Raw genomic sequence first — 72,089 nt, 5'->3', positions numbered from 1 at the left:
GACTTAGTTACAACACTAGTTGGGAAATATCTTGAAATTATAGAATTCTGTTTTATAGAATGTAGTGTATGTTTTGAATCATACTGTTATATAGTACTGTCCCCCCATCATAGCTAAAATTCAAGGGGTCAGGAGTTAAAGGGTGGAAGTGGGAATGATTTCTTTTATTCCTGTTACCACGTCTAATAATTCACTTATAGAGTTTTTTTACCTGTCTCGGCATCCTTGAATTCTGCTGGTTTTAGCACCCCCGGGGAAAACACTTCTACCAGAAAACATAACAATAGTCCATTTAATTGGAAGATGAAACTGCCATCTGGCCATTAGTGGCTCCATATGTCACTGAACCTACAGGCAATCTCCTGTTACAATGAATTCATTATATTAAATTTTCATTGTTCAACTTACTATGTGATTTCCGTCTCAAGAATGGACCATGGCTGATATACTGGTTTTCTTAACTATAAGCATTCAAACTACAATTTCTAAGTACTGGTTTAGCTGAATTTCACAAGATTTAGTATTTTTTGTCTTCATTTCTATTCAACTTGTAATATTGTCTAATGTCCCTTATGATTTCTTCTTTAGTCCATCAGTTATTTAGCTGTGTGTTGTTTAATTTCTAAATGTGTAAGAACTTTTTATATTTTTTGTCTTATTATTAACTGAATTTCATTATGATCAGAGAAGTCTATTATTTTAATTTTTATAAGTTTATTGAGTCATTGTATGATTCATTGCATGTTCTCTCTTGATTCCATAAGCACTTGAAAAGACAGTATGTTCTGTTTTTGGTTAGCATGTCCTTAGATATCAATAGGTCAAATTGATAGAAACTGTGAAACAGATGTTGTATATTCTTATTTTATGTCTACTTGTTAAATCAATTGATAAAAGAAGAGGGCTAAATTCCCAATTAGAATTGTGAGTTTGTCTGTTTCTCTATTGATTTCTCCTAGTTTTTGCTTTATTTATTTTGAAGTTCTGTTATTAGGAGCAGGAGCATTTAAGACTGGTATGTCTTACTGATGAATTACACCTTTACCATAATGATCATTTTCTCGTCTATGGTTATATTTATTGTCTTTATGTCTACTTTGTCTGCTAATGATTTAGAAATAAAGGTGAAAAACATTTTTGGGTAGGTGGAAATTCAAATAATTTCTACACTACCAAAAATGCTATAGAAAGTTCTGGAATGTATAACCACTCTAGTATAATTAGAGTTTGCATACTATATCTTTCTCCATACTTTTTCAATATATCTACATATTTTTATGTTTGTCTTCTAAAATAAAGTATACTTGGGGTTTGCTTGTTTATATCTATTCTGGTAAAATACAATGACTGCCTTTTCACAGACATGTTCAGTATACTTAGGTTAAACATAATTACATATATTGTTGGATTTAAGTCTACCATTTTTCTAATTTTTTAGAAGATGAGATCTCACTCTGCTGCCCAGGTTGGAGATCAATGGCAAGATAACAGCTCACTGCAGCCCCAAATTCCTAATCTCAAGCAATCCTCCCACTTCAGCCTCCCAATAAGCTAGAGCTACAGGCACACACCACCATGCCCTGACATTTTTTTAAAAAATTTTCTTAGAGATAAGGGTCTCACTATATTTCCCAGGCTGATCATAAACTCCTGGCCTCGAGTGATCCTCCTGTCTCAGCCTCCTGAGTAGTTGGGATTACATGCATGAGTCCCCACACCCAGCTTTTGCTATTTTTTTCTATTTGTCCTATCCTTTACTTGTTCCTATTTCTCACTGCTTTCCTCTTTTGGATCAAACAAATGTTTTAGTATTGTATTTTATTTCTCTATTGTCTTCTTAGCTATACCTCTTTGCATTATTCTACTTGCTGCTCTGTGGATTAATGTGCATTCATAACTCACAACAATTTTTCTTAGAGTTAAATTGTACCACTTTTATTAAACAAAAGCATCTCATAAAAGTATATTTACATTTGTCTATTCCTTTGTGCTATAGCTGTCATAAGTATGATGTCAACACATTATAAACATTATAAATCTTACAATAATATTTCATAATATTTTTCTTTAAATGATAATACATTATTTAAAACAATTGAGAATAAAAGATATTCCTTTATATTTATCCACATATTTGCCATTTTCAATTGTCCTTATTCTGCAAATATAGAGTTTGCATCTGATGTCATTTAACTTCAGTCCGAAGAACTCCCTTTAGCATTTCTGGTAGTGCATAAATTATCAAAATTTTTACTTACCTGAAAGTATCTTTACTTTAGCTTTATCTTGAATAAAGTTTTTGCTGGATATGAAATTCTAGCACAACACTAAAAATGTCATTGAATGTATTCTGGCCTCCATTCTTTCTGATTAGAAGTCAAGTAAAATTATTCTTGTTCCCTGCTATGTAGTATGTCATTTTTTTTTTTTTGTATAAATTTAAAGGATACAGGGGCATATTTATTACATGAATGTATTATGTAGTGGCAAAGTCCAGGCTTAAGGTAAGCATCACCTGAATAGTGTGCATTGTACCCATTAAGTAGTTTTTCATCCCTTACCTTCCTCCCACCCTCCTACCATTCGAAGACTCCAGTGATGATTATTTCATGAAGCTTGTGTACATGTGTACACATTATTTAGCTACCACTTATAAATGAAAACATGCAGTATTTGACTTTCTGCCTCTCAGCTGTTTCACTTAAAATAATGGCCTCCAGTTTTATCTATGTTGCTGAAAAAGACATGATTTCATTCGTTTTTGTGGCTTAGTATTTTATAGTGTGTGTGTGTGTCATTTTCTTTATTCAATTACCCAATCATAGACATTTATGTTGATTCTATCTTTGCTATTGTGAATAGGACAATGATAAACATGGGAGTGCAGGCTATGTTTTTGATAATGATTTATTTTTTTGATATATATCCAGTAGTTGGATTGCTGTATCAAATGGTACCTCTATTTTTAATTAATTGAGAAATCTCTGTATTGTTTTCCATAAACATTATAGCAATTTACATTCCCACCAACAGGGTGTAAGCACGCTCTTTACTCTTTACTCTGTATTCTCGCCAACATCTGTTATTTTTCCACTCTTTAATAATAGCGATTTTGACTGTTTTAAGGTTATATCTCACGGTGGTTTTGATTTTTATTTCTCTGATTATTAGTCATGTTGAGTGTTTTTTTATCATCTTGTTGGCCATTTGTATGTCTTCTTTTGAAAAAGAAATCTATTCACATCTTTTGCCCACTTTTTAATGTGGTAATTTGTTTTTTGTTGTTTTTACTGTTTAATTCTGGATATCAGTCCCCTGTTGGATGTATAGTTTAAAAATATTTTCTCCTGATTTTCTACTCACTCTGTCTGTTCTGTTGCTGTGCAGAAACTTTTTGCTTAATTTTTATTTATTTTTATTTTCCTTCCTTGTGCTTTTGTCATAGTCGTAAGTAAATTCTTTGCCTAGACCTCTATCTACAAGAATTTTCCACAGGTTTTCTTCTAGTAGCTCTATAATTTCAGGTCTTAAATTTAACTTTTTCATCCATCTTGAGTTGATTTTTATATATGGAGAAAGAGAGATCCAGTTTCATCATTCTGCATACAGTAATACAATTTTTCCAGCACCATTTATTGAAAAGAGTGTCCTTTCCCCAGTGTATGTTTTTCTCAACTTTGCAAAGGTCAGTTACCTAAAGATATGTGGCTTTATTTATGGGTTCTTTTTCCATTCTATTTCATTGATCTATATGTCTATTTTTATACCAGTACCATGCTGTTTTGCTTACTGACCAGCTTTATAGCTTAATTTGAAGTCAGGTATTGTGATTCCTGTAGCATTGTTCTTTTTGCTTAGGATTGCTTTGGCTACTCAGGCTCTCTTTCAGTTTTAGATGAATTTTAAGATTTTTTTCCTAATTCTGTGAAAAAAAAAATGATGTTGGTAGTTTCATAGGGATTGCATTGAATCTGTACATTCCTTTGGGCAGTGTGGTCATTCTAACAATGTTAATTCCCTGATTAATGAGCATGGGACTTTTTCCATGTATTTCTGTCATCTACAATTTCTTTCATCAGTGTTTTGTAGTTTTCTTTGTAGAGATCTTTCACTTCCTTGGCTAAATATATTTCTAGATATGTTATTTTTGTAACTATTGCTAATGAAATTGACTTCTTGATTTGGTTATCAGCTTGATTGTTACTGGCATATAGAAATCCTACTGATTTTTGTACATTGATTTTGTATCTAAAATTTTACTGAATTTGTTCATCAAATCTAAGAGTGTTTTTAGAGGAGTCATTAGGGTTTTCTAAGGTTATATCATCAGTGAACAGAGATAGTTTGACTTCCTCTTTTCCAACGTGTATGCCTTAAATTTCTTTTTCTTGCCTAATTGCTCTGGCTAAGAATTCCAGTACTACATTGAATAACAGTGGTAAATGTGTGCATTGTTGTCTTATTCCAGTTCTTAGAGAGACTGCCTTCAACTTTTCCCAATTCAGTATTATGTCGGCTGTGGTTTTGTCATATATGGCTTTTATTATTTTGAGGTATGTTCCTTCTATGCATAGTTTGTTGGGGGTGTTATTATGCTGATTTTTATCAAATGCTTTTTTTGATTCTATTGAGATGATCATATGGTTTTCATTTTTAATTCTGATTGTGTCATGGGTCACATTGATTAATTTGTGTATGTTGAACCATCCTTGCATCCACAGAATAAAATCCACTTGTTTATGGTGGTATTTTTTTATGTGATATTGGATTCCATTAGCTAGTATTTTGTTGAGAATTTTTGCCTCCATGTTCGTCAGAGATACTAGTCTGTATTTTGTTTTATTGTTGTCCTCTTGTAGGGCTTTTAGGATGATACTGACTTTATAGAATGAGTTAGGGAGTATTTACTTCCTCTCTATTTTCTTGGAATAGTTTCAGTAAGATTAGTACAAATTCTTTGTATGTTTCACAGAATTGGGTGTGAACTCACCTGGTCCTGAGATTTTTTGTTGTTGGCAGAATTTTATTACTGACTCAATCTCACTTGTCTTTATTGGTCTGTTCAGGATTTCTACCTGGTTTAATCTTGGGAGACTGTATGTTTCCATGAATTAATACATTTCCTCTAGGTTTTCTAATTTGATACGTAGAGTTGTTCATAGTAGTCTCTGATGTTCTTTTGCATTTTTGTATATCAGTTGTTAATGTCTACATTTTTATTTATAATTGTGTGCATTTAAATCCTCTCTCTTCTTTCCTTGGTTAGTGTACCTAGAATTTATCAATTTTGTTAATCTTTTCAAAAACCAACTTTTCTTTCATTGCTCCTTTCTATTGTTCCCTTGGTCTCAATTTTATTTAGTTTTTCCCTGATCTTTGTTATTTCTTTTCTTCTGCTAGCTTTGTGTTTGGTTTGTTCTTGTTCTCTATTTCCTTGAGGTGCAATTTCAGATTGTTAATTTTTGATCTTTTCATTTTTGGTGGGAGGTTTTTGGTGTAGGTCTTTGACACTATAAACTTTTTTCACAGCATTGCTTTTGCTACATTCTAAAAGTTTTGCTTGTGTCTTCATTTTCATTAAATTCAAAGGTTTTTCAAACTTCCAATTTAATTTTGTCATTGATGCAAGATTGTTCAAGAGTATGCTGTTTAATTTCCATATATCTGTATAGTTTTGAGAATTCCTCTTGGTATCGTTTTCTAGTTTTATTTTGCTATGTTCTGAGAAAATACTTGCTACTATTTAATTTCTTTTAATTTACTGAAACTAGTTTCATGGCCTAACATATGAACTGTATTGGAAAACATCCTATGTGCTATGAGAAGAATGCATATTCTGTATTTGTTAGATAGAATGTTAAGTCAATGTCTGTCAGTTCCCTTTGATCTAAAACCTAATTTATGTACAATGTTTCTTTGTTGATTTTCTGTCTTGATGATCTTTCTAGTGCTGTTAGTGGGGTGTTGAAGCCCCCCCAACTATTATTGTATTGCTCTCTCTTCGTGTCTAGTAATATTTGCTTCATGAATCTGAGTGCTCCAGTGTTTAGCACATATATATTTATGATTGTTTTACATTCTTGTTGAATTTACATATTTATCATTATATAATAACATTCTTTGTCTCTTTTTAATGTTGTTGATTTACAGTATATTTTATCAGATATAAATATAGATATTCCTGCTTGCTTTTAGTTTTCATTTGTGGGCAATACCTTTTTCCATCCCTTTGCATTCAGACTATGTTTTCACCAGTAAGATAAGTTTCTTGGAAGCAGCATACAGTTGGTTCATGTTTTAATTAATTCAGCCATTCTATATCTTTAAAGTAGAGCATTTATCTATTTACATGCAAACTTAAGATTCATATGTAAAGTTTAGTTCCTGTCATAATGTTAATTTTCTAGTTATTTTGAAGATTAATTGTTTCTTTTTAATCTCTGCTTGTCTTTGTGGTTTGGTGGAGTTATGTCCTGTTGCCATTTGATTTCTTTCTCTTCTTCCTTGTAAAATTGTTTCTACAATGTCTGTGAGATGTATATTTCTGTATGTTTTATGATGGCAAATATCAACCTTCCATTTCCATGTTTAGGACTCCTTTGAGCATTTCTAGTAGAACTGGTCTGGTAGTAACGAATTCTCTCAGCATTTTTTTCTCTGGGAAATATATATTTCTCTTTCATCTAAAAAGCTTATTCTTGCAGCATACAGAACTCATGGTTGACAGTTTTTTCTTTAACAACTCTAAAAATAGGATCCTAATCCCTTCTGGCGTGCTAAGATTTCTGGTTAGAAATTCACTGCTAATATGATGAGGTTTCCTTTATGGGTGTCTAGACAATTTTATCTTTTTAAATTTTTTTATTATATTTTATGTTCTAGGGTACATATGCACAACGTGCAGGTTTGTTACATATGTATACATGTGCCATGTTGGTGTGCTGCACCCATTAACTCGTCATTTAAATTAAGTATATCTCCTAATGCTATCCCTCCCTCCTACGCCCACCCCACAACAGGACCCAGTGTGTGATGTTCCCCTTCCTGTGTCCAAGTGATCTCATTGTTCAATTCCCACCTATGAGTGAGAACATGTGGTATTTGGTTTTCTGTTCTTGCGATAGTTTCCTGAGAATGATGATTTCCAGCTGTATCCATGTCCCAACAAAGGACATGAACTCATCCTTTTTTATGGCTGCATAGTATTCCATGGTGTATATGTGCCACGTTTTCTTAATCCAGTCTGTCACTGATGGACATTTGGGTTGGTTCCAAGTCTTTGCTATTGTGAATAGTGCCGCAATAAGCATACGTGTGCATGTGTCTTTATAGCAGAATGACTTATAATCCTCTGGGTATATCCCCAGTAATGAGATGGCTGGGTCAAATGTATTTCTAGTTCTAGATCCTTGAGGAATTGCCACACTGTTTTCCACAATGGTTGAACTAGTTTACAGTCCCACCAACAGTGTAAAAGGGTTCCTATTTCTCCACATCCTTTCCAGCACCTGCTGCTTCTTAACTTTTTAATGATTGCCATTCTAACTGGTGTGAGATGGTATCTCATTGTGGTTTTGACTTGCATTTCTCTGATGGCTAGTGATGATGAGCAATTTTTCATGTGTCTGTTGGCTGGATAAATGTCTTCTTTTGAGAAGTGTCTGTTCATATCCTTTGCCCACTTTTTGATGGGGTCATTTGTTTTTTTCTTGTAAATTTGTTTGAGTTCTTTGTAGGTTCTGGATATTAGCCCTTTGTGAGATGAGTAGATTGCAAAAATTTTCTCCCATTCTGTAGGTTGCCTGTTCATTCTGATGGTAGTTTCTTTTGCTGTGCAGAAGCTCTTTAGTTTAATTGGATTCTGTTTGTCAATTTTGGCTTTTGTTGCCATTGTTTTAGTGTTTTAGACATGAAGTCCATGCCCATGCCTATGTCCTGAATGTATTGCCTAGGTTTTCTTCTAGGGTTTTTATGGTTTATGTCTAACGTTAAGTCTCTAATCCATCTTGAATTAATTTTTGTATAAGGAGTAAAGAAGGGATCCAGTTTTGGCTTTCTACTTATGGCTAGCCAGTTTTTCCAGCACCATTTATTAAATAGGGAATCCTTTCCCCATTTCTTGTTTTTGTCAGGTTTGTCAAAGATCAGATGGTTGTCGATGTGTGCTATTATTGCTGAGGGCTCTGTTCTGTTCCATTGGTCACTATCTCTGTTTTGGTACCAGTACCATGCTGTTGTAGTTACTGTAGCCATGTAGTATAGTTTGAAGTCAGGTAGCTGGATGCCTCCAGCTTTGTTCTTTTGGCTTAGGATTGTCTTGACAATGTGGGCTCTTTTTGGTTCCATATGAACTTGAAAGCAGTTTTTTCCAATTCTGTGAAGAAAGTCATTGGTAGCTTAACGGGGATGGCATTGAATCTATAAATTACCTTGGGCAGTATGGGCATTTTCACGATATTGATTCTTCCTATCCATGAACATGGAATGTTCTTCCATTTGTTTGTGTCCTCTTTTATTTCATTGAGCAGTGGTTTGTAGTTCTCTTTGAAGAGGTCCTTCACATCCCTTGTGAGTTGGATTCCTAGATATTTTATTCTCTTTGAAGCTATTGTGAATGGGAATTCATTCATGATTTGACTCTCTGTTTATCTGTTACTGGTGTGTAAGAATGCTTATGATTTTCACACATTGATTTTGTATCCTGAGACTTTGCTGAAGTTGCTTATCAGCTTAAGGAGATTTTGGACTGAGATGATGGGGTTTTCTAAACATACAATCATGTCATCTGCAAACAGGGACAATTTGACTTCTTCTTTTCTTAATTGAATACCCTTTATTTCTTTCTCTTGCCTGATTGCCCTGGCCAGAACTTCCAACACTATATTGAATAGAAGTGGTGAGGGAAGGCATCCCTGTCTTGTGCCAGTTTTTCAGGGGAGTGCTTCCAGTTTTTGCACATTCAGTATGATATTGGCTGTGGGTTTGTCATAAATACCTCTTATTATTTTGAGAGACGTTCCATCAATACTGAATTTATTGAGAGTTTTTAGCACGAAGGGCGATTGAATTTTGTCAAAGGCCTTTTCTGCATCTATTGAGATAATCAAGTGGTTTTTGTCTTTGGTTCCGTTTATATGCTGGATTACGTTTATTGATTTGCGTATGTTGAACCAGCTTGCATCCCAGGGATGAAGCCCACTTGATCATGGTGGATAAGCTTTTTGATGTGCTGCTGGATTTGGTTTGCCAGTATTTTACTGAGGATTTTTGCATCGATGTTCATCAGGGATATTGGTCTAAAATTCTCTTTTTTTACTGTGTCTCGGCCAGGCTTTGGTATTGGGATGATATTGGCCTCATAAAATGAGTTAGGGAGGATTCCCTCTTTTTTAATTGATTGGAGAAGTTTCAGAAGGGATGGTACCAGCTCCTCCTTCTACCTCTGATAGAATTCAGCTGTGAATCCATCTGGTCCTGGACTTTTTTTGGTTGGTAGGCTGTTAATTATTGCCTCAATTTCAGAGTCTGCTATTAGTCTATTCAGGGACTCAACTTCTTCCTGGTTTAGTCTTGGGAGAGTGTATTTGTCCAGTAAATTATCCATTTCTTCTAGGTTTTCTAGTTTATTTGTATAGAGGTGTTTATAGCATTCTTTAATGGTAGCTTGTATTTCTGTGGGATCGGTGGTGATATCCGCTTTATCATTTTTTATTGTGTCTATTTGATTCTTCTCTCTTTTCTTCTTTATTAGTCTTGCTAGTGGTCTATCAATTTCGTTGATCGTTTCAAATACCTAGCTCCTGGATTCATCGATTTTTTGAAGGGGTTTTTGTGTCTCTATCTCCTTCAGTTCTGCTCTGATATTAGTTATTTCTTGCCTTCTGCTAGCTTTTGAATGCGTTTGCTCTTGCTTCTTTAGTACATTTAATTGTGGTGTTAGGGTGTCAATTTTAGATCTTTCCTGCTTTCTCTTGTGGGCATTTATGCTGTAAATTTCCCTCTACATACTGCTTTAAATGTGTCCCAGAGATTCCAGTATGTTGTATCTTTGTTCTCATTGGTCTCAAAGAACATCTTTATTTCTGCCTTCATTGTTATGTACCCAGTAGTCATTCAGGAGCAGGTTGATCAGTTTCCATGTAGTTGAGCAGTTTTGATTGAGTTTCTTAATCCTGAGTTCTAGTTTGATTGCACTGTGGTCTGAGAGACAGTTTGTTATAATCTCTGTTCTTTTACATTTGCTGAGCAGGGCTTTACTTCCAACTATGTGGTCAATTTTTGAATAAGTGCATGTGGTTCTGAGAAGAATGTATATTCTGTTGTTTTGGGGTGGAGAGTTCTGTAGATGTCTGTTAGTTCCCCTTGGTGCAGAGCTGAGTTCAATTCCTGGATATCCTTGTTAACTTTCTGTCTCATTGATCTGTCTAATGTTGACAGTGAGGTGTTAAAGTCTCCCATTATTATTGTGTGTGAGTCTCAGTCTCTTTGTAAGTCTCTACAGACTGCTTTATGAATCTGGGTGCTCCTGTATTTGGTGCATATATATTTAGGATAGTTAGCTCTTCCTGTTGAATTGATCCCTTTACCATTATGTAATGGCCTTCTTTGTCTCTTTTGATCTTTGTTGGTTTAAAGTCTGTTTTGTCAGAGACTAGGATTGCAACCTGTGCTTTTTTTTGTTTTCCATTTGCTTGGTAGATCTTCCTCCATCCCTTTATTCTGAGTCTATGTGTGTCACTGCACATGAGATGGGTCTCCTGGATACAGCAAGTTGAGGGATCTAGACTCTATCCAACTTGCCAGCCTGTGTCTTTTAATTGGAGCATTTAACCCATTTACATTTAAGGTTAATATTGTTATGTGTGAACTTAATGCTGTCATTATGATGTTAGCTGGTTATTTTGCTCATTAGTTGATGCAGTTTCTTCCTAGCATTGATGGTCTTTACATTTTGGCTTGTTTTTGCAGTGGCTGGTACCAGTTGTTCCTTTCCATGTTTAGTGCTTCCTTCAGGATCTCTTGTAGGGCAGGCTTGGTGGTGACAAAATCTCTAAGCATTTTCTTGTGTAGAAAGGATTTTATTTCTCCTTCACTCATGAAACTTGGTTTGGCTGGATATGAAATTCTGGGTTGAAAATTCTTTTCTTTAAGAATGTTGAATATTGGCCCCCACTCTCTTCTGGCTTGGAGAGTTTTGCTGAGAGATCTGCTGTTAGTCTGATCGGCTTCCCTTTGTAGGTAACCTGACCTTTCTCTCTGGCTGCCCTGAACATTTTTCCCTTCATTTCAGCTTTGGTAAATCTGGCAGTTATGTGTCTTGGAGTTGCTCTTCTCGAGGAGTATCTTTGTGGTGTTCTCTGTATTTCCTGAATTTGAATGTTGGCCTGCCTTGCTAGGTTGGGGAAGTTCTCCTGGATAATATCCTGCAGAGTGGTTTCCAACTTGGTTCCATTCTCTCCGTCACTATCAGGTATACCAATCAGACGTAGATTTGGTCTTTTCACATAATCTCATATTTCTCAGAGACTTTATTCATTTGTTTTTACTGTTTTTTCTCTTAACTTCTCTTCTCACTTCATTTCATTCATTTGATCTTCAGTCACTGATACTCTTTCTTTCAGTTGATTGAGTCTGTTACTGAAGCTTGTGCATTTGTCACGTAGTTCTTGTGTCGTGGTTTTCATTTCTATCAGGTCATTTATGGACTTCTCTGTATTGATTATTCTAGTTATCCATTCATCAAATCTTTTTTCAAGGTTTTTAGTTTCTTTGCACTTCGTTCATAGTTCCTCCTTTAGCTCTGAGAAGTTTGATCAACTGAAGCCTTCTTCTCTCAACTCTTCAAAGTCATTCTCCATCCTGGTTTGTTCCATTGCTGGTGAGGAGCTGCGTTCCTTTGGATGGGGAGAGGCACTCTGATTTTTTTAATTTTCAGCTTTTCTGCACTGCTTTTTCCCCATCTTTGTGGTTTTATCTACATTTGGTTTTTGATGATGGTGATGTACAGATGCGGTTTTGGTGTGGATCTTTCCGTTTGTTAGTTTTCCTTCTAACAGTCAGGACCCTCAGCTGCACGTCTGTTGGAGTTTGCTTGAGGTCCACTCCAGTTAGTCTAATCCTGGTTAGGCTTTTCCAGTTAGGCTACTCAGGGGTCAGGGACCCACTTGAGCAGGCAGTCTGTCTGTTCTCATATCTCAACCTCCATGCTGGGAGAATCACTACTGTCTTCAAAGCTGTCAGATAGGGACATTTACATCTGCAGAGGTTTCTGCTGCTTTTTGTTTAGCTATGACCTGTCCCCAGAGGTGGAGTTTACAGAGGCAGACAGGTCTCCTTGAGCTGTGGTGGGCTCCATCCAGTTCAAGCTTCTGGGCTGCTTTGTTTACCTACCTAAGCCTCAGCAATGGCAGACACCCCTCCCCCAGCCTCGCTCCCACCTTGCAGTTTGATCTCAGACTGCTGTGCTAGCAATGAGAGAGGCTCTGTGGGCGTGGGATCCTCTGAGTCAGGCACAGGATATAATCTCCTGGTGTGCCATTTGCTAAGACTCTTGGTAAGTGCAGTGTTAGGGTGAGAGTGACCTGATTTTCCAGGTGTTGTGTGTCAGGGTTTCCCTTGGCTAGGAAAAGGAATTCCCTTCCCCCTGTCGATTCCCGGGTGAGGCAATGCCTCATCCTGCTTCGACTCTTGTTTGTTGGGCTGCACCCACTGTCCTGCCCCCACTGTCTAACATGCCCCAGTGAGATGAACCTGGCATCTCAGTTGGAAATGCAGAAATCACCCGTCTTCTGTGTAGCTCATGCTGGAAACTTGAGGCTGGAGCTTTTCCTATTCAGCCATCTTGGCACCCCCTCGACAATTTTATCTTGATAATTTTAGAATATTTTACTTTGACATTGACTTTAGACAGTCTGTTAACTATATATTATGGTGAAGTCCATCTTGCTATGTATTTTCCTGGTGTTTGCCAGGCCTTTTGCATCTGGATGTCTAAATGTGTTGTAAGATAAGGGATGGTTTCATCAATTTTTTTTTAAACAGATTTCCTAAACTTCTTGCTTTTTCTTCTCCCTCAAGAATAACAATGATTCATAAGCTTGGTCATTTTCTGTAGTCTCATACTTCTTTAAAGCTTTGTCCTTCTTTTTACTCATTTTACTTTATTTTTGTCTGACTGGATTAATTCAAAAGACTTGTCTTCAGATTCAGAGAGTCTCTATTCTGCATGGTATAATCTATTGTTGAAGGTTTCAACTGTATTTTTTAACCCCTTCAAAGGATATTTCATTTCCAGAAAAAAAATTAAGATATCTCCTTAGTAAATTTCTATATTATATCCTGAATTGATTTTTTGATTTCTTTGTATTCATTTTTAGATTTATCTTGTATTTCACTGAGCTTCTTTAAAATCAGTATTTTGAATTTTTTCTGACTTTTGAAATATTTTCTTTTGGTTAGGATTCATTGCTAGAAAATTACTACTCCTTTGGTGCATCATAAACCCTTGTTTTTTAATACTTCCAGAATAATTATGCTGATTTCTTTGCATCTGGGCAAACAGTCACTTCTTAATTTTGAATTTACTTTCATTAATGCAGGCAAGACCTTCTTTCTTGAGGGTGTCACTATGATTTATGTTGGGTAGGGTCATTTGTGCCTCTGGGTGCATTCAGTAGTAAAGACTCAATTTTTTTTTTTTTTTTTTTTTTTTTTTTTTTTTTTTTGTTATAAATAGCTGTAGTGTGCCAGCTTTCTCAAATGCTGGTTGTCATAGTGGTACACCAGGTGTGTGAGCAGGCTCACTGCCCCCTGACAAGGTAAGGTGGCATGGACAATGGTGTTAGTAGAAGTTAGGAAAAGTTTGTCTCCTTCCCAAGTGCTGCACTCTTGTATCAGCAGATTTTGTACTGGGTTGTGCCAGTCAACTTCCTAGCCAGTAGGTGACATTTTCAGGTAAAAGCCAGCTGAGGCAGTATCTGTAGGGTTTATGCTTGATCTGTGTTAACAGCTGGAGAAGTGCTCCAGTGTTTTATGTGGTGAGTTGGGCTCTGGAGCACTCAAGAGCTTCAGTCCCACCCTCCCTCTAGGAGGGGATGGTGGAGCCAGGTAGGGGAAGCCTACACTCAGGCTCTCCAATGGCAAGTGCAAGCACCAGCCCTGACATGGTGGTGGGGGAGTCTTCAGACCCCTGGAGGAAGTTGCTGAGGTCTCTTTATGGTAATCCCAGTACAACAACCTCAACAGGTAAAAACAGGATCAGTTTCTCCTTCACATCTCTGGGCATTCAGGATGTTCAATTAGGTTAGACATTGCTATATGCTTCTAGGCTGCAATTATGTTAGCAAATTTTGTATTGGACTGTGTGGGTTCACCTCCTGGCCATTAAGTGGTGCTTGCAGGTGAGAGCCAGCTATGGTGGTAGCAGTAAGTTTATGCCTGATCTTTGTTAACCAGGAGAAATGCTCAGGTGCTCCAGGTGATGGGTTGGGCCGTGGAGCTCTCAGTGGTTCTAATCTCATGCTCTGTCTCTGAGGCAGGGGTGAGTAGACAAGCTGGGGAGGGCTGGGATGGTGAAACCTGCACTTGGGCCCTCAATAGTGAGCATATGTGCTGGCCCTGACAGGAGTCAGAAAGCAGTTCTTAGGCCCATGGAGCAATACTTCAAGGAGGAGCGAAGCAACCATTACCATGCCATAGAGTTGACATGGGTAGAGAGGCAACTCGTGCACCATGGCCGAGCAGGCAGTAGTGGAACCCACCTTGCTTTAATGCTTTCAATCTGGCAAGGGTCTTTGCCACAGCTTCCAGCTGGCAGCAAGCTAAGACAACCAGCCAGGTCACAAGTAGTTTGTCTTCAGATGGCAAAGCTGCTGCAGGCCAAAAACTTACTGCCTGTGTCAAAACCATGGCTTCCAGGCCAAATCTCTTCAGGTCCAGTCTTGCAAAGACAGGGTTATCAACTCCCAAGCCTGTGGCTAAAGCCCATATCACATTCACCTCTTTTCTAGCCATGAGGACTTCTCCCCTACTCAGGGCCAGATCACAAATTTCCCTACCAAAATTCTCCAAACCAATAACTGCCTCCTGTGCTGGCTGGCAGTTTCCTGGGCACTCCTGGTTGGTTTTGTTTTGTTTTATTTGACAAAATTTCGCAGTGTAAATTTATACACAGTATTTTGCTATTTCTAAGTGGATGAGATGTGCTAACAAGCTTCTAATCTTTCATCTTGGAAAAAATTATGTTATTTTAGCCTGGTGACTTTCAAGACTTTTTTTCATTTCTAGTTTTAAATATTTGACTCTGCTTACATATATTTGATGATGTTCTATTTACCCTACCTGGAATTCACTCAGATTCGTGGATCTGTATCTCATATTTTTTAATAATATGAACATTTTAACCAATGTTTTTTCAAATATTTTTGTGACACATACTATTCTCTCTTTCTGAGACTTCAAGTACATGTACATTAAATGTCTTGTCTTATAGCACAAGTCATTGAGACCCTGTTCATTGTTATTCATTTTTTCTCTGTTCTTCAGATTCAATAATTTTATTAATCATTCTTCAAGTTCATTGACCCTTTTTTCTGCCAGCTCCAATCTATTGTTAAACAGGAAATTTTTATTTCATATATTTTAATTTTCAGTTCTAGATTTCTTGACTGAGATTCTATATATGTTTACTTATTATAAGAATATTTTTCTGTAAGTTCTTGAGCCTATACACACTAGCTACTTTAAAGTCCTTGACTATTGAATGGAGTCATCTTAGGGTTGACGTGTTGACTCATTTTCTCTTGATAGGGGTCACAATATACCATTTTTTCCAATGTTGAGCATTTTGTAATTACATGCTGAAAATTGTGGATGATAAATTATAGAGATTCTGGTCATTAACCTGGGGGCACTTGCTATCTCTCAGTAGGCTTAATGTCAGGAAGTTTTACTAGAATAAAGTTCTTGAACTTGTCAAACTCATTCACCTTGACCTGCTACGAATACATGCAAGGATGAAATTCACCAGTTGAGTTAGGAATTCTTTTCTCTGGGTCTTCTCAGTGCTCTGTGTATGGCATTAGTCACACTGCACTGAAATGGGTTGCAAGTAGATTGTTAGCTGCTCAATGCAAGACTCAGATCTTATTTATCTCTACATTCCTGGCACCTAACCCAGCGTCTGACACTCAGAGTGAACAGGCATTTCATATTTGTTGAAGTAACAAACTAAATAATTAAAAGAATCAGAAACTACGCAATTCTAACTCAAAGTTCATAAAATTCTGGAGTATGTGAGTCTTTTAATTCAGAAGCAAAGATGATACAAGCTCGGTTCCAACTGACAATATCGCTGAACCACAACACAAGATACAGTTAAGTGCCCATGGTAAACATTATTAAAAAATATATTCATGATCACCAACATATTTTATTTGCAGAGTCAAGGAAGCAATTAGAACATTTTAGAAAAAGTTCATCAATTATGAGTGAAATGAAGTTTTAGGATCTCAAAAATAAAGTTTATTCATTGTACCTTATTCTCTGATGAGAATTAATACTCTCTGTGTGTGTGTGTGTGCGTGTGCATACATACGCATGCACACGTGTGTTTGAATGAATGAAGTAATAAAAATGGACAACGTAATAAAAAACATGGAATTCAGAATTACTAGATTTGTAGTTAAGGCTCACTTTCATTTTAGTGCTACTGCTAGTTCTAACAAAGAATATGACCTTGGAAAAGTAATTTAAACTACCATTTGCAATGGATATATCTGAAAACTAGGGGACTAATACCTTACAGGAGTGCTATAAGAATCAAATGGGATGATGAATACAAAAGATCCTTGTAAACTCTGAAGAGCTATATAAACATTAAAGACGGTTATTAAATGAAAGAATGCAAATAAAGCATTTTATTACAATGCCCATTACATCCAAAATTTTTAAATGTTAGCACCCTCCCACAAAAAAATACATATGCATGCATGTATACATATACACACACACCACACACACTCACACTTGTGTTCACACCTTAGCAGCACAACAAAACTACCTTAGGTTCTTGTACCCTTTAAACATGTCTTTTTAAAAGTTAAGCTCTGTGTGACACGTACTACCTGCTTATCTTTGGCTTAAGTTTATCTCTCCTGACCACTTCCCTCCTTTCTCTACTCCCAGAAACATTTGCACCCATCAATAAAATGTATTATTCTACTCATTGTTAGGAGTGCTGCAGCCATTTTCTCATCTAATCCATTATAGGTTACAATTGATGAATGTAAAAGGATATCAGGCAAAACTAGTTTTTCTCTAAAGAAGTTACAAAGTCAACACTGTAAAAATCATTTCAGAAGTTATAAGATCCATAATAGTCTTTTCATAATTTTTCTAAAGGTAAATGTTTAAATGTCTTAACTCCCAGGTTATCAAGCAATTATTTTAAATATTGTCAAACTAATGGTCCTGCTTATAGCTAAAATATATTAATCCAGTGTACAATTTTAAGTGGCTAACTAATGTAAATATATGATAAATAGCAATCCTGCAATGAAGGAAAATAATTTCAAGTATGCAGTCAAGATTGTCACCTGTACTCTGTTATTTTCTCTGTTACTTGATTTTAGGTAAAAGGAGTCTATCAGACAAACAGAAAGAATATGACAAGAGGTATCTATCAAAAAATACACCTGAGGAAATTATTGAACAAGACTTTATGCTCAATAGATGTTCACACATTCATTCATGCAAAGGTATATTAAGCACTTACTTTTTGTCAGACTAGTATTCAACAGGGCAGTGGGCATACAGGTGAATAAAACACCTGCCCAACGAACACTTCTGGCTTTTTCAGGTTTCTGTGTCTCTGTCAGACTCTTCTCTTTCCCTTATCATCTTCCCTCATCCTTTGCAGACACCAGTTAACCCAACGCCACAAAAAGTTAATTAAATATCACCTCTCTATGAATGTTTTCTGACCTTCTAAATAGATTCCTTTTCTGAACAACACCCCTGACCCCAAACGACAATCCTGTGCATGTGCCTTTAGCAAGTTTTTGTACTTCTTGTTATTTTGTCTGCCTTCCCACTGGACTGTGAATAACAAGAAACTGAATCTCTACATTAGTCATTATTGTAACCCCGGAGATAGTTAATTGCTTGACACATAGTACTTGAAAAAGGTACATTGATTTAATAAATACGTGATATTATGACTATTTTTTCTGGTGAATAAAAGGGCTTAACAAAAAACATATTAAAATAAAAGTATTTGAAATGTACAAAAGAAGAAAAATAAAGGAGTATGGGTAGAGTGAGACATTGGGGAATAATCATGATGATGATAATGACAACAAAAATAATTGAGATAGTGAAAGTAACCGCCACATTAATTATCAATATAAGCATTTTCATAGACAATAGGAAGCAGCAACAAAATGACTCACTCTTCCTAATTCATCCTCCAGGAGGGATCTGTGACCACATAGACTTACCCACTCTTATCCTGTTGCACTTTGCCTGTAGATGCTTCTTTCTCTAGTGAGTCTAAATCCATGCAAAGTATGTAAAACAACTAACACTAGTGGGGTATTCACTCATCCACAAAGTGTTGGAGAGCAGGAATGGTATTGAAACACTTAGGGAATACAAGAGGGAATACAGGAAGGGATGGAAAAAGACCGAAAAACTTTCAATAAGACCACACTTGGCCTCTGATATTCCCCCATAATCCATTATTCCTCAACCTCCAAGCTGAGAACCACCCATACCTTCCATATTCTCTAACTAGTGTAAGAACAGCAATGCTTATATAGGCAAAACTGGACCAGGTCAAAGGATCCTTATTTAAGAGGGTGTAAGGATATTGTGGAAGTCAATAGTCTCTGAAGGAAGAAAGCTGGATCTAGTCTCATATTTCTGTTTGGATTTGATGGAAGAAATTCTTATGCCAGAGTTAATTCTCTAAGAATACGAAGAAAAAGTCACATTAACACTTATATTAGAAATGTAGTGAATAGTTTCAAAAAAGTTTAAAAATCTTTTGACACCCGCCCAGGCACCCCCTAGAAAACTATGAACCTCAGGTTGAGACAGACACCTTTTGAGAAGGCTATCAGGCTGGTCAGTAGGGAGACCCTGCTATCAGCTATGATGTTATCCAACTGGGACAGCCAGATGAAGGGGACACTGTGCAGAGACCCTTCACCTCCAGCTTGTGACCTCCTCACAAAGGGATCTGTAGAAGACAGAGAAGATCACAGGTCACCTGGAAGACACTTAACCCTATTTCCGTGGTTAGGAACAGAAAAATAAAACTGGACTCTAAGAAATAGGAATCAAGTAACAGAGAAAATAACAGCATACAGGTGACAATCCTGAGTGCATACTTGAAATTATTTTCCTTCATTGCAGAATTGCCTTAATCCTGATAGTAAGAGATAGGAGAGTAAGAGATAAGAGATAAAATGACTTGAGAATGGAACAACAATAGATGTCATGAGTGTGCGAAAACAGATGTTTCCATACCTGTGTCTCTTAGAAAGTATCTTCCAGGTCTGTCTCAGAGTAGAGATAAACTCTGGTGGGAAGATTCATAAAACAAAATATTCCCACAATGTTTCCCATTGAGTGTATACAATAATGTAGCATAGTTATGCTTATTTTGCAAATAAATATCTGGAAAAATATGAAGTTTGCACAGTTTTCTGAGAGAATGGAAGTTAATGGCATTTACCTTGGACCCTAGAATTAGTACAACCAATATCTAAGACAACAACTTCAATGTCAGTGAAACTACTACATATAAATTAAAAATCTAAAAAACTACCATAAGTTGAAAAGAGACAAGTCTTTATGAAAAGTGCATCTGGATAAAAATGTAGCTTCAGAGAAAAGCCACCAGTATGTGTCCTTTCTGCTTATCCCCTAGGGAACAGCAGAGCTTTCTGCCTTGATTGCACAGAAGGAAGGAATGCACATAGAAATGAACACTATTTGAGGAGCGAATACAGCTGGATAATAAAAGAAGAGACTTTTTTTTCAAAGCTGTTCATTTTTCAATCAGCAAGATTAAGATATAATTACAAAATGACTATCACATGGAATATTATTTGACTCCTGAGAATGAAAGCTTTATTTTTTATGTAAGCAGAGAGAAATAAAGGTTGGTGTCTCTGCAACTTATTTTCCTAACACCCCTGCCACCTATGTTCCCACTGCCTCTACTCCACATCCCCTAACCGGACAAGCTCAAAGATTTGACTGTCAGAGAGTTCAGGTAAAATGGGAGCCAAAAAGCTTTCAAAACTGAAATATTCAAGCACAGAGACAAGTAGTCTTAATCCAGCGTGGAGTGAGTCTTGAGTCTGGTAACCAAATTCACCAGAGCAGAAATCCTGCTTTCTGCCATCCCTAGAACACTAAATAGAAAAGCATTTCTATTATCTGACAGTATTATCAACAAATATTATATTTGATGAACTTGTATATTGTGGCATGTTTGTGAGTAGACACACTACACTGGGCTAATGGTCTCTTGATTTAATAATCCAATCCGTTAAGAAATATTTCTGCCCACAAGTCTGCATAGAGCATCCTTGACCTCCTTGTTTCTCAGACTGTAAACAACAGGGTTCAGCAGGGGAGCGGTGATGATGTAGGTCACTGACAGAAGGAGGTCTTGTTCTGTAGAGTTTTCTGACTTGGGCTTGAGGTAGGCAATGGAGGAACAGCCACGGTGGACAATGACCACAGTGAGGTGGGAGGCACAGGTGGCAAAGGTCTTCTTCCAGCCCTCAGCTGAGGCAATTTTAAGGATGGAAGAGATGATGAGGACATAGGAGGTAAATATCAAGCCTGTGGGCACAAAAATCACAAATTAACTTATACCATAATTTATTATCTCATCGATAGTGATATCAATGCAAGAAAGTTTCATGACTGGGTAAATGTCACAAAAGAAGTGGTCCACCACTGTGCCACAGAAGGGCAAACTGAACATGGCTGTCACATGGAGAACTGCCATAGACCAATGCGAAAGGACCCACACACCAGCTGGGCACATAGGCCCTTGCTTATGATGACCGTGTACCTCAGGGGCCTGCAGACAGCCACATAGCAGTCATAGTCCATTGCAGTAAGCAGGAAGCAATTATTAATGGCCAAGATAACAAAAAAGAACATTTGGGTTGCATAGCCTGCCAAGGAGATACACTGGTTATGAAAAATGAGACTGCAGAGCATTTGTGGCACAATAACCAGTGTGTACACCATCTCTGAACTAGCCAGCATGCTTAGGAAGAAACACATGGGAGTGTGGAGATGATGGTCAATGCAGACAATAGTCACAATGATGATGTTACCAGCCAGAGTTAAAATGCAGACAGTAAGGAAAACCCCAAAGGTGGTTATCTGATGCTTTCCCAAACTAGAGAATCCCAAGAAGATGAATTCTGTCACTTCTGTGAAGTTCTTTCTCTGCATTCTGCTATATCAGTGTCTGAAAGCAATAAGTGGAGTCAACAAGGAGTAAATTCTCAATAGCAATTGGACTTTAAAACAAAGAACAATGATAACTGTACTGAGACTGAATCCAGTTTCCTTCTTTTTGATCATAATGCTCACGCAGAGTCCTTGTACATGAAGACAGAAGCCTACTTGTACCTCTTTGGGGCTGTATACATATGAACATTGTCACTGTAGAACAAACTACTTTCTGTGCATGGAAAGGGCTCCTGCCTGCATGCCCACCTCACAGACATTATAGTGATGTTAGGAAGGGAAAAGGACAGCAAGGAGAAAGCCATGCTTTATATTTCAACCAATAATAATATCCACTCATTAGACCCTCTTAACAAGGAGGACTCTGGTGAAGTGCATATCAAGAAAACCATCAAGATGAAAGTTTTGTGGGAAAAAAAGATATAGCAGTTTGAAATATTTGAAGACGGAAAACTCTGGGATGTGGTCACTGGATTTCATAACAGGGTCACCAACGAGCTTTTACACAGCATTTCAGAATATAGAAACTTGATTTTGGAGAGGTAATGTGGTCCAAACATGTTATTGTACTCTCAAAACAGAACACCTACAACACAGATTCTGCCATTATCTCTCCACTAAAATTGATCACTGAAGTCCCTAAAGAAATCTTTTTTTTTCCTTTTTTTTTTTTTTTTTTTTTTTTGCTGATTCTAGTAGGCTTTTTGAGTGAAGTCAGGAAGAGAGAGCTGTGACAGAAAACACTGTGAAGGACTGGGACAGCTTGAGGTGTAGAAGAGACTCTGGAGTTGAGAGAGGAATCTGCAGCTATCTGTAGCCCAACTGGCTTAACTATTTTTTAAAATATGGTGAACAATTTGGAGAAGCAGAGACACTAGTCCCTTTTGTCAAAAAGCAAGCGCATATAAACTGTATGGAGAGCATACATCTGATCCTGTGGTTCTCTTTAGTGACTGTTCTCCCTTTATTTTCAGAAGCATTAAAACAGGTTTTCTTTCCCACTCTCCATAATTCCCTGCAAGTTGGCTTTGGCATGTTCATGCCCATGAGACTGTTTGCTCAAATGTCACCAAAGAATTCTCCATTGCTAGGCCACTGGACTTTGCTTTATCTCCTTTTTCTCATCTTTCTCTGTTTTAACACTTCAAACTCCTACCTCATGGAAACATTCTCTGACTTTGGTTTCCATGAAACCACACTGTTTTTCTCTCTTCCCAGCACTCATTTTGTTACCTTCCATGAATCTGCTCATTTTCCCTCTACCAAAATTATGTATGCTCTTCTCTGGTCAATCCTTGACCCTTGTGTGTGCAATTTCTATGATGATTGTTCCCAAATCTCTATTTTCATCACCAATCTTTTTCCCAAGTCTCCAACTTACCTCATTCTTGGCTTCTCTATTAGTGTTTCTTGCAATCATAATAAATTTCATATTTTTGAAAGTGAACTAAACATTAACCTTTCTTATACTCATAAAAAGCTCTGCATTTCCATTTTTCTGTCTTCTTTAATGACCTTGCCATTATACCTGTCCATTAATGGGTCAGCATTTTGGAGCCATATCTATTTTGACATCACATTCAGTGGGCTTTTTCTTTAAAGTTATGTCTCCTGTCTGTACAATTTCTGAATTCACAATGACCCACTTAAGACTAGGGTACCAAATCTTCTAGCCAGAATAATAAAACATTTTCCCATTATAAAATTTATATGAATATGCAGAAGACCAAGAATGCTAAGACAATTTTAGAAAAGAAGTACAAAGTTAAAGAACTTACACTCCTTCATTTGAAGGCTATGGTAATCAAGATAGTATGGTATTGATGCAAGTGCAGGCAATGGAAAAAAATGGAGAGTCCAAAAGTAGACCCACATATATCTAGCCACTGATTTTTGATAAAGTGCGAAGGTATCTCAGTGACAGTATTTTCAACAAATGTTGCTAGAAAAAATGAATGTCTATATGTGAAAAATGAACCTCAAACCTTATCTCATATCACACACACACACACACACACACACACACACAAATTCAGGATGAATCACAGATATTTATATAAAAGATAAAACTATACAAATTCCAGACAAAAATAAGAAATAAAATCTTCAATACCTTGAAATGAGCAAAGATTTCCTGGATATAAAACAAAAAGCATAACCCATAAAACAACAAAATCACAAATTGCATTTTATCAAAATTAAAAGCTTCTAATCTTCAAAAGATATCGTTAGAAAAATTAAAAGGCTTGGACAGGTGCAGTGGCTCATACCTGTAATCCCAGCACTTTGGGAGGCTGAGACAAGCTAATCACTTGAGGCCATGAGTTAGACACCAGCCTGGCCAACATGGTAAAACCTCATCTCTACAAAAAATACAAAAATTAGCCGGTCTGGTGGCACACACCTGTAATCCCAGCTACTCAGGAGGCTGAGGCATGAGAATCACTTGAACCTGGGAGGTGGAGGTTGCAGTGAGCCAAGATTGTGCCACAAACAACAAAGAGTTTTGGCAAGTAAGTAAAGAAGTTGAAACTTAAACATTGCTGGTGGAAATGTAAAACAGAATCACCAAGTTGGAGAACAATTTGGCAGTTTTTTATAAAGTTAAATATGTACTTACTCCATCACTCAGTAATTTTTTCTACATGTTGACACAATAGGAATGAAAATGTGTGTCCACATAGAGACAGGAATATGTAAATAGCCCTATCAGCTTTCTTCCTAAATGTCAAAAAACTGCAAATAACCCAAATGTCCAAGATATAACACATCCATATAATGAAACACTGCTCAGCAATAAGAGGAACAAATTTCTAAGACTAACAGCAACATGGCAGAATCTTTAAAACAGTATGCTGAATCAAGTCAGACACAAAATAGTTAATGTGGTATGATTCTATTTATATGTTACTCTAGAAATACAAATCTAATGTATACTGACAAAAAAAAAAAGTGGTTGCCAGAATTGCTGGGGAATTGACCAAAAAAGAACACAAGGGAATTTATTGGAGTAAAAGAAATGTTATTGATTGTGAGGGTGGTAATACAAGTGTATACATTTGTCAAAACTCACCAAAATGTATACCAAAAAATTGGTAAACTTTGCTATGTTATATTTTAATTGTATTGCATTGTATTATATTGTATCATGTAATATATTGTATCATACTGCATTATACTTCATCAAAGTTAATTCATTTGGACACAAATAAGATTGTATCCCTATGAATCTGTTGCTACTAGACTTAGCATCCTTTAGGTGGATTTATTATGATGGAAGAAACATTGGAATTGGCTGGGACTTGGGAAATCTGGAACCTGATCTGGAGTCTGTCAATGTCAAAATAAAACATGTGGTCTGGGGCAAATATGTCTCCATGGCCTCAAATGCTACATAAGGAGCTTAAACAAGATTGTCTCTAAGTTCTAATATACTAATCATATATCACTTCTCTGGTCTGGTAAGTACAACTCTGCTGGGCTGATAAGGCCCTGAACTATCAGACTATTCTTACACAGCAAATCTGCCATCTTCACTATCTCCTCTACTGCAAAAAAAAGCCAACCTTCCCAGGGTCTAGGAACATTCCAATACCCATTGTCAAAGCTGTGCCTGTGTTCATATTTTTCTTCTTACCTGGGTTGTCCTCCACTCCCCATTGCCCATCCAGATTCCAAGTCCTCCATGCTTGGAAGCACATCCTTATCATTCACAGAACAATCTTAACATAAAATTCCCAAATGAAATCATATTCTTATTCTTTGCTTAAATACAGAATTTTTAAACGACCAAATTAGATCTATTTTTAATGGTTAAAAATTGTTTCTTAGGAGTATTTCAAGACTCAGCTCATTGCCTACCATCTTCACGAAATCATCTCACAACAACCCTGTTCCTCACTTCTCTTTCTTTCACAAAGCCTATACCGAATGGTGTGCTGGAGGCAGTTTGCACCAGCTCACCAGAGAAGATTGCTACCATTCTTTCTCAGCTCCATATTCTGTAGTATCATCTGGGTAGATTAAAATCTGCTATAGAGAAATAGTGTTAACTCAGAAATCAACCATCAGTATCAGGACTATTTTTATTTCCTGGAGAGTTGGTTGTTAAAAATCTACCAACACACCACTGCCTTCTTCCTTGTACCATATGCTGTGGCCCAGTCCATGTTATCTTGCATTGTTGTCTGTTTTCTCCCGTGTGTCAGTCTTCTTTCCCAAATTAGATTGTAAACACTATGAAAGAATGTGCCAGGGCTAAATCTTCTCAGTCCTTCACACAATTCACTCAGAGAATCCTTCAATACACACTAGGTGATTGAAGAGTAGGAAGAATCTGGAATTCTTATTGTACTATAATTGGAACTCAATTTGCCATGGAGACAGAGTTAGCTACTCATGAAAATAGTGGGACTCTCCAGCCTCCAGCTCCCAGCGTGAGCGACACAAAAGATGGGTGATTTCTGCATTTTCCACTGAGGTACCGGGTTCATCTCACTGGGTCATGTCGGACAGTTGGCGCTGGTCAGAGCTGAAGCAGGGCAAGGCATCGCCTCACCTGGGAAGTGCAAGGGGGAAGGGAATTCCTTTTCCAACCCAAAGGAAATTGAGACACACAACACCTGGAAAATCCAGTAACTCCCACCCTAATACTGCGCTTTACCAAGGGTCTTAGCAAATGGCACACCAGGAGATTATATCCCACACCTGGCCCAGAGGGTCACACGCCCACGGAGCCTCCCTCATTGCTAGCACAGCAGTTTGAGATCTAACTGCAAGGCGGCAGCTAGGCTGGGGGAGGGGTGCCCACTATTGCTGAGGCTTAAGTAAGTAAACAAAGCTGCAGGGAAGCTCGAATTGGGTGGAGCCCACCACACCTCAAGGAGACCTGCCTGTCTTTGTAGACTCCTCCTCTGGGGACACGTCATAGTTAAACAAAAAGCAGCAGAAATCTCCACATAGGTAAATACCCCCATCTGACAGCTTTGAAGAGAGCAGTGGATCTCCCAGCACGGAGGTTGAGATCTGAGAACGGACAGACTGCCTGCTCAAGTAGGTCCCTGACCCCTGAGTAGCCTAACTGGGAAGCATCCCCCACTAGGGGCAGAATGACACCTCACACCTCACCTGGTGGGGTACACCCTTGAGACGAAGCTTCCAGAGCAAGAATCAGACAGCAACACTTGCTATTCAGCAATATTCTATCTTCTGCAGCCTCTGCTGCTGATACCCAGGCAAACAGGGTCTGGAGTGGACCTCAAGCAAACTCCAACAGAACTACAGCTGAGGGTCCTGACTGTTAGAAGGAAAAGTGACAAACAGAAAGGACACCCACACCAAAACCCCATCAGTACGTCACCATCATCAAAGACCAAAGGCAGATAAAGCCACAAAGATGGGCAAAAAGGCAATGCAGAAGAGCTGGAAATTAAAAAAATCAGAGCTCATCTCCCCCTCCAAAGGAATGCAGCTCATTGCCAGCAATGGAACAAAGCTGGATGGAGAATGACTTCGACAACTTGAGAGAAGAAGGCTTCAGTTGATCAAACTTCTCAGAGCTAAAGGAGGAACTATGAATGAAGTGCCAAGAAACTAAAAACCTTGAAAAAAGATTTGACGAATGGCTAACTAGAATAACCAATGTAGAGAAGTCCTTAAAAGAACTGATAGAGATGAAAACCATAACATGAGAACTGCGTGACAAATGCACAAGCTTCAGCAACTGACTCGATCATCTGGAAAAAAGAGTATCAGCGATTGAAGATCAAATGAATGAAATGAAGCAAGAAGAGAAGTGTGGAGAAAAAAGAGTAAAAAGAAATGAACAAGGCCTCCAAGAAATATGGGATTATGTGAAAAGACCAAATCTACGTCTGATTGGTGTGCCTGAAAGTGCTGGGGAAAATGGAACCAAGTTGGAAAACACACTGCAGGATATCATCCAGGAGAACTTCCCCAACCTAGTAGGGCAGGCCAACATTCAAATTCAGGAAATACAGAGAATGCTACAAGGATACTCCTCGAGAAGAGCAACTCCAAGACACATAATTGTCAGATTCACCAAAGTTGAAATGAAGGAAAAAAGGTTCAGGGCAGCCAGAGAGAAAGGTCGGGTTACACACAAAGGGAAGCCCATCAGACTAACATCAGATCTCTTGGCAGAAACTCTCCAAGCCAGAAGAGAGTGGAGGCCAATATTCAATATTCTTAAAGAAAAGAATTTTCAACCCAGAATTTCATATCCAGCCAAACTAAGTTTCATAAGAGAAGGAGAAATAAAATCCTTTACAGACAAGCAAATACTTAGAGATTTTGTCACCACCAGGCCTGTCCTACAAGAGATCCTCAAGGAAGCACAAAACATGGAAAGGAACAACAGGTACCAGCCATTGCAAAAACATGTCAAAATGTAAAGTCCATCTATGCTAGGAAAAAACTGCATCAACTAGCAAGCAAAATAACCAGCTAATATCAAAATGACAGGATCAAGTTCACACATAACAATATTAACCTTAAATGTAAATGGAATAAATGGTCCAATTAAAAGACACAGACTGGCAAATTGGATAAAGAGTCAAGACCCATCAGTTTGCTGTATTCAGGAGACCCATTTCATGTGCAGAGACACACATAGACTCAAAATAAAGGGATGGAGGAAGATCTACCAAGCAAATGGAAAACAAAAAAAAGCACAGGTTGCAATCCTAGTCTCTGACAAAACAGACTTTAAACCAACAAAGATCAAAAGAGACAAAGAAGGCCATTACGCAATGGTAAAGGGATCAATTCAACAGGAAGAGCTAACTATCCTAAATATATATGCACCCAATACAGGAGCACCCAGATTCATAAAGCAAGTCCTTAGAGACTTACAAAGAGACTTAGACTACCATACAATAATAATGGGAGACTTTAACACCCCACTGTCAACATTAGACAGATCAATGAGACAGAAAGTTAACAAGGACATCCAGGAATTGAAAACTCTGCACCAAGTGGACCTAATAGACATCTACAGAACTCTCCACCTCAAATCAACAAAATATATATTATTCTCAGCACCATATCACAGTTATTCCAAAATTGACAACATAGTTGGAAGTAAAGCACTCCTCAGCAAATGTAAAAGAACAGAAATTATAACAAACTGTCTCTCAGACCACAGTACAATCAACTAGAACTCAGGACTAAGAAACTCAATCAAAACTACTCAACTACATGGAAACTGAAAAACCTGCTCCTGAATGACTACTGGGTACATAACGAAATGAAGGCAGAAAAAAAGATGTTCTTTGAAACCAATGAGAACAAAGACACAACACACCACAATCTCTGGGACACATTTAAAGCAGTGTGTAGAGGGAAATTTATAGCACTAAATGCCCACAAGAGAAAGCAGGAAAGATCTAAAATTGACACCCTAACATCACAATTAAAAGAACTAGAGAAGTAAGAGCAAACACATTCAAAAGCTGGCAGAAGGCAAGAAATAGCTAAGATCAGAGCAGAACTGAAGGAGATAGAGAAACTAAAAACCCTTCAAAAAAATCAATGAATCCAGGAGCTGGTTTTTTGAAAAGATCAACAAAATTGACAGACCACTAGCAGGACCAATAAAGAAAAGAGAGAAGAATCAAATACATGCAATAAAAAATGATAAAGGGGATATCACCACTGACCCCACAGAAATACAAACTACCATCAGAGAATACTATAAACACCTCTACATGAATAAACTGGAAAAACTAGAAGAAATGGATAATTTCCTGGACACTTACACTCTTTCAAGACTAAACCAGGAAGAAGTTGAATCCCGGAATAGACCAATAGTAGGCTCTGAAACTGAGGCAATAATTAATAGCCTACCAACCAAATAAAGTCCAGGACCAGACGGATTCACAGCTGAATTCTACCAGAGGTACAAGGAGGAGTTGGTTCCATTCCTTCTGAAACTATTCCAATCAATAGAAAAAGAGGGAATCCGCCCTAACTCATTTTATGAGGCCAACATCATCCTGATACCAAAGCCTGACAGGGATGCAACAAAAAAAGAGAATTTTAGACCAATATCCCTGATGAACATCGATGCAAAAATCCTCAATAAAACATTGGAAAACCAAATCCAGCAGCACATCAAAAAGCTTATCCACCATGATCAAGTGGGCTTCATCCCTGGGATGCAAGGCTGGTTCAACATATGCAAATCAATAAACATAATCTAGCATAAAAACAGAACGAAAGAAAAAAACCACATGATTATCTCAATAGATGCAGAAAAGGCCTTTGACAAAATTCAACAGCCCTTCATGCTAAAAATGCTCAATAAATTCGGTATTGATGGAAAGTCTCTCAAAATAATAAGAGCTATTTATGACAAACCCACAGCCAATATCATACTGAATGGGCAAAAACTGGAAGCATTCCCTTTGAAAACTGGCACAAGACAGGGATGCCCTCTCTCACCACTCCTATTCAACATAGTGTTGGAAGTTCTGGCTAGGGCAATCAGGCAAGAGAAAGAAATAAACAGTATTCAGTTAGGAAAAGGAGAACTCAAATGGCCCCTGTTTGCATATGACATGACTGAATATTTAGAAAACCCCATCGTCTCAGCCCAAAATCTCCTTAAGCTGATAAGCAACTTCAGCAAAGTCTCAGGATACAAAATCAATGTGCAAAAATCACAAGCATTCTATTACACCAGTAACAGACAAACAGAGAGCCAAATCATGAATGAACTCCCATTCACAATTGCTTCAAAGAGAATATAATACCTAAGAATCCAACATACAAGGAATGTAAAGGACCTCTTCAAGGAGAACTACAAATCACTGCTCAGTGAAATCAAAGAGGACACAAACAAATGGAAGAACATACTATGCTCATGGATAGGAAGAATCAATATTGTGAAAATGGCCATACTGCCCAAGGTAATTTATAGATTCAATGTCATCCCCCATTAAGCCACCATTGACTTTCTTCACAGAATTGGAAAAAACTGCTTTAAAGTTCATATGGAACCAAAAAAGACCCCACATTGCCAAGACAATCCTAAGCCAAAAGAACAAAGCTGGAGGCATCAAGCTACCTGACTTCAAACTATACTACAAGGCTACAGTAACCAAAACAGCATGGTACTGGTACCAAAACAGAGATATAGACCAATGGAACAGAACAGAGCCCTCAGAAATAATACCACACATCTACAGCCATCTGATCTTTGACAAACCTGAGAGAAACAAGAAATGGGGAAAGGATTCCCTATTTAATAAATGGTGCTGGGAAAATTGGCTAGCCATAAGTAGAAAGCCAAAACTGGATCCTTTCCTTACTCCTTATACCAGAATTAATTCAAAATGGATTAGAGGCTTAAATGTTACACCTAAAACCATAAAAACCCTAGAAGAAAACCTAGGCAGTTCCATTCAGGACATAGGCATGGGCAAGGACTTCATGTCTAAAACACCAAAAGCAATGGCAACAAAAGCCAAAATTGACAAATGGGATCAAATTAAACTAAAGAGCTTCTGCACAGCAAAAGAAACTACCATCAGAGTGAACAGGCAACCTACAGAATGGGAGAAAAATTTTGCAATCTACCCATCTGACAAAGGGCTAATATCTAGAACCTATAAAGAACTCAAACAAATTTACAAGAAAAAATCAAACAACCCCATCAAAAAGTGGGCAAAGGATATGAACAGACACTTCTCAGAAGAAGACATTCATACAGCCAACAGACACATGAAAAAATGCTCATCATCATTCGACATCAGAGAAATGCAAATCAAAACCACAATGAGATACCATCTCACACCAGTTAGAATGACAATCATTAAAAAATCAAGAAGTAACAGGTGCTGGAGAGGATGTGGAGAATAGGAACACTTTTACACTGTTGGTGGGATTGTAAACTAGTTCAACCATTGTGGAAAACAGTGTGGCGATTCCTCAAGGACCTAGAACTAGAAATACCATTTGATCCAGCCATCCCACTACTGGGGATATACCCAAAGGATTATAAGTCATGCTGCTATAAAGACACATGCACATGTATGTTTATTGCCACACTGTTCACAATAGCAAAGACTTGGAATCAACCCAAATGTCCATCAGTGATAGACTGGATTAAGAAAATGTAGCACATATACACCATGGAATACTATGCAGCCGTAAAAAAGGATGAGTTTGTGTCCTTTTTTGGGACATGGATGAAGCTGGAAACCATCATTCTCAGCAAACTATCACAAGAACAGAAAACCAAACACCGCATGTTCTCACTCATAGGTGGGAATTTAACAATGAGATCACTTGGACACAGGAAGGATATCTTCACACACCGCGTCCTATTGTGGGGAGGGGGTATGGGGGAAGGATAGCATTAGGAGATATACCTAATGTAATGTAAATGACGAGTTAATGGGTGCAGCACACCAACATGGCACATGTATACATGTGTAACAAACCTGCACGTTGTGCACATGTACCCTAGAACTTAAAGTATAATAAAAAAAAGAAAAAAAAAAGAAAAAGAAGAAGAATGGCATGAACCCAGGAGGTGGAGCTTGTAGTGAGCCGAGATCACACCACTGCACTTCAGCCTGGGCAACAGAGCAAGACTGTGTCTAAAAAAAAAAAAAAAATCATATGGAACCAAAAAAGATCTCATATAGCCAAGGCAATCCTAAGCAAAAAGAACAAAGTTGGAGGCATCACACTACCTGACTTCAAACTATACTACAAGGCTACAGTAACCAAAACAGCATGGTACTGGTACAAAAACAGACACATAGACCAGTGGAACAGAATAGAGATTTCAGAAATAAGACTGCACGTCTACAACCATTTGATCTTTGACAAACCTAACAAAAACAAGCAATGGGGAAAGCCTTCCCTATTTAATAAACGGTGCTGTGAAAACTGGCTAGCCATATGCAGAAAATTTAAAGTAGACTCCTTCCTTATACCTTATACAAAAATTAACTCAAGATGGATTAAAGACTTAAATGTAAAACTAAAAACTATAAAAACCCTAGAAGAAATGTTAGGTGATACCATTCAGGACATAGGCACAGGCAAAGATTTTATGACAAAAACATCAAAAGCAATTGCAACAAAAGCCAAAATTGACAAATGGGATTTAATTAAACTAAAGAGCTTCTACAGAGCAAAAAGAAACTATCATCAGAGTGAACAGACAACCTACAGAATGGGAGAAAATTTTTGAAATCTTTCCGTATGATAAATGTCTAATATCCAGAATCTACAAGGAACTTAAACAAATTTACAAGAAAAAAAAACAAACAACCCCACTAAAAAATGGGCAAAGGATATGAAGAGTTCTCAAAAGAAGACATTTATACAGCCAGCAAACATGTAAAAAAAGCTCAATATCATTGATCATTAGAGAAATGCAAATGAAAATCACAATGAGCTACCATCTCATGCCAGTCAGAATGGTGATTGTTAAAAAGTCAAGAAACAACAGAAGCTGGTGAAGCTGTGGAGAAATAGAAATGCTTTTACACTGATGGTGGGCATGTGAATTAATTCAACCATGGTGGACGGTGTGGTGATTCCTCAAAGACCTACAACCAGAAATACCATTTGACCCAGCAATCCCACTACTGGGTATACACCCAAAGGAATATACCTCATACTGAAGGAATATAAGTCAAATGAAAGAGATGTTCATTGCATGTATGTTCATTGCAGCACTGTTCACAATAGTAAAGACATTAAATCAGCCCAAATGATAGACTGAATGAAGAAAATGTGGTACCATGGAATACTAGGCAGCTATGAAAATGAATGAGATCATGTCCTTTTCAGGGACATGGATGAAGCTGGAAGCCATCATTCTCAGCAGATTAACACAGGAACAGAAAACCAAACACTGCATGTTCTCACTTATAAGTGGGAGCTGAACAATGAGAACATATGCACACACAGAGAGAAACATCACACACTAGGGCCTGTTAGGGGATGGGGGGAGGAAGATCATCAGGATAAGTAGCTAATGCATGTGAGTTTAATGCCTAGGTGGTAGCTTGATAGGTACAGCAAACCACCATGGCACACATTTACCTATATAACAAACCTGCACATCCTGCACATGTATCCTAGAAATTAAAATTTAATTAAATTAAAATTTTTAAAAGATTGTAGATTAACCTCTGTAGTGTTTCCAAGGCAGAGGGCACTATGTGAGTAGGTAAAATTTGGTATTTTCCAAAGACATCAATTTGTTAGCTAATTCCATTTCAGCAGTATAGATTTTCTGAGAAAATCATAGCCTGAGTATTAGCAGTTAGACTCTTTCTGGGAGACTTTTCATGGGGTATGTCAAGTTCTTGGCATCCAGAGTTCCCTATATTTGCACAATGCCAACTCTTCTTGCCTGATGCAGTTCCTTTCTCCTGCATATCACTCAAAGTTCTTCTCAGACAGTTGCAAATGTTTTAATTTTTCCATTTGACTTCTGTTTATTTTTCTCTTTACTACATGGAAGTTATGGAATGGTGTGAAGACTTGTAATTGTTTTTTATTCCATAAGACCATTCCATCAGCTTAAGATTGTGCATTTTTGATTTAGTGCACGTACACAGGGGGATCATAATCAAGTAGTCATATCAACTGTGGCACCTGCTTCCATTCAGTACAGTTAAATGTCCTTAAACTTCCACAGCATTTCAACAAAAGTCAGAATAATGAATTCTTGAGTTGTCCCCAAATCCTGTTCTACCTCATGTTTTCAATCCAGTAACCCCTAAATTCAGTCGTTCCTCAAGTTTATAGTGACCTTGATATCTTGCATAACCCTTAAGACCTTAGAAGTTATCTGAAGCATATTCATAAATCCTTTAGTTAATCTTCAGTCATCTCCATGGTCTTTGCCTTTCACCTGTCCTGTTTGTTTCATCTCTTCTATCTGACAGAAGCAATATCATCACTAATTCTTCCTCCCCCAACATTGTTTTTACATTTGTATTTTTTTAATTTCAAACTTATGAAAAAGTTGCAACTATGATACAAGTAACTCCTGCATACTCTGTTCCTAGATACATCAATTGTTTACTTTTTGTCTCATTTGCTTCATCATTTCTATCTCTAAATTACATGAGAGTAAGTTGGAGTCATCATGCCCCTGTAGTCTTAAATATGTTACTGAGTGTTTCCTAGGAAAAAGGAAATTATCTTATATAAAAGGCGATCAAATTACAAAGACACTAAATCAAGAATCACTATCATACTTAAAAACTTAGTGTCGTATAACATAAATTAAGACATAAAGTTCAGTTTTCCACATCACAATTCCAATACATCCCCTTCTGATTTCTGCTTACCCTTTATTGCTTTCCCCCAAAGCTTTGAGAGAAACAATGACTTATTCCAGAAAAGAAAGAGTAGAACAATTACAGCCCCGTCACCTCACCTTTTCTTACCTCTTATTACCTCTCCTTCCACCTGATCAAGAACATTGTTTCTGAGAAGGATAGTCTCCTCAGAGTGACTGATCACCCAATAGGAGTGTTCATTTAGAAGCTGTGAAAATGCTCATTCTCATTTTTTTCCATGACCTAAATAATTTCTCTTACTTTCTCCTTGACTATGGCTCATTTATCTTTCCAGGCAAGATTGAGTGCTATTTTTTCTCTTCAAATTTTCCTTTTTTATTTTTCTCAAACTTAAAGACAACTTCAAAGTACAGTAACTCCTTTTTAAACCATTAGAGAGTGAGTTGCTGACACAAAGGTCATCACCCTCAAATATCTTAGTATTTCCAACAAACAAGGACATTCTCCTTTGTAACTATGGAGCAATCATCAAATCAGAAAATAAACATTTATTAACTATTACTATGTAATCCTCAGATTCCCAGTCAATGTTTTTCCAGGTGTGTCAAACACTTTCTTTATAACCAAAAAAAAGCTCAAAATTCAAAGTTTTCATTTATTGTTATTAACTTCCTTAAAACTAGAAAACTTCCTCAGTGTTTGTCTACCTTTCATTACCTGGACAATTCCAAAGATTACAGGCTGGTTATTTTGTTGAATATTCCTAAATTTTTACCTTCAGATATTTTCTTATGACTAGATTTATGTTATGAGTTGTTGGTAGGACAGAAGGAATGCTGTGTTTTTTTCATTGCATGCTATCAAGAGGCATGTGATTCTGAATTATCCTATTTCTAATGATGTTTGCTTAATAACTTGATTAAGATTATATAAATCAAAAGATTCTCTCTTTTGAAGTCACTTTTTCTCTTTTAAATTAATAAATTTTTTCAGGGAGGTAGTTTGAAACTAAATATCCTGTTCTTCAAACTTTTAAATATTTTTATCTATATCATTTTGGATTCATGGTTTACTATTTTATTTAATGATTTGTAATTACCTTAATTACTTACATTAGTGTTCAAATTATTGCAAGTGTGGTCAGTGGGATCTCCTTTAAGCTAGCTTTGCTGTCCTTTCAACTTGTTTCCATTATTAATCATCAGGAAGGTGCAAATCAAAACCAAAATCATCTATCACCTCACATATGTTAGAATGACTATTTTTTAAAAAAAGATAACAAATATTACCAAGGATGTGAGAAAGTTAAAACCCTTGTACAATGTTGGTGGAAATGTAAAATGGTGCGATTGTTTTGAAAAATAGTAGGTTTATTAAATGGAAGATTTTCAGAAAATTAAAATGGTACTACCACATGATCCAGCAATCCCACTTCTGGGTATATATCCAAAGAATCCAGATCAGCATCTTGAAGAGATATCTGCATTCAGTGTTCATTGCAGCATTGTTTACAATAACCAAGATATAGAAACAATTTAAAATGTGTAGGACATTATGCTAAGTAAAATAAGTCATGATTTCACCTACATGAGGAATCTAAAATAGTTAAAGTCATAGAAACAGAGGAAAATGGTGGTTGCCAGTGACTGGAGAGAGACAGAAATGGAGAGATGCTGTTTAGTTCCAGTTATACAATATGAGCAAGTTCTAGAGATCTGCTGTATATCATTGTGCCTGTAGTTAACAATACCATATTGTGCACTCAAAAATTTGTCAGAAGAGTAGATATTATGTTAAGTGTTCTCACCATAATTATAAAAAAATCTTTATTCCATGGGAATGTGTGTTGTAAAGGGCTTGAGTCAGAGGGAGTATTTTCCTTTCTTTTCCCTTAATTATCTTGTCACTTTAAAAAATCTATACAGATTTGCATTACTGCTTATTTAATTCAACAAAATGTATACTAAGTCCCTACTAAGTATAAAACAAAGGGTTATGTGGTGGATGGAATGAAAAGAAGGACAAACTACTTTAAGGATCTTCCCATCTGTAAGGGCGTTTAGATGGCACCATGTTACATATATAAATACCTAAAATATGAAGCAGAATATTGTAATTACCAGAGAAATTTCATAATAACAACCATGATGTTAAAGCACTTCCCATGCTTCAAAGCACTGTACTAAGTACATTACAAGTCACTCAAATCCCATGAATGTGGGGGTATTCCTGTTTCACATATGAGGAACTACAGGTTCAAAACGTTTGAATGCTTTCCTAAGTGTCCACATTTATAAAATGAGAAAGCTAGATTTGAATTCCAGGTTTGTCTAATTCCAAAACCTTTGCACTTCAACACTATGGTATTCAGAAGATGAAAACATCCTAATTTATTCGATCAGGAGAGACTTCATGGAGATGGCACATGAAACAGAATTTTAAGAAGCATTGGAGTTTTGGAAGCAGAGAGATATGTCTGAAAGCTATTTCAGTTATAAAGAAGAGAATGGATCAAAGTTTTTAAAAGGAGAGACCCAGGGCATGTAACAGGATTTATATGTAGACAAGTTTGACCACACAACAGGACTTGTGAAGGAAGCAAGATCAGATCAGTATATTGGGAAAGAATTATGAATGGCTTCAGATCCCAGGATAATGATTCTGCATTTCTTTCGAGACACTAGAGGTAACTTAAGCAAACTCCAACTGTAAACCTCACTCAGACTTTCAGGGAAATGACAAAATGGGGAACTGTTTTGAGAAAGTGACGAGGTATGACCCACTCTAAAGATTAGAACATGAGGAAAAAAGATTATGGGTGGCAGTTACTGATTCAGGAAAATTCATCCAAGAATGTTGGGAGGAAAGATGAAGAAGAGTGGATGAAGTGCTGGCAAAAAAAAAAAAAAAAAAAAAAAAAAAAAAAAAAAAAAAAGAGGAGTGTTCAGGAATAGAGTAATCACAATAAGATGTAGAGCAGATTAACAGAATTTAAAAAGTAAAATAAATGGAATAATACATTTCTAGGGTTAAAACATTTCAGTTTGATATTTGGGGGAAAAAAGCAAGGTTGAGTTATAACTCCATTCATGACCATTTAACCACAAGAGACATGGGGGTCATTGTTAAAGTCCAGCAAGAAAGTCAAGAAAATAAAATCTGCATAATGCATGGCACACAATAGACATTCACAGAAAGTGTGTTTAATGAATGTGTTCATGCATGCATGTTAAGAGAGTATCAAGGATTATAAATCATTCTACTACAAAGACACATGCACATGTATGTTTATTGCAGCACTATTCACAATAGCAAAGACTTGGAAGCAACCCAAATGCCCATCAATGATAGACTGGATAAAGAAAATGTAGCACATATAAACCATGGAATACTATGCAGCCATAAAAAAGGATGAGTTCATGTCCTTTGCAGGGACATGGATGAAGCTGGAAACTATCATAATCAGCAAACTAACACAAGAACAAAAAATCAAACACCACATGTTCTCACTCATAAATGGGAGTTGAACAATGAGAACACATGAACACAGCGAGGGGAACATCACACACTGGGTCCTGTCGGGGGGGGGGGGTTGGGGGAGGGATAGCATTAGGAGAAATACCTAACGTAGATGACGGGTTGATGGGTGCAGCAAACCACCACAGCACATATATAACTATGTAACAAAACTGCACATTCTGCATATGTGCCCCAGAACTTAAAGTATAATAAAAATAAATAAATAAATAAATAAATAAGAATATATAGAGGACAGGTTTTCGTATCACCTGATGCAGTGAAACTAGAAGTAATAATGAGCATGGTGGGTGGCAAAAATCAATCTCGAAAAAAATCTTAAGCACTGGGAGCAACATATTGAATTTAATAAAATGTTATTTCACTGAAAAAGAAAAGAGAGAGTGTCACCATATATGATTTTTAAACTTTGCCTTAAATGGCTGGAGTCAGAAGATAACAAAACTGTCAGTCAACTGCTGACCTCTCTAAGAACGATGGCTGAGTATCTGGGAAGGCAAGTCATAATATGAAAAGGGAAAGGGAGGGAGGCAGGTGAGAGATAGTCAGAACAATTCCTCAGAAACTGGAGGGGATATCCTCCAATTTTCTGAATTTCCTTAACAAAATGCTGGCATATTACACTAAATTAATGAGGGGAGGGGATAGATTTTCAATGTTTATATCAGAAAGCAGAATCCCAGAATGTTCTACAAACAGACAACTACTTCACAGAACAAAAAAGAAAGAAGAGGCCTTGTTTCCTCAGCCTGTTAGAGGCCCAAGCTTAGGGAGATCCTCCACATGGCTCAGGAGCTCATGGAAGAACACAGGGTCCTCAGACAGCATGGAGAGTAGCATGATGCCCCCTTGACATGGCCAGCCCAGCCCCTCATTTCATCCATAATACTGCAGCTCTGTAACCACTGTCTTTCCAGCAGCAAAATCTGGGTCACAGGACTTGGAGTTCTAGCAGTCACTTGTGTCTAATAAATAACTCCCATTGATTTTCCAGCCCAGGATCTCACCACTCCTTCCCCATCAGCAGCTCTGATTGCTGACACCAAGGAGGCAGGGTTGGCAAATCATTCACACATTATTGGTGCTCTTCCTCCCCTATCCTCACCCAAGGTACATATAAACCCTGAATAGCCTGCGGCCTAAAAATGTGAGTCTCCACATCGTTAACTTAGAAGCTGGGTGGGCACAACCATTGTGCTGTCTGCTACCCTCATCCCGGTCACTGCTGCTGCTGTAAGAGCCCCAAGCCAAGAACATGGACAAACTGCTGTTTGGGGTTTCTGTCCTTACAAGCCTCCTGGAAGCCATTGCTCAGACAAGTAGGGAGGTCAAGGGTATACGACTATGTGGAGTAAGATAGGTGGGGGTGTCAGGGACAGATGGTAGGAAGAAAAGACAAGAGATTACCGAATATAAAATTGAATTTGTGATTTTTTTCCTGTTCACATTTCAGGTGAAGATTATTATATTTTTTTTCTCTCACAGGCATGATTGGGAAGGTGTTTGTTTTTCCTAAAGAATCGAATAGTGCTCGTGTGAGCTTGATCACACAGCTGGAGAAACCTCTGCAGAACTTTACTGCATGTCTTCATGCTTATACTGACCTCTCCCGTAGCTACAGCCTCTTCTCTTACAGCATCCAGACCAAGAGCAAAGACATAGTCATTTTTAAGTCTCAAATTGGAGGGTACAATCTTATCATTGGGGGTGACAAGGTTTTCTTCAAGGTCTATGAGAATTTCCCCATCCTGGTGCACATCTGTGCCAACTGGGATTCCTCCTCAGGCATTGCCGAGTTCTGGGTCAATGAGAAGCTGTAGGTGAGGATGCGGCTAAGGCAGGGTTCCTCTGTGGGAGCTCACCCCAAGATTGTCCTGGGGCAACAGCAGTATTCCTATGGAGGCAAGCTTGGTAAGAGCCAGTCCGTTGTGGGAGAGATTGGAGATGGGTACATGTGGGACTCTGTGCTGCCCCCAGAAGAAATCTGGTTTGTGTATCAAGGTATCTACATCAAACCCAATATTCTGGACTGGTGGGCATTGAACTATACGATGCAAGTTTATGTGGCCCCCAGCCCCATAAATAGAGTTGAAGTTCTTCTTCAACAGGACAAAGTTACTGGGAAGGAAATCCGCAACATGAAAGACCAGCTCTGAAGACAATTCTGCTTCATGCCTTATGGCTATTTCTCTGTTTTCTCTGAATTTCCTATCTGTTGAACTGCTTAATTTGCAATAAAAGTACAATGCCTCCTAGCATTTGTTCAGTATTTTTTCATGGCCCCAAATGGGAAGTCACATTTTTAAGTGTTGCCATTATTCAAAAAATGGGGAACAACCAGGACATAATGAAAAAAAGAAAACTTGGAATAAGAAGGAAAAAGTAAAAGGTTTAACACTTAATTAGTACTAGAAACTTTCAGACTTTTCATTTAATGAAGTTTATTCCTATTTTACTCACAACTGACAATTACTTAATTAATCACAATTGTTGGATTGTGGAATTCAATTGACGGATGCCACATTGGATTTCCAGGTCACAGCTAATAGAAATAGAACAGTTCTGGGGTTGCTCTACCCATGAAGAGCTCTTGCTCCTTTCCTTATGGCACATCCCTAGACCTGTTCCAGTAAAACACATGCATGTAAACCAGAGCAGCAGTACTATCGGGACCATGTGGGCCAAGGTGAATCTTCCTCATAGCCAGTAGCCCCAGAAGCACTGTATATAATTAAAGATCATACAATGTCCCACAGTCATCAAGAAAATATGTTCTGAACAGTACTCATGTCACCTTTGCTTAAAATCCCCAAAAGATTCCCAGACACTTACATAATAGAGTTGTCATTTGAGCCTGCCTGCAAAGGTTTCCTAAATTCTAAGGAAGAGCTGCTGCATGTATTTCTTACAAGTCCCATTAATTGGTAAGAGAATGGTAAGTAGACCAGAATAGGCAGGTTTTTGTTGATATGAGAAATGTTTTACTTTCCTCTGCCATCTCCTGACTTAACCGCAAATTTTCAGTTTATAATACATGTATTAATCTGTTTTCACACTGCTATAAAGATACTACCTGAGACTGAGTAATTTATACAGAAAAGAGGTTTAATTGGTTCACAGTTCCACATGGCTAGGGAGGCCTCAGGAAACTTACAATCATGGCAGAAGGTGAAGGGGAAGCAAGGCACATCTTACATGGTGTTGAGAGAGTAAGCAAGCAAAGGGGATAGGCTACACTGTAAAACCATCAACTCTCATAAGAACTCACTCACTGTCACAAGAACAGCATGAGGGAAATGGCCCCCCTGATCCAATCACCTCCCACCAGGACCCTCCCTCAATATGTGGGAATTACAATTTGAGATGAGATTTGGCTGGGGACACAGAGCCAAATCATATCAATACATTTTTTCATAATTTTGTATTTTTCATACTATAAGGAACAAACAAAATCCTACCTTTTCTATTTGATGAATATAATGACAATAATCTTTTGCCAGCATTAATTTAATGCATTTTAGTTTTTCCTTTAAAACATCTCTCCCATGCAGCCTTTCATCCCTAGGACTCAGGTATGTGACATATTATTCCCAGGTGGGCATAATTTAGTAAGACAAAAAAGTATTTAAGTGTGAGTGTGAGATCTCCACATGTGGGGAAGTGTGGAAAAGTCCACATGTGGGAAAGTCTACAAAACCTATTCTGGTGCAGCTACAAGCTGGTGGTGCCTCTGTCAGGCAAGATCCCTGAGTGATGGTATATAGCAGAGCACCCCACAGTGCACAGTGTACTGTGGATATGTCCTACATTATATCAAGCCACTGAGAGTCTGGCTTCTATTTGTTGCTGAAACATAGCCCTGTCCAATGTAAGATACCTACTGAATGATAGATAAGGGAAAAAGAAGGAAATAAATTACAGGATAATTTGTTCCTTCTCTCTTAAGAGTTGTGTGAAGGAAAAGGCAGACTGAAGAGAAATGGAATCAATTACATTTGTGTGTCCTGATCCCTCCTCTCTGGGCTGCCTATATAACCCAGGAATCATCCCATCAAAGTGAATGTGGTGGTTCAACTCGGTTTGGGAGAGGGTCTTAGAAATCTAGCTTAACTTGTAATCTCTGTTTCCAAATGGGAAATATGTTTCCTCAGACCCTGAGAGAAGTTCAGAAAGCAGGTGGTATGAAAGTCAATAGGGCTTCCACCGGGCGTGGTGGCTCATGCCTGTAATCCCAGCACTTTGGGAGGCTGAGGTGGGTGGATCATGAGGTCAGGAGATTGAGACCATCCTGACTAACACGGTGAAACCCCATCTCTACTAAAAATATAAAAATTAGCCGGGCATGGTGGCGGGCACCTGTAGTCCCAGCTACTCGGGAGGTCGAGGCAGGAGAATGGCGTGAACCCGGGAGGCGGAGCTTGCAGTGAGCCAAGATCGCTCCACCGCACTCCAGCCCGAGTGACAGAGTGAGACTCCGTCTCTAAAAAAAAGGGAGAAAGTCAGTAGGGCTTCTGTGAGACCCACATGGGAAAAAGAACATTCCCTTTTCTGTACCCGGTCACCATCTTTGGGAAGTGCAGGGAAGAGCATGGAAATTGGAGACATTGATCAATTATTCCAGAAGACTACCATCTAAAGGGATGACTTAAATGATCAGTCCAGGCACCCCCCACCACCACCACATTGCCTACTGAGTAATGGTTCATGAAGTAGACCGGAGAGTTACCATGTGAATAAAATACTTAGCCCCACTACACAGATAGACCTATTGGGAACTTGTGGAAATGAGACTCCTCTCCTGCGAAACATGGAGAAGTTCTGAGGACTGGCTAAAGTTCTATAGAACTTTGATACCACATAACCACTTTACTCCTTCATTCACTTGTCTAATAAGCTAATATTTATTTCACATCTACTATGTGCCAGACCCTGTGCTAAGCACAAGAGATACAGGATAGAGCAAAACAGACGGAATCTCTGCCCAAGGAGTTTTGTCAATGGAACAAATTTCTCCAACTCAACAATTAACTAATGTTGTAAACACTGGCTCCTGAATATTGACATTTCTCCAACTTCTAATTAATGCTGTACCTTTCCTCCCCATCTCTTCTTCGGGAGAAAAAATAAAACTTTTTCAGAAGTGTTAATTCCCATTGGTAATGTCTACAAGTTACAATAGTCAGTTAGTTGTGTTAACCGAATTGGAACTCTGGTAACCTTCCCTTGGTACCTTTTGTAACTGTCAGATACATTGGCAGTGGTAGCAAAGGAGAAAAAAATCCCAACTTGGGAAACACTTGTGCCATTCATAACCCACCAGGGAAAAAAATAATTTTTATCTGCGCAGTACAGAGGCTCGGAAACATAACTGAAAAAAGAAACCAGAGTTAGAGATCATGATCATTTCTGACCATTCCAGTTGTCATAGGGCCAATGAATCCCTGGGGAACAATGGATATATCGGTGTCCTAGGATAAATGCCCAGTGGGCAGAACAGTCACTAACATCAATGTCCCTCTTTTGATCCTCTACCATATTCATGGGTGATTCTACTACCTATGGTGGGGATGGGGCAAGGGGTCTACAGTAAGCTCTTCCCAAGCAATTTACTAAGGAATTTTCCAGAAAAAAAGCACATGATATGGTTTGGCTAATACAGCATACATAGTAATGCTCTGCTCCATACCATTATAGCCCACAATTTACTTAGGGCAATTCAGTGTAGATCCTTGAGATTACAGTAAATAATAGTCTACTTAACACTACAATAAAATTTAGCTTCAGATTGAGTTGAGATGACAAAAAGTGAAAGATTTGACCTAGAAGTGTTCATTGCTAGTTCCTTTTGAAGCATGAGACTGAACTTTTCGGATGACCCAAAGAGATGCCCCAATGCTGACGTGAAAAGAGGAACCAGACATGGATCACTTTGACTTGATATAGATAATAGTTCTTTGGATTATAAATTAGCTTCATTGGGGCTTCAGAGTTTTCCATTATCCTCCATGACTAAGCATCATCTTAAGTTGCACCACATAAATGTAATACTATTTTAGCAGTCAAAATGGTTAAATATCAGCAATTTCATCTGTGTGTTTCAACCTAATAGATACACAGAGAAACAACCTCACAGTTGGGATAGTACAGTGTTTTCTATCAGGAATAACACAAATGTAGGAGTCAGGGTTGACTAGAGTATTACTGCTGATATACTGCATGAGGCCTGGTGGCTCCAAAGGGCCCATTCAGCTATGTCTCTAGGAGATAAATGACCTCCAGTGGAAACAAAAATGTGCACAGTGATGTATTCCTTCAGTGCAACCTCTTGGTACCATCTCCCCACCTCACAAGCATGGACACACAGATGAAAGAGTGGATAGAGAAAGAGAGGGAGAAGGAACAGAGGAAAGAGAAGAAAGAAAACGAAGGGGTAGATAGGTAGACAAAACATGTTGTAGCCATTCAGAGTGCTTTCAACTGCCAATACTCCAACTCCTTCTGGACAAACAGTGGCTTAAAGTAACAAAGATACATCTTTTTATGTGTCTCATACCAAGAGGTTCAAAGCAAGTGGTCCAGAGTGGTGCATTTTTAATGTCTCCTTCCAGATCATGTTGATTCTAACAATGTAGGTCACAAAATGGCTTCAGCAATTCCAGACATCACATTCACATTCAAGGTAAGAAGAAAGAGAAAGAGGCAAGAACCAGAAATATCCATCCTATTTTTTAGAAAAGCCGAAGTTTTCTGGAAGCCGTCTATCCCATCCCACTTCATGCAGAAATCTGCTATGTCTCATTGGCTGAACCTATGTTACCTGCAAGATGCTGAATTAGTGGGTATGCAGTGCCAGTAAGGTTGTGGCAATGTTGTTTTCCTGAAGCAGCATTCCAGCATCTAGAGACTAGCTTCACAGGTTTCAAGAGGCTGTTGTGGTAGTAGTGGTGGGAAAACCAAAACAAAACAAATCTGTGATCCAGTGTCTGGCCACTAGCTACATTGCTGCCGACAGGCATCGGCCCCAGCATCAGTGGCTTTCTGAACCCTGGATCACTATTGCAGTGGGGAGTTTGTGAATGCTGCAGGCCTGGGAGTGACCTCCTGATCCCTCACCTTCCTGACTTTTGCAGAGACAGAAGTACCCCTGGTGGGTTACTTCAATAATCTTGTTCTGAGAGTCATTCCTAAAGACACAGCTTAGTGCCTGCTTCTACAGTCCTTCGTGATTTTGTGAACACTTAATTACATCGTTTCAACATCTTTTTGTTTATAATAGCTTGCATGGTTTATGCTTCCTGCAACAGGACTCTAACTGATGCACAAGCCTACTTACTGTTTTGTCACAGGTAGTGAAGTGAAAAGCAGGCTCTGCAGGCCTCAGTCTCTGCCCAGGCCTGTCAAGAAGAAACTAACAAGAACTAATTTCCTTAGCCTCCCAGAGTCTCCCTAAGAGAACACATATTTACCTTCCAGGCACAGTCTTAATCACAAAGACCTGAATCTTTGTAAATGTCCATGGTTCTGACATTATTTCTTTCTTGAACAAATGACACTTCATTTGCATTCTCAGATTTTGGTTTCCGGTTCTCTTTATTTTTCTTTTTTTTTTTTCTCTATTATATAAAATGACCTTAGGACTGACATACTGATACATGAATACATCACAGGATATTCAGCCTCCAGAATTTATGATCAGTTTTGGAAGCTCTTTCTCTAAAGAACAACTTGTTTGAAATTTATTAATGAATTTCTCCTCTCACAGAGTCACCTTTAGCGAATAGAGATTGTGGAGATGGAGAGTTGTACAAAGATCCTTGCTGCAACTGTGAGTTGCCTGGGGTAGGTTGTGGCTGGGCCATGACAAGGACCTGACCTGAATGAACCTCACAACCACCAGAATATAAGTTGTCCAGAGTGAGGGGATGTGTGTACTTACCACTATGTGCTCAGCACCTAGAACAGTGCCTGACAGACACATAGTGCATGCTCAGTAAATATCTGTTGAATGAAAGGATATATAGTGATACCTCAGAGTCCACACTTCACTAAGCCTCCAACATCATTTAGTCACCAAGGCAAAGTCATTGGAAAGGATGCCATCCTCACTTCCCTGTCTCTATGCTGCCTTTCTTCATCCTCTTACTTACTGTATATCAAGTACTAGATTCCCTAGATTCCCTCTGAATAATAATACAAGAACTGAAGAAAGAAGACATGAAGCCTACCTCGGGGCTCTTAGGGACTCATTTCCTGGCTCTAGGGTTCACTACTCCCAGGGCCAGTCTCTAGCCTTGGTGAAAAGCCTTAAATCCCACTCCTAAATAGTACTGTATTGCTCTTCTACCCCAAAGAGAGGCACATTAAGGGATGGATTACCCAGTCAAATTGATCTGATTGCCAACTCTAACAGGTAAATAGCACTAAAATGTAATGAGATGGGCAAAACTATAATATGTAAGAAATTAGATTTGAGTAAATATTTTGGAAATCAACAGAGGGATGTGTGTGTGTGTGTGTGTCTGTGTGTGTGAGTGTGAGAGAGAGAGATGGTGTGATGTGTAGTAAAATAAGACAGCCGGGGAATATGCTTAAGTCATCATAGATATATTTTAAATAGCTGGATTACATAGTTTAAAACACAAACATTTATTATCTCACACAGTGTCTGAGAGTCTGAGAGTCAGGAATCCAGGAGCAGCTTAGCTATGTGGTTCTGTCCAGGGTATCTCATGAGGCTGCAAACATGTCAGCCAGCATGCAGTCATCTCAAGGCCAGCACTAGTGGATCCACTTGAAGATAGCCCACTGACAGCTAATGACAGACAGCTACATTTCCTACTAGATCTTGGCAGAAAGCTTCAGTTTCTCACCAGTTCCTGGGTGTCCTCATCTGAGTGATCCAAAAGCAAGTGAGATTGCAAGCAAGAAGCTGCAGTGCTTTTTATGACCCCATTTCTGAAATCACATTTTCTTTTTTTTTTTTCTATTCATCGGAAGTGACTCACTAAGTCCAGTTTACACTCAAATAGAAGGGGAAGCTCCATCTCCTGAAAGGAAGAGTATCAAATAATTTGTGGACATTTGAAACCACTGTGGTCTCCAAAGGAAGGTGGATCTGGTTAAGTACATGATGTTTGCTAAATTCACTATGCAATTTTAGGATGAAATGCTCAGTATATTGAAAGGTGTTCCCTCTTCTGTCATCCCCAACAGTACCTAAGTTTTCTTCTAAATAACTATTTGACAACTATTTAAAGAATACTTCCCAGATTGTGAAAGAAAACACATAAAGAATAAAGGATACGGCAATTGGACAGTTTAAGCCCCCTCTGGCCTTCCTGTCTTATATAAGGGGATGAGAAAAAAATAAAAAGGACTCTGGCCCACTTGAAAAGACCAAAAATAAAAAATAAAAGCTCCAGCCTGGCCAACATGGCAAAACCCCGTCTCCACTAAAAATGCAAAGATTAGCTGGGCATGGTGGTATGTACCTGTAATCCCAGATGCTCAGGAGGCTGAAGCAGGTGAATCGCCTGAACGCAGGAGGCAGAGGTTGCAGTGAGCCGAGAATGCACCACTGCACTCCAGCCTGAGCAGCAGAGTGAGACTTCATCTCAAAGAAGAAAAAAAGCAAAACAGATTTAATCATAAGATGATTGGGCACTTATCCTCTCCAATACCTTACCACCACATCAACAGAGCTCCAGCATAACAGTGGATTACAAATGATAGAGTAGCAATGTATCCAGAATTGGTTCCTTCCAGTGGGTTCTTGGTCTCGCTGACTTCAAGAATGAAGCCACGGACCCTTGCGGTGAGTAAATTATTATAGTTCTTAAAGATGGTGTGTCTGGAGTTTGTTCCTTCTGATGTTTAGATGTGTCCGGAGTTTCTTCCTTCTGGTGGGTTGGTGGTCTCGCTGACTTCAGGCGTGAAGCCACAAACCTTTTCAGTGAGTGTTACAGCTCTTAAAGGTGGTGCGTCCTGAGTGGTTCTTTCCTCCTGGTGGGTTCATTGTCTCCCTGGCTTCAGCTGCAGACCTTGGCAGTGAGTGTTACAGCTCATACAGGTAGTGCGGATCCAAAGAAGGAGCAGCAGCAAGATTTAGAGCAAAGAGCAGAGCAAAAGAACAAAGTTTCCATGGCTTGGGGGAGGACCCCAGCTGACTGCTGCCCTTGGTGTCGGTGGCCAGCCTTTATTCCCTTATTTGGCCCCACACACATCCTGCTGATTGGTCCATTTTACAGAGCACTGATTGGTCCGTTTTTACAGAGTGCTGATTGGTGTGTTTACAAACCTTTAGCTAGACACAGAGTGCTGAGTGGTGCGTTTACAATCCTATAGCTAGATGGAAAAGTTCTCCAAGTCCCCACCTGACCCAAAAGCCCAGCCGGCTTCACCTCTCAGCAAGATAGGGATTCTACTTAAGAAGAAGTCTCTAGAAACACGCAAGGAAAACAGGCAGACAAAAATGAGAACACTAAAGGAACTTGACAACTACAGTTACAGTAAACAATAAACACGGCTTCACTCTTCTTAGCCAGATAAATGCATCTAAAACCTCATGCTAAAGCCTATTTACCTCAGTTCTTATTGCCTAATACATCATGTACAAATTATACATCCTGAAAAGCAGGAGGAAAAGTCTGAAGAGACAAGTAAGCATCAGAACCACATACAGATAGAGCATAGATCTTGGAATGATTAGAAGCCTGGGAATTTAAAATAACTATGATTAATATTCTAAGATTTCTAATGAAAAAAGCTTGTGGATTCTTTCCTTGACCATACCCAGTCTACTGACAAATCCATCAAAGGTATTCTTAATTTCTGCTATAAATTTTTTATTTCTAACATTTTCTTTGGTTCTTTTCTAGTTTCCTTTGCTCTGCTTGCATTACTCATCTGTTTCTGCATATCATCCATTTTTCCCATGACAACAGCTAGCATATTTTGTAGTTGGTTTTAAGGAAATTGCCTAACAAGAGAGGGCCAAAACACATGAGGCAAAAACTGATAGAAATAGGAGAAACTGATAAACTCACTATTATAATCAGTCTTCAACACCACCCCACACCATCAGTAATTGACAGATCCAGCTGGCAGAAAATTAGAAAAGATATAGATGAACTGAATAGCAACAGAATTTAATTGACATTTACGGAATCCACTGTTCAACAACAGTGGAATACACATTCTTGTCAAGCTCATATGGAACTTTTACCATGATAGATCACATTCTGGGCCATGAAACACAACTTAACAAAATAATAAACATCACCCAAAGCATGCTATTAGACCCCAATAAATACTATTAAACTATTTTTAAAAAACCAGAAAGATAGCTGGAACGTTCCAAAATATGCAGATTAAACAACACATTTCTAAATAAAATGTAAGTCATAGAAGACATTTCAGAAGAAATTTTAAAATGCTTGTACTAAATGAAATACAACTTATCAAAATTTGTGAAATGCAGAAAAAGCAGTGCTCAGAGGGAAATTTGTAGTATCGAATGCATACATTAGCAAAGAAGAAAAGAAATAATAAAAATTAAAGCAGATATCAATGAATTAAAAGCAGGAAAAAAAGTTGAAAGAGAAAATCGTTGAAATTAAAAGCCAGTTCTTTGAAAAAAATTAATAAAATTGATTAGCCTCTAGCCAGGCTAACCAAGGAAAAAAAAAGAAAGAAACCACAAACTACTATCAGAAATTACTACCAATCCTATGGATATTAAAAGAATAATAAATTAATATAATATAAATGTCTCTATGCTCTCAAATTTGCTTACTTATTTAGAAGAAACGGAAAAATTATTTGAAAGACATAATCTACCAAAACTCACACACAGAGAAATATATCATCTGAATAGCTCAACATCTATTAAACAAATTAAATTGATAATTAGTTATCCTCCAAAAATAAAAACACCAGGGCCAGATGGCTTCACTGGTGAATTTAAGAAACAAATATTTAAGAAAGCATATTAATTATCCATAATCTCTTTCAGAAAATAGGAGTGGGAACACCCAACTTGAAAAAAATCATCCTTTTCAAAATCCACAGATACTTGATAAGGAACTAGATGCTTTTCTCCTAAGACTGGGAAGATGTCCCCTCTTATCATTCCTATTTAACATTGTATCAAAAGTCTTAACGCAATAAAACAAGGAACTAAAAGGTACATACACTGGAAAGAAGAACCAAAACAGTATTTGTTAGCAGATGACATGATTATCTATTGTCGACTGGGAAAAAATAAAAAGCCCTCCTGGAACTAACAAGCAATTATATCAAGTCTGCAAGATAATAAACAAAAGTGTGCTGTTGGTTAATATACAAAAGTCACTTGCTTTCCTGCGTACCAGCAATGAACAATTGGAATTTGAAATTAGAAACACATCATTTACATTAGTACCAAAAAATTGAAATACTTTGGTATAAATTAACAAAATATGTGCAAGATCTATATGAGGAAAACTATAAAATTGATTTTAAAAATCAAAGATCCTAATAAACAGAGATGTACTGGTTTTCCCAACTTGATCCATAGATCTAAGGCAATCACAATCAAATTTTTAGCAAATTATTTGTGGATATTAACAAACTGATTTTGAAGTTTACGTAGAAAGAAGAAGACCCTGAAGAGCCAACCCAATCCCAAAGCGGAACAAGAAAATCCTAGAGTTAACACTATTCAAAACTTTTACAAGAAAAAAACAAACAACCCCATCAAAAAGTGGGCAAAGGATATGAACAGACATTTCTCAAAAGAAGATATTCATACAGCCAACAGACACATGAAAAAATGTTCATCATCACTGGCTATCAGAGAAATGCAAATCAAAACCACAATGAGATACCATCTCACACCAGTTAGATTGGTGATCATTAAAAAGTCAGGAAACAACAGGTGCTGGAGAGGATGTGGAGAAATAGGAACACTTTTACACTGTTGGTGGGATTGTAAACTACTTCAACCATTATGGAAAACAGTATAGCGATTCCTCAAGGATCTAGAACTAGATGTACCATATGACCCAGCCATCTCATTACTGGGTATATACCCAAAGGATTATAAATCATGCTGCTATAAAGACACATGCACACGTATGTTTATTGCGGCACTATTCACAATAGCAAAGACTTGGAATCAACCCAAATGTCCATCAGTGACAGACTGGATTAAGAAAATGTGGCACATATACACCATGGAATACTATGCAGCCATAAAAAAGGATGAGTTTGTGTCCTTTGTAGGGACATGGATGCAGCTGGAAACCATCATTCTTAGCAAACTATCACAAGAACAGAAAACCAAACACGGCATGTTCTCACTCATAGGTGGGAACTGAACAATGAGATCACTTGGACTCGGGAAGGGGGACATCACACACTGGGGCCTATCATGAGGAGGGGGGAGGGGGGAGGGATTGCATTGGGAGTTATACCTGATGTAAATGACGAGTTGATGGGTGTGATGAGTTGATGGGTGCAGCACACCAACATGGCACAAGTATACATATGTAACAAACCTGCACGCTATGCACATGTACCCTAGAACTTAAAGTATAATAATAAAAAAAAAATTGATGTGGTGCTAGAAAAAGAACAGACAAGTGGATCAATAGAATGGAATAAGAGTTCAGAAATAGACCTACACAAATAAACTGATCTTTAACAAAGGGGCACAGGTAAGTCAATGGAGAAAGGATCATCAAAATATGGTGCTAAAACAACTTGTTAACTACATAAGACTACAGAAATCTAGACACAAAACACATACCTTTCACAAAAAAAAAATTAACTAAAATGAGTTATAAAACCTAAATGTAAAACACAAAACCATAAAATTTATAGAAGATAACAAAGGAAAAATTTAGGTGACTTTCGGTTTGAGAATGACTTTTTAGATAAAACACCAAAAGTATAATCCAAGAAAAATTTGATGTTAGACTTTATTAAAATTGTAAACATTTGCTCTGTAAAATACTTTGTTGAGAAAGTGAAAAGACAAGCCACAGACTGGTAGAAAAAACACATATCGCATAAAGGACTTCTATTAAAAATATACAAAGAACTCTTAAAACTCAACAATAAAAAAATAAACAGCCCAATAAAAAACGGACAAAAGATCTGAATAAACACTTCACCAAAGAAGTATTCACATGGCAAGTAAGCACATAAAAATGATACTCAACAGTGTGTCTCCTTAGAGAACTGAAAATTAAAACAATGAGATACTACTACACACCTAGTAAAATTTCTAAAATAAAAAAACCTGACAATACCAAATGCTGGCAGGGTTGAAGAAGCAACAGGAATGATCAGTTATTGCAAGTGGAAATGTAAAGTGGTATAGCCACTTTAGTATACATTTTTATAGTTTATTTAAAAATACAACATAGTCTTACCATAGGACCAGCAATCACACCAGGTGTTTACCCAAATGAATTGAAAATTTATATTTATACAAATATCTGCACACAAATGTTTGCAGCCTCTCTATCTATGATTCCAAAACCAGAAGCAACCAAGATATCTCTCAATAGGTAAATGGATAAACAAATTGTGGTATGTCTATACAATGGAATATTACTGAGCAATAAAAAGAAAATAAGCTATCAAGCCATAAAGAGACATGAAGAAACCTCAAATGCATATTCTATGTAAAAGAAGCCAAAATTAATACATTTAAACACCACAGAAACCCAGTGAGGTAGGTACTGTCATCATTCCCATTATCTCAGACGGGCACCTAAGACACTGGGAGGTAACTCATAGAGTTCTGTCAGAAAGAGGCAGACAGGATTGGGAGGCAGCCAGCGTCTGGGGTAGGAGTCCATGATCTTTCTCTCTACACTATACTTCCTAGACTGCAAATATGAAACTTAATCTCTTGTGTCCAGAAACAATTTTTTTGCCTCATTACCAAACAAACTCTTCTCTCTTGAAACTTGCTCCATGCCGTTTTTTCCTCCCCGCAACACCCATCTTTATCCTCATAAGTCCCAGAAGTCTCTCCTGCTTTCTTCAAGAGCTACATCATCTTGGGGTTAGAATCTTCCTTATGCATACCTCTGTTGGACTCACTCACTGAAACACACATAAGACAGGGTCCTGAGGACACAGAGTACATGGAATCCTCAAACTGTAAACACAGAACAATATTCTTAGGATGTTTACTCCTACAACTATGGGCCCATGCAAATGGATGTCCAAAGGAGGGAGGCACAAGCTGGGTGGACCTCAGCAGTGCCAAATGCCAGTTGAATTTTAAGTGTGATTGTGCGGCCATCCCTTTATTTATTTATCCCATCTCCAGCCCTCCATCGCATTACCCACAGATCTGCTTCAATCTTTCTCTTTTCTTTATCATCAAGCTTCCATCTCACTCAGCAATCTTGGCACACAATCTCCTTTTGAGTTTCCAGAAGGTCAATTTGTCTAAGTTGGGTTTTCAATGTCTCTTCTCTCCTTTTACTGAAAAAGCTCTGTCTCCCTCTCCCTCTCTCTCTCTACCACACTCATTTCTAAGAACAACTGTCCCTCCTCCTGACAAAAACACTAATCTGCCCATATGACCAGCAGAAACATTTAAGAACAAGATGATTTTCAGCTTCCAGAAGTGCTTCCAAATGAGACAGTAACAACCACAGAAGGTTTAAAAAATAAAACTAAGGAAGAAAATGTTACTTCATATGGTAGATGTGTTTAATAAAATTTCTCTAAACATTAATTTTAAGAATAAAATCATTATGGACCTACTTAAAACTCAGTACAGAAAGCTCAGTTGTACTCTAAAAACGATAGGATTCTATGACAGAAATGGCTGGCTAGCCCTGCACCAGTGATTTGTGCTCCCACTTACAACCAGAATATTGCATGGTTGTTGAGACACAGTTAACCAGTCCAGAACCACATTCCCCAGCTCTTTTGCCTCTACACCTGGCCACAGGAATAGTTCTTGCCATAGTAATGCATGCAGAAGTGCCAGGTACCACTTCCAGCCCATCATGGTAAAGAAGCAGGTGAGGTTTTTTTCATTGTACTTCTCCTGTTGTCACCTGGAGGTAGAACATCCATCACAGGACTTCTTTTCTTAGAAGCCCTAAGAAAAGCAGAGCCATATGATATAGGGTCCTTGAATTGAGAATTAGAGGAGACCTTCTTGCCAATCAGGAGCATGTAGTTATATTTCACATGAGCCAGAAATACTATTTAATTACTTAAATATTATTTCTTAATTATGAAATATTTCTTAATTAATTCTTAATATTAAGAATTAATATTAAGCCATAAGATTTTGTAGTAAGTCTGTTACCACAGCAAGTATTACCCTTACCTAATATGGGTATTGTCTATTCTCAACTTTTTAAGTCTTGCTTCTTTCTTTACTTCTTGCAAAGCAAAACTCAAAGATGCCTAAAACAGAGACTTTTTGCACAAAGTAAGTGATCAATAAATGTGTTAAGATAACATTGATTTTTTTGGAGTTCTGAATCCTATTGCTTCTTTAAAACTTTTTTTTTTTAATTTAAAGATATATCCAACTGAAACACATGGAAATGAATGACAAACCTATGAAAAGTGCTCATTCCCCTCCCCCCGCCAAAAAAAAAGAAAGAAAAAATACATTTACTTTGAAAAGCACTGCTCTTCTTCCTTTCTTCCTCTTCCCATACCACCAGATCTCCTTAAGCTTCTGCCATGAGACTCTGCCTTTGGGAAAGTCATGGTGGTTATCTCCTAAGAAAACTTCTGCTTCTTAAATCATCTAAAATGTCTTGCTATTTTTATTAACAAACATTTCAACTTAAGTTTCACTTTTTCAGAGAGGCTGTTTCTTACCACCCATTGATCACCTGGTTGCCCAAAACAGAAACCTGAGATTTACCATCCCTGCCCTTCACTTACAGGTTTTGATAAAGGAAGTGGAATGTGAAGGTTACAAAGGTGTGAGTGGTTATGGTATGTCCTAGAAACAAGCACTTGAGCAAAGAATGTATGAGATAATTTGGGGTGGATTGAAATCTTGTAAGCTTTAATATAGCCTCCTATTTAGTGCATTTGACTTGTCTTATTCCTGTCACAGTTGTTTATTTTATGTGTACTTCTCATCACTTCTCTCCTCTAAAATCCTTCAAAAATATGCTCACAGCAACAAGAATAAAATCCAAAGTGTTCATATACTTTAAAATATTCTATAATTTCTGCATTTTCTAAACAGATCTGAACACAACTGGCTTGCACATTGGCTTCCTGAACTCTCCAGCTGTCTGCAATGCTCCTTTTTTCCTTGTCACAAAGCAGACTTTACTCATCTTTTCAGATCCCAATCAAATGTTGCCTCCTGCACAAAGCCCACCTGTAGCCAACTCTCCACTTCCATAGTGATAGTTAGGATCCTTCATTAGCTGTGTTTGCAGATCCCTGTAATGTAACCTTTACTGCTCCTATTATGCTGCCATGTGAGAGAGAGAAATTACATTGTTACTGTTCCAGAACCAACTAAATAGGACTCATCTCTGCATCCTTAGTGGTGGTTGTAGTACTTGATACTTGCAGAGTGGCTATATGTATTTATTGAAAGAAATTATTACGGTAAACAGGATATTAGCCAAATCACAAAATGAAAACACAAAAACTCAGGGAATAGTAACATGAGGAGCTCAGCAAAAACCTTCTTTTGAACAGACATCTTTTCAACTGGTCAGAATTATCGAAGCAATCATTTATGAAGTCTCTGGAGACTGACTGAAAGGTTTGTAACACCTACCACCCTACCACCATCACCCACCTAGTTGTGCACCTACCCCAACGTCTGCACTTTTTTTACATGTTAGTTGCTCTCTTCAGACCCTGTGCTTCTTAAAGGTAAAGGCCATATCTGGCTTAGGCAAGTGACTGGTACATTATCAATACTTGGCATTTATATTTTGAGTGAAAATATGACAACATTTTCTATTGAAAAAAAGATGCGTTTTTAAAACTGGAAATAACACCATAATAAGAACAAAAATATTAAAGGTATTTGCAAAGTTCTATGAAAGAAGAGATGAAAAAGCAATCAATTTTGTTTGGATGGAGTAGAAGAGAAGAGAGTAGAGTAGCCAATCATGATGATTATGATAATGGTGGTGGACCCTACTGTTATCACCACTGATGGAGCCCAGCTTCTTCAAATACATTTTCTATCATTCTCTCCAAATACATTTTCTATCATTCTCTCCTCTAGTCCCACCTCTCTATCTCATAGCATTCCTTATCATTTCTCAAACATTCCAGGATTTGGCATAAGCTTTTGTGCTGTTTTATGATAATTTTATGATATATTTATATGTGTATTCATGTAGACATTTAATGTTGCAATATAAAACTTCTTACTGTAATTTTTTATCAAAATAGTTTTGTAAAACTCTATTCTATAGATTTTTACCTTGGGTAGATCAGAGACTTCTTTGAAAATCTGGTGAAAAAATACATTTGCAATATTTTGCACACAATTTCAGGGAGTTTACAAACCCACTGAAACTCATTCAAGAACCCCCTAGGGACCTAGGGACTTCAGCTTCATAATCACCCCTGAAGGCACAAAATGTGCTGATTATCACTGAGGCATTGATTTCACCTATTAACATACACAGTTCTGTCAAATGAGAGAAAAGGGCACCCACTATACCTGGGGCCCTCGACCTCCAGCAGTCTGTTGGAGGGAGAGAAGATCACAAGTGATCAAAAATGTGCCTCAGGCCTGCTTCTGTGGTTACAAAACTATATATAGCAAAAGTATAAGACAGAAAATGGAAAGAGTTTACCTTGGGCTGAAGCAATAATGAGTCACTTATTCCCAAAATATAGTAGTGTATGAAATAGATACCACCATACCTGGGCTTTGGGAGGGTACCTTGTAGCGCTGTCTCACAGTGCATACACATAATAATTTTCTTAATTACACATGTAACTACTCACCAAGGAAAAAGTGTAAGATATGAGCAGAGAAGAGCTCTTCAGAAGAAAAATTCTACTGGGAAACACAAAAATAAACTTTAAGTCCCTTATCCCACTACCTCTCACCCACCCAGAATAAGGGAAAAATAGTACTTGGAGTTTTAAATTATTGAAAATTGGGGTCCACACTTAGAGAAGAGCAACCAAAGCCACTTACCCAAAATAAGCCACCACCAATCAACAGTTACCATGCAGCCACTGTGGAATTAACAATTCCTGAAAGCCTTCAAGGAACAAGAAAATAAATGTTTAAGAAGAGGACATCCAGATGAAGGCACCATTCTTTGAGAAGAGCCACCCATCTGTTCTCTTTCTTCTCAGCTTCTGGGGCTGCAGCAATAATGTGGATTTAAAAAGTCTTTGTTTCCTCCTACAGAAGTAAAGAGTACTTCACCTAAATACACACTATTTAAGTGGCCAGTGGGGACGAATTCATGGAAAGAAGGACCTCTCTTTGCTAAACTATTTATTTTTCAATCAGCACATGGCAAGGAAAGCCTTTTTGAAATGTCAATTAAGGGTCATAAAGCTGAAATCATGGAGCTGCAGAAAGTCTCAGGTGGTCCCTGGGATTCTTTAACTGAAGTCACTGCTGCCATTATCATCAGTAGTTCTGCTCCACTCAAGGACAAAAGTCAAGCACCAAATGGCCAGGTGAAGTGGGAGCTAGGAGGATTTTCAATCAACTCGCTCACATATAAGAATAAGTCATCAAAATGCTCCTGGAGTGCCACCCGCCTCTGCAGTAATGTGCACCTGAGCAGAAATCCTAGACTCTGCCTTCTTTCTAGAAGTAGAAAAGCAGTCTAAGTGTTTGAACCAATTCACAACAGAGCTTTCTATTTGGTCTTCTTGTGAGATGCAAAATGTTTATGAGCAGGAAAAACATTGCCCTGGACTAAAGGTCTCCTGACGAAATGAGTCAATCTGTTAAGAAATATTTCTGTCCACAGCTCTGTACATGGTATCCTTGGCCTCCAGGTACCTCAGAGTGTAAACAACAGTGTCCAAAGGCAGAATGAATACTGACAATGTAGGCCTCTTATAGAACACCTGTTTTCTATTGAGTTCATTAGCTTGTGCTTGAGGTAGGCAGTACAAGCACAGACATATAGAAAATGACCGTGATGAGGTAGGGGTTGGGGGGCACAGGTGGCAAAGACCTCAGATTAGGAAATTCTAAGCATGATGGAGGTAACAAGGACGTCAATATAGAAAAGGCAAACCAAACCCATGGACACCTGCACACATGTTTGGTGAATAAAATACTGTTTATTTCATAGATAGTATTGTCAATGCAGGAGAGTTTCATGACAAGAAGGGTGTCAAACAAGAAGTGGTCTAAATAGCATATGTGGTCCTTTTGTACCTCTGTGACACTGTGGTTATTTAGACCACTGTCATGACCAGGCCAATGCAAAAGGCACCACATACCAACTGGGCACATACCCTCTTATTCACAAAGACTGTGCACTCCAGGAATTCCCAAATACACAGCAGTCAATGGTGGTCAATATGACAAAGATCATTATTTATAATTCAAAGGATGAATGCTTGAGGGGATAAATACCTCATTCTCTATAATAAGCTTATTTCACAGTGGATGCCCATAAATATATACACCTACTATGTACCCATAAAAAAATTTTTTTAATCTTAAATAAATTTTTTTAAAAAAGAAAGAAAGAATCCGGAAATTTTAAAAAAGATGACAAAAACCAAGAAAATATCCTGGTTCTGAGCTATGAGACTAGAAAGTATTGCGGAATAGGGACTAGTGTATAAAGTCTCTGAACTAACCAGCATTCTTAGGAAAACATACATGACCAATGTGGGTGAGAGTCAAGATCATAGCATTCCCTGCTGAAGTTAAGATGTGGATGACATCACTCACAGAAGCTGGAGACAACCAAGCAAGGTGAACTTTGTCAGCTTCTGTGAGGTTCTTTCTTTGTATTTTGAAGTTTTAGGGATAACAATAAAATAGATCAGCATAAGAAAACTCTCGTGCTGCCATGTTTCTGTCATGAGCAGCAAATGGCATAGTTGACAAGATGACAGGAGTAGCGCAAGACAGCTCTAGCCAAGACCTCTTGTAGCTGCACGAGCAAGGAATCTGCTTCTGCATCTTCAATGCATGTATTGTCTATCACTGTGGACTGGAAAATATAATCCTGGACAAAGAGGAGGGAACTTTTAAACATACTCAAGATATAGAGTTACACTGAGTCCCTGCTGTTATATTTTTCTTCTTTGCACATCTCCTCCCAGAAGACCCAGGTATTATGAGGGGATTGTGAACAGCATGAGGATGGCTATGGCCAGTGGGTGCCAGTGAATGGTAAATTTTATTTAAAAATTTATATTTAAAAAATGAATAAACACTAATCTCAGCAATGAAATCTGTATTTTATGAAACTGTAAAAATGGGTTGTTCAAATAGAAGTGTGAGCATGAAGAGATGTCAAGAAAGATAAAGACTAAGATAGAGATATGGTAACATTCCAGAGAGCAGCTTAAGGTGAATTCTGAACACAAAGTGAGATTTCAGTGAGGTAATATGGTCGAGGTGTCTCACTAAACCTAAAAGTAGAAAATTAAAAAAAAAACTTAGCAGAGATTTTCTTTTATAAATGAACCCTGAAATTAGGAACAGAGAAATGAGATCAAGAAAAGACTCCGGTGTATCAGCACGACCTGGAAAGGGACTGACCAGTTTGTGAAGCTGCCAGAATTGTGAAGGGGAGGTAGGAGTTCACAGCAGCCTGAGCCTGGCATTTAGAGCCTGAAAGAGCTACTTGGGTAGAAAGGTCAGTTGTAATCTCAGGTGGACACTGATTTTTCTCTGTTGTTGGCTGAAATGTTATGAGGTGGGCAACAAAGACATGATAGCCACTCTGTCAAGAAGAGACAATCTATAAACTGTGTGGGAAATATACATTGAATCCCAAGTCTCCTGTGGAGAATCTTGTTTCTCTCCTTTTGTTCTTTGTCAGAATTACTGAACCTTAGGAAACAAACTCCCTTCCTCTTTCTCCCTCCATCATTCCCTGAAACTTGGCTTCTGACATGCTCACTTTATGAAAATTGCTCTTTCAAAGGTTACCAATGAAGTTTTTATTGCTAAATCCAGCACACATTCAACTTAGATCTCTCTGATGCATTTAATACCACTGGATACTGCTTCCTGGACACTTACACTGACTTGGTTTCCATGACACCACACACCATCCTCTCTGCCAAACATAATTTTTTGTCTCCCACGTCCCTCCCCACCTGCCATTCTTATCTTGTCTCTAACACCATGAATGTGAATGCTTCCTCAAGTCAGTGCTTGGCTCCCTGACCTTTTCTCTCTTCTCTCTTCCACTGAAAGACAAAATTCATTTTTGCTTCATTATCATTTATATGTTGATTCCTCTGAAACCTGTATATCTAATTCCAAGTGGCAGTCACATATTTCAAATTCTCCAAGACCTTTCTTATATGTAGGTCATACTATCATTTCAAATTTAACAATTGAGGAACCAAGCTTACCACCTACCCTCCACCTCCTCCAAGTGAACATCCTCTCAATTGTCTTATCTGCACTGGTAGCGCCATGTTTTTCCACATCATTTGCAGTCAGAAATATGGTTCCATATTCTATATTTTTTAAATTCTCATCTTTGTCGTTTTTTGCCTTTACAATAAGACCCTGCCATCAGTCTAAGTTGTGTATCTTTGGTTTTATCCAACCACATATCAGAGTGATAATTAGTTACTGTTGATGCATGCGTCATTGCCTCTTTCCATCTAAATGCTCTCAGATTCCCTTACAGCTAACAGAACACACAGCAAATAATTTTTTACTGAACACAAATCTTGTTCTACCCTGTGTTCTACTCAGTCTCTTCCTATTCCCATTGGTTACTGTGATTTAATGTCTTCTACAAACACCTAATGTCTCAGAAAGCATCCTTAAGGTATTCTTTAATCCCTCAGGTGATCTTCAGTTATATCTCATACTTCTGCCTTGTTGAAGCTCCGAGTCAGATCCTCTTTCTGCTGCTGCCGATGCCTTCTTTCACTATGCTCTCTGAGGGCAAACTTTGTTGCATGGGCAATTAATGTAGCCAAGACAGCTCTGTTTGGGGCACACAGGTGGACCGCTTCTCTTCAACATACTGTATCTTTTCTTCCCCACCCTCAACTCTTCCATAGCCATCCAGACAGGTGCCACTACCTTGACCTGAACTTTCACTGGCAGGAAGGCACCCAAGAGGATCCAGCAACAGTGAGGATTGGCTCACTGTGAGAATTGTTCCCAGTTCTGAAGACCCAGGATTCATTTTCCCACATCCTGACATCAGAACTTTTCCTTTCTGCAATAGAAAGAATTCTCAGTTTCCGTTTTGACAACCCTTGAAGTGCAAGCTGTTCTCTTCCAAGGCCTGAGAAGCATATTCCAGGGAAGGAAACTAAACAACAGAATCAGACTCCACTTTTTCTTCATTTTCCAATTCTACTATAGATCCTACCTTCCAACCAAGCTTTTCTCTTCACAGTGTATGAACACAACATTTTTATATTCAACTACAAACCCTGGCACTTGGCTTCAACAGTTATGTAAAGCCCTTATCTCCAAGCTCTATCACCATGAGTCTAAGGCTGTGTCACTCATCCCCAAGACCTGTTCCCTGGACTCATCTCCCATTAGAGAAGACTCTCATCTACGTTAATTTGCAAACCATTTTTTGTTAAAGAGAATGATTATTTATTTATTTATGAAGAAAACTAAAAGCATCTGGTGAGCCCTGTGTTCTCTGAGTTTTATGGAACTTATTAATTAACATCTGGAAATGTTAGGGAATTGCATAGTCCCTGGGTTCTCAAGAAAGGTTACCTTCCTGCCCCTACTTCCAGCATTACCTGATCATATTACGCAATTGTATTCTACTTTTTGTTGCTAATAAACTGTTTCTTGTAAAGAAAAAATCCTCACTCAAAGTTGAGTCCTTTGATTCCACAATATATAACAGTTTATTTTCATGTGTAAGAAAAATTGTTAGATAAAATCAATGATCTAAATATAAATAAGTCCTAATACCCAGATTCAATCTAGAAGGGATCAGAGATAAACACAATAATAGGTATAATATGAGACAGATAGTGGTAACAGCCATAAAGACTCTAAAATGATGGTAATAATAACCATTCAGATACTGTTCCATGCACTTTATGTGTATCATAGTATCTCATTTATCTTTAGAGAAACACTGTGAGGTAGATAGTTTTATCTTCATTTCGCAGAGAAGGAAACTAAAGTTCAGAGGGGTTTAGTGACTTGCAGAATAGTCAGCCACTATTAAATGGAAACATTGGAATTCTATCCCAAAGTCTTTTATCTTAATCATATGGGAAGTACAAAAGAGGGAAAATAACGTATAGTTGGGACATTAGAAAAGTTTTCATGAAGCAGACTGTTTTCTATTTTTCATATTTTTTGTATAAATTCAAGGCATACAAGTTTAGTTTTATTACATAGACAGCAATAACATAGTGGTGAAGTCTGGACTTTTAGTATAACCATCACCTAAATACGCTTGAGATTAATGTTGAAAAATGGCTGGAATTCTAAGAAACGGAAAAAAATAAGAGAGAAATTCAAGACAGAATGAAGGCAATGAATAGAAGTAATGAAATCAGAAAATCCAGGAATGTATAAAGAACAACAGTTAGAGGGGTTTGACTGGAGAATAGGATTAGATTCTGAGATACAGTCAGGTTAAAGCCAGATTGCAAAAGGCATCGGCTTCCAAGCAAATTATCTTTATTTAATTCAGAAGTCAACAGATGCATAATCCCAACTTTATCACTAACCCATACTGTGCAACAGGCCAGATAAGGCTTCACAACCTGGGCTTCCATTTAGAGAAAAAGTAGAGAATGGAAACTCCCCAGGGATAAGAATAGGAAGGATACTTTGAACAATTATAAAGAAAGTGTATTCTTGGTGGCAGTGATTGTGTCATTGAAAAGGCTGATTAGGTCTGGGGTGAGCTAAGAGAAGAGAGTGAATAAGAGGCTAAACAATAGGATGAGAAACAAGATGTCATATAATTTAGAGATGAGAGAGAAAGAAATAATGTGGCTAGAAAGAGGAACATCAGTTTGATATCTCAGAGGCAGACAAGGTTTGAGTGATGGTTAATAAACTGTACAGAAAGAGAATGAAGTAGATGTAGAAAGAATGAAGATGGAGATCTCTGGGGTTGTGCAAGAGTCAGTGACCACTGAATTCCTAGCACCTAGTGTAGTACCTGAGAATTAGTGAATAAATGTGAGTATTAGTGGGGTCATCACCAAAATGGATTAGATACACACTCAATGACCCAAGACTCAAAGAAGAGGAGAGAAAAATTTGGGGAGATGTTGGCATCTCTGCAGGTAGTATGAAGTAACCAGAAAAACAAGTAATAATGAGAAATGGAAAGATCTAGGATAAGGAAGTACCATGATACGCAAAAGAAAAAAAAGCGCTGAGTAGAAGTAGCAGAAAAATACTAAGTTTCATGGGGACAGAAAGTTTATTCTCCAAGTCCCCCTTTCCCCTTAGCTTTGCCTGAATGTATTACTTGATGTTGAATTAGGCAAAGGTGAAGGCACTGTTTAGGGTCTTCAGCAGAAAGTAGAATCCTAGAATATCCTACAAATAGAAGACAACTTGAGAACTATAAAAGAAAGAAAAGTCCTTGTTCCCATAGCCCACAAGAGGGTTGAGCTCAGCAATACACTCCACATGGCTCAGGAGCTCCTGGCAGAGCACAGAGCCATCAGAGAGAGGGGCCCAGAGAGCAGAGAGAGACTCTGCTGACATGGCCAGCCCAGCGCCTCATCCCATCCATAACCCTACTGCCCTGCAATGACTCTCTTCCCAGCAATAAAATCTGGGTCACAGGAGTTGGAGCTCTAGCCGTCACTTGTCTCTAATAAATAACTCCCATTGATTTTCCAGCTCAGGGCCTCACCACTCCTTCACCGTAAGGGCCAGGGGGCAGACCTGGAAAATCCCTCACACATTATTGGTGCTCTTCCTCCCCTATCCTCACCCAAAGTGCATATAAACCCTGAATAGCCTGAAGTCTAACGGCGTGAATATCAGACTCTAGGGGGACAGCCACTGTGTTATCTGCTGCCCTCATCCTGGTCACTGCTCCTGCTATAATAGCCCTAGGCCAGGAATATGAACAAGCTGCTGCTTTGGGTCTCTGTCCTCACCAGCCTCCTGGAAGCCTTTGCTCACACAGGTAAGGAGGTCAAGGAACGGTCAAGAATCATAAAGTGAGAAAATGGTTGAAGCTGAGACATCTTTTCTCTGCATTTATGCTGAAGGTCATTATCTTTCTTTCTCTCTTTATCCCACAGACCTCAGTGGGAAGGTGTTTGTATTTCCTAGAGAATCTGTTACTGATCATGTAAACTTGATCACACAGCTGGAGAAGCCTCTGCAGAACTTTACCTTGTGTTTTCGAGCCTACACTGATCTCTCCCGTGCCTACAGCCTCTTCTCCTACAATACCCAGGGAAAGGATAATGAGCTAGTAGTTTATAAAGAAAGAGTTGGAGATTATAGTCTATACATTGGAAGACAAAAAGTTACATTCAAAGTTATTGAAAAGTTCCCGGCTCCAGTGCACATTTGTGTTAGCTGGGAGTCCTCATCAGGTATTGCTGAATTTTGGATCAATGGGACACCTTTGGTGAAAAAGGGTCTGCGACAGGGTTACTCTGTGGAAGCTCATCCCAAGATTGTCCTGGGGCAGGAGCAGGATTCCTATGGCGGCAAGTTTGATAAGAGCCAGTCCTTTGTGGGAGAGATTGGGGATTTGTACATGTGGAACTCTGTGCTGCCCCCAGAAGAGATCCTGTCTGCATATCAGGGTACCCCAGTCTCTGCCAATATCCTGGACTGGCGGGCTCTGAACTATGAAATCAAAGGATATGTCATCATCAAACCCCTGGTGTGGGTCTGAGGTCTTGACTCAACAAGATCACTTGAAAATGAAATGACCGTCTAAGAGATTAACTCAAAGCAACTGGATACTAGATCTTACACCTGCAGCTCTTTCTTCTTTGAATTCCCTATCTGTATGTCTGCTGAATTAAAAACTATATATTGTATTATGCTACCTGCATTTGTTTAGTGCTTATCATAGTCCCATATCTTTATCTTATATCTACTACTTGTCTATCTGCTACTTATTTGGTAATTGGTGTTTCATTATCCTGAAAAATCAAATTGCCAAATATGGGGAGGAAAACCTATAAGTAACTAGAAAGGTATATCACAAAACCAGGGCACTCAATGAGCAGGACAGTGGCAATACTTAAAAGCTACTAACAATCATTTTAATAACGATTCAAAATATGTGTGGAATTGCAATCACAATTCTTCTGTTTTTCCAGCTACAAATCGATCAAAAAGATGTCTGAGGTTGCATCAGGGAGACAACTATGATGAAATAAGTAAGCAATAGTTGAGAACCTAACAGCAAGTAATGAGACAGGAAGAATAAAACTAGAAGTCAGAATGAAAACCAAAAAAGTATGAGACTGGGATAGTTTTGTATGGAGACAAACATAACTTTATGTATCAAAAACCTCAGTAGGACTGTACAATGCTTGATTTTCATAATGCTGTCCTGATGTCATCAAAAAATGTTATACTCTGAATATTGCTTACATGAATATGCTGTCTGAAATTATTCTATGGATTCACACTTCTTACAGGATGTGATTTAAACCTCTAAATATGACATTGCCCTCCATAACCTGGTCCCACTTACTCTCTGAAATGTACACAGAGAATACACACAGAATACTCTCCGAAATGGACTTTCCATGTACATTTCAGTTACAACTGTTAGCAGAGCAAGTGACATCCTAACTATCACACTGCAAAATAATTGTCAGATGCTATTACTAGTAGTTATTTTTATGGTTATGAAAAGCATGGAACACAGTGCCTGACCCATCATCAACAGATATGAGTTGGATTCCCAGAGAAGCAAGGATCCCAGAGGGAGTTCGGGCTATATATATTGGAAATAAGACAGGCTTTTCTCACTGATAATAAGTAGAGCATGAAGTCAGTGGAATCAGAAAGATAGCATCCAGAACAGTTTCAGGATGGTAACCAATGTGATAACTTCAAACTCATGAGGCCATTTGGCCAGAATGAATGGAGGCAGTAGCCAGATATGAAGAAATAGGATAGAATCTAGAAACTCCATAATGGGGCAATGGGGTGGAAGCAGAGAGGACAAGACAGAACCTGTGAAGATTTCCTGAAGTACTTAAATGGAGCAGCAGGGGCTTCATAAGAACATTTCAACCTCATTTCTGGTGAGGTGGTAAGATGGTTTGGATATGGTTTGTTTGCCTCCACCAAACTTCATCTTGAACTTTTATTCCCAATATGGTGTTGTTGGAAGGTAAGTCCTAGTGAAAGGCGTTTGAGCTATGGGGGTGGGTATCTCATGAATGTTTTGGTGCAGTTCTCATGGTAATAAGTGAGTTCTCACTCTTATGAGAGTACATTAACTCTTGTGGGATCAGATTGGTTCTTGCCAGATTTAGCTGTTATAAAACCAGGATGTCCTTTAGGTTTTGTTTTCTTTGCACGTGTTCACTTCCCCTTTGACTTTCTCCACCATGTTTTGATACAACACAAAACCCCTCACCAGAAGCCAGAGGCATGATCTTGAACTTCTCAGCCTGCAGAGCAATGAGCTAAATAAACCTCTTTTCTTTATAAATCACTGAGTCTCAGATATTCTTTTATAGCAACACAAAATGGACTAAGACAAGTAGAACTCATTTAGAACATTGAGTTGGTTAGGTAGACAGGGATTTTAGCAATATGAGAAATTATTAATTCCTGATTGACAGCTCATGAGTTAAGGCTTGCTTTATGCTTTCTTAACATTAACCACCTTTCCATAAACTTGTACTATGAGTACTAGAAGGGTCTGTCTATTCTTGCATATCAGATATTTCTATCATGTTCACTAACATTGTGTTTTGGTTTAACAACCCCTTTGCCTAGGAACTTAAAACAAGTTTTAGAAATGAAACCAGTGTACTTCCAAGTGATATAATCCATTCATTCAACTATTTATTAAGCAACTTCTCAAAAATACGCCAGGCAATGCCAGGTACTGAAAATATAATATTGAGTAAAACAATCATGGTGCTTACTATTTTGGAATTTACATTCGAATAAGTCTGTGTTAACTACATGTGGGTTTCTCCTGACAATAATCAACCTGTATTGTAATCCATCCCTCACATGTTTAGGCTTTCTTCTATCTCAGGTTGATATCATAGTCCCCCTCTCACTTTCCCTAAGTTAAAGGTATTATTTATTCTTGGTGATCATTTGCAACTACTTGCACAGATCTCAGGATAGAGTATGTGGTTTTTTTTTCTTTTTTTTTAAGACTTTTATTTTAAAATTTATTATTATTATACTTTAAGTTCTAGAGTACATGTGCATAGCGTGCAGGTTTGTTACATATGTATACTTGTGCCATGTTGGTGTGCTGCACCCATCAACTCGTCAGCACCCATCAATTCGTCATTTACATCAGGTATAACTCCCAATGCAATCCCTCCCCCCTCCCCCCTCCCCATGATAGGCCCCAGTGTGTGATGTTCCCCTTCCCAAGTCCAAGTGATCTCATTGTTCAGTTCCCACCTATGAGTGAGAACATGTGGTGCTTGGTTTTCTGTTCTTGTGATAGTTTGCTAAGAATGATGGTTTCCAGCTGCATCCATGTCCCTACAAAGGACACGAACTCATCCTTTTTTATGGCTGCATAGTATTCCATGGTGTATATGTGCCACATTTTCTTAATCCAGTCTGTCACTGATGGACATTTGGGTTGATTCCAAGTCTTTGCTATTGTGAATAGTGCCACAATAAACATACGTGTGCATGTGTCTTTATAGCAGCATGATTTATAATCCTTTGGGTATATACCCAGTAATGGGATGGCTGGGTCATATGGTACTTCTAGTTCTAGATCCTTGAGGAATCGCCATACTGTTTTCCATAATGGTTGAACTAGTTTACAGTCCTACCAACAGTGTAAAAGTGTTCCTATTTCTCCACATCCTCTCCAGCACCTGTTGTTTCCTGACTTTTTAATGATTGCCATTCTAACTGGTGTGAGATGGTATATCATTGTGGTTTTGATTTGCATTTCTCTGATAGCCAGTGATGATGAGCATTTTTTCATGTGTCTGTTGGCTGCATGAATGTCTTCTTTTGAGAAGTGTCTGTTCATTGACAGGTTTCTTGTTCTTGTGAACCCTCTGCCTCTTAAAATGGCTCTTTTGAACACAATCCAAAATGACTACATGTAAGCTCTTTCTTCTATGTTGTCTGTACTTCAGCCAAAAGAAACATTTATACATCTCTTGTCCCTATAAATTCTAGAAGTCTCAGATGGTCTTAATATAGACAACACTTTCCTATTTACACAGTGTTGCAGCTTTCTCAAGTCCTCTGAGTTGCCCAGTAGCAAGAGGGATATTTCAAGCTTCCTCAGTGATTCCACAGAAGCCCCCACACTAGGCTTGAGGTTGGGTAAGGAAGTAAAAAATAATAATCTTCTCAAGATACAAATAGCATAACCTAATTCTCCCTCAAAGCAGCAACAACAGCAAAACAGCAGCTCTCTGCAAAGAAGTTCTTTGGAGAAGTTCCTTCCTATGCCCATATTCTGCCTTCTCTGTGCACCTTGTTCTAGCCAAAAGATAGAAGAATTGTAGAGATGGTTCTTAATCATTTCCTTCATAAATTTTTTATTTGAGTGAATCTGTGTATATTATTTTTATTATTAATATCTATCATATTGATGACTCATTCAAAACTGAAGAGAGTCCATTTTAACATCATTTATAATAGAGATGGTGATATGGTTTGGCTGTGTCCTGACCAAAATCTCATCTTAAATTGTAGTTCCCACACTGCCCTTGCGTCGTGTGAGGGACCCCGTAGGAGTTAATTGAATCATGGGGGTGGCTACCCTCATGCTGTTCTCGTAATAGTGAGTGAGTTCTCACAAGATCTGATGGTTTTATATGGGACTTTTCCCCCCTTGCTCCATGATCCTCCTTCCTGCCACCATGTGAAGAAGGATATGTTTGCTTCCCTTTCTGCCATAATTGTAAGTTTCCTGAAGCCTCCCCAGCACTGTGGAACTGTGAGTCAATTAAATCTCTTTCCTTTATACATTACCCACTCTTGGGCAGTTCTTTATAGCAGCATGAGAACGGACTAATAAAGATGGAATTTCTGGTAACGTCATCATGGCATTTTTCTCAGATATAGTTGTCACAACAAAGAAAGCAGCAACAGTCACAGAGGAAACTACTTGAATAATTCAGAATCTATAAAGAAAATGGAAGGATTTGGAGGCCCAACAATCCGGGAACATAGTTGTGTAGTGATTTAACAATTACAGAGATAATCGCCCCCTTTCCCATACTTGCCACTAAGGCTGGTAGATACTAGGAAACAAGTAGTACATAAGATGTACAATGAGTTACTAAAACCAGGAGTCATCTCTAATAAGAAAAGCAATTTTTGACTCTCTCTATCTTATGCAAGTAAAGATCTGATTCTTATTTCTGGCTATAGAAAAACAGGTAAGAGCATTTAGCCACATGGCTTCAGGACTGGTTTTAACAGAAGTCCATAAATAATTTTCCTGGATGAGAAGGCTTGCAGGTAGTTTTCTCTGAGTTTTGGGTGGGAGACTCTGGGTGGAGCTCTGAGATTAAAGCAATGAGGCCTCTTAGTTTGGGATATGCCTTAGCTAAGACTTGAGTTGAAGTAGAAATTTTAAAAAATATTTTATCTGCACTGGATAGGATCAATGTATAGTCACATTTGGAATGCAATGTAGAGACCTTTTAGGTATTCATGAGACTTTCCATTATTTAGAAAGAATAGGTGTCCAAGACCATTCAAATGACAGAAGAAAAAATGAAACATGACCTGAGTTGTCTTTAATCCTTGTCTTGTCAAGACTAAATTGCTGATTATAATATAAACTAAACTCCAATTTGTATTCCAGAATTTTCTATCTCGTTTTTGTCTGGCTGTGGCCACTTTTCTGAGTTTAACTTGGGAGATTTGGGCACTGGTAAAGGCATCTGCATCATGTCACATACAACCACAGGATCCAGAAGCAAAGCTAATCTAATGTTATTGACATATTTCACTGAAGCCCATAATCTATGAGGGTGAGATGCCAAAGACAAATACTTCATCTAGAGCTCCAGCTGTTGCAGCAGCTCCTCTCAGTATCCTTATGGGGATCCTATGAGGATTCGGTCTGACAATGCATACAAAACACCTACTCAGTCCCTGTTCTGGCACTCAGTCCCAGTGCAAGTGTTCAGTGATTGTCAGCTATAATGATGAGGAGGATGATGATCTCAAATTCAATCATCTGCCCTAACTTCTTTTTATATTCTGACAAATCAAAATGAGCACTCATGCTCCATTTTCAGTTCCTACCCCCAAAACTAATTCTTAACTAACCAAACCAAAGCATGGCCTCTGCTAGTAGCAGAAATTATGTAAGCTCTTTCTATATACAAAGAGAGACACCATATCTGACTTTTATATGAGTGCATTCTCACTGATAGTAACTGACCAAGGACCAAACATTAACAGGGGTTCAAAAGAAGAAAAGATGGCGCCATGTGAAACATGTCTTCAACTGAGTTTAGCTATTTTTTTCCCTAAAGAAAAATAAGTAGCAGGCCATGTGAGACCAAAGCTTGCTCAATATTCCTGGTGTGATCTGCTTGTAATGAGATCCTCCAGCTCATTTCTGGATTCTGACTCTGTGCAGATCCATGGGAGACATGGTAAGTCTCTTGACAATTTGATGCAGGAGACCAGAGCTAGACAGAAGAACGTCTCCTCTGAGAGTCTCTTTCTAATCACAGAATTTAAGGGGGCAGCTCTTCTAGAGCCAAAGCAAAAAGGGCCAAAGGGACTCTGTGAATGTCACCCTGTGCTTCAGCCAGAGTCCAGTGAAATGTAAGTGACCCAATAATCTAATAAGGCTGAGAATCAAATAAGGCTAAACTTTTAAAGACATCAAGAGTCTGTCATTTATTTCTCCAGACAAATGATAATCAGATTTCCTAGAATTGTAATGATCTTTTGTAAATTAGCCACGATTATTCTAAAACTGAACACAGAGAGATTCCACAGACTCCAGAAGGTAGATGGACACTTTTGGGTCTGAGAAGACTTCTAGACAAAAGAAAAGTTATTATTCTCATTTATTCAAATAGCTCTCATGATAACCAGCTTCTTAAGATGTTGACTCCTCCTTCCCTGGCTCCTTAGATCTATTTTGTTTAAAAAAGAAAGGAAAGGGAAGGAAAATAAGGGAAAGGAAGGGAGGGGATGGAAACTCTACCAAAAAGGCAGGTCACTATTTTTTTTTAACTGTGTAATTCCTTTACACACAAAACATAATTATAGAAGTTTTGCCTACCTGCATATTTTAATTTTTTTAACACAGATTCTGTTTCCAGCAACGAATTTTGCTTATAAGGATCAAAATATTTGTCGGCATCCATGGCTATTGTAATAATTTCTTCCCCTTGAAAATGGCATTTCCTTTACACTTTCAAATTGTGTTTTCCCCTCCACTTTAT

At 38.1% G+C, this 72,089-nt stretch overlaps 2 protein-coding genes across 2 annotated transcripts; one reads left to right on the top strand and one right to left on the bottom strand.

The window, feature by feature from the left end:
* Positions 1-20,560: 20,560 nt before the first annotated feature.
* On the bottom strand, positions 20,561-21,486 carry OR10J5 (olfactory receptor family 10 subfamily J member 5). The gene is given in 2 exon segments (XM_007976576.3): positions 20,561-21,027; positions 21,030-21,486. Coding segments are annotated over 2 exon segments (924 nt in total).
* A 42,997-nt stretch (positions 21,487-64,483) lies between these two features.
* On the top strand, positions 64,484-65,524 carry APCS (amyloid P component, serum). The gene is made up of 2 exons (XM_007976575.3): positions 64,484-64,642; positions 64,761-65,524. The coding sequence occupies exons 1-2, from the start codon at positions 64,579-64,581 to the stop codon at positions 65,366-65,368; spliced, it is 672 nt and encodes a 223-aa protein (XP_007974766.1). The 5' UTR covers positions 64,484-64,578; the 3' UTR covers positions 65,369-65,524.
* Positions 65,525-72,089: the final 6,565 nt, after the last annotated feature.

This window comes from Chlorocebus sabaeus, chromosome 20, assembly GCF_047675955.1.
Source record: "Chlorocebus sabaeus isolate Y175 chromosome 20, mChlSab1.0.hap1, whole genome shotgun sequence".
NCBI classification, from domain to species: Eukaryota; Metazoa; Chordata; class Mammalia; order Primates; family Cercopithecidae; genus Chlorocebus; species Chlorocebus sabaeus.
This window is presented reverse-complemented; position numbering and strand designations above follow the sequence as displayed.

Bases quoted from the DNA above. Each gene is read 5' to 3' on its own strand.
- APCS (XM_007976575.3), top strand. From the start codon at position 64,579: ATGAACAAGCTGCTGCTTTGGGTCTCTGTCCTCACCAGCCTCCTGGAA. The intron at 64,643-64,760 runs GTAAGGAGGTCA...TTTATCCCACAG, and splicing joins GGAAGCCTTTGCTCACACAG to ACCTCAGTGGGAAGGTGTTT.